The sequence below is a fragment of the Arachis hypogaea genome, chromosome 8 (assembly GCF_003086295.3).
Source record: "Arachis hypogaea cultivar Tifrunner chromosome 8, arahy.Tifrunner.gnm2.J5K5, whole genome shotgun sequence".
Taxonomy (NCBI): domain Eukaryota; kingdom Viridiplantae; phylum Streptophyta; class Magnoliopsida; order Fabales; family Fabaceae; genus Arachis; species Arachis hypogaea.
Window position 1 is genome coordinate 8,323,564 of NC_092043.1, and position 72,089 is coordinate 8,395,652.

A 72,089-nucleotide genomic window follows, 5' to 3' on the forward strand; every position below is an offset into this window, starting at 1 on the left:
AGAAGCCAAGGTCTCATCACCAAATCTTACCACAAGTGAATGAGAATCTTAGCCACAGCATACTTTTTGTTTGCTTTTTCTTGCCATCATTGTGATGGTCTTTAGACGTGCTTCTTCCTCTCTTCGGTGTCTAGTCATGGCTTTCATGGTTTGCTAGGTAATGACCGAATATAGAAGAAAGAAATGAGAGAGAGAAAAGAGAAATTGTGAACAATAATTAATGAAGGAAAGAAAGAGAATAAATGTGAATTGATTTTCCACTCCATTTGCTGAGCAACGTGTAGCTTAATGATGTCCATCAAATCAAAGATCAACTCTCTCTCATATTTCCAATACATGTATTAACTTTACTTTAATGAAATTTGAATTCCACTAGAAATGAATTTCGTTGGAAGCTTGTAGCATATGTAAAAGAGTGGGTTTTATCAAGTTAAAGAAATGCATTGTGCCCCATCTTCTTTAGTTTCGGACTAGCCTCTTTGTTGGGCTTTTAATTTTGGTTTCCTGGGCCAAATTACCATATATTGCTTTAGCCAAAATGATTAATATAATTTTGTTTTAAGGCTGAGCTACAAATAACACATTTGGGCTTGCCAATTTTTTTCCTTTCGACCCAAAACCTGCATAGCAAAAATATATTTAATCAACATATTAATATTTTTGCAATTAATCAAATTAATAATGTTTAGTCATCACAAATGTTAACTTAGAGTTTTCTAAACTCATCAATCTCCCCCTTGATGACAAACATTATTAAAATTGAAATGAAAAGAAATTAAGGATTAAAGTATATAATACTCCCTTTGCATATTAGTATTTCTTCCCTTTCCAAATGTTACAAGACTCCCCCTTAATGTATGCTATTTTACCAAGGGAAGCTTTATACCTGTAACTTTAGAAATCAAGCTTAGGCACCTATATTATTCAACATATTAATTTTTGAAATGTTGAATGCTTGATTTATGAGCAGAACTGGATGACAAACAAAACTCTTTTGTTATCATAAAAATAATTTTTCTGCTCAAACACACAAAATAATCAGAGTACATTGCTGTTTTACTTTGTTAAAAAATTTTCCAATCAACAAATCAGAACAAGGTAATTATGGTAAGGAAAATATTTTAATCAAGGCAGTATCATTTCAGACACAGCAACTTTCAAGATTTATTTTCACAATAATGCTTTAAAGGAATTGCCAAAAATAATTTAAAATAACAAACATTTTACCAAGATAAATCAATCTCAAACATCAAGCAGTAGCAACAAACTATTGAAACTTGAAACAAGAAAGATCATGAATCCTCAAAAGAATTTCATCCCCTATTTTGTTAATTTCAATTTTCAGTCAATTTCTCCCCCTTTTGGCATCAAGGGGCACCTGCAAAGAATTATCATGGGAAACAAAATATCCAAAATATGTCCAAAATATCAAGAGTGTAGCAGAGAGTCATAGGTTCAGCAGTATCTAAATAGACAAATACAGTATCAAATTGAGCCTAAACATGCCAATATCAAATACTAAAAAAATAGATTAATTATCAGATAAGTGAAGATTAGATTCCTCAGCCCCTTTCTCACTAGCAACTCCCAAATCCTCCTCAAGACTTTCCAGCATCAAACTGACCCTGTCCTTACATCTCATCCAAGCTCTTTCATTCTCATAGGCTAGCTTGCGTGCTGCCTTATGGGATTGGACCATGAGCTCTGACATATTTAAAAATTCTGTGAGAATTTTTTTGATGGACTCGGTTGCTTTAGAGGACTCAGGCCAACTTTCATATTCACTATCCGAAGCCACAGATTTCTTGCCCTTGGTTCCTTTAATAGCTCCACCTCCTTTGATCATAGACACTTTGTTTTCTACAGCCTCATTCAGAAGATCAATTTTAAAATATTCAAAAATACTTGTTAAAAACATTCTATAGGGCAGATTCGCCTTTTTGGTACTTTTAACTGACTCCCACATGTGTCTGATCATGAGATAGCCAAAAGATATAGGAGTAGATGTAACAAGTGCAAATATGATGAGAGAGTTAGAGAATGTTACTCTATTATGGGAGCCGCTTTGAGGAGTCAAGATATGGGTGATGATCCTGTGAAGCAGAGAGTTGGTGGGACCAAGGGCTTTGTGGGTAGGAGTAGTGCCATCCAACCCAGAGAGATTTGCACAAATATGTTGAAGAACAACCTTATAGGTGACGCCGATTTGTGAATCCCACTTTTCTGCCATATATGCTCTCGGCCCTTCTTCTTTGTAGCCCAGAGCCGTCCCAATGATTCCAGTATCAAGAGTGATGTGAACCCTCTTCACATATGAATGAATGGTGCCATCAATCAGTCGCATGTTGGCATAGAACTCACAAACTAAACCAGGGTAAACCGGTTTCTGGATGTGGAGCAATGGAGTCCATTGGAGAAGTTCAAAAAGAGGAGAAACATTTATCCCTTTGGTGGTGAGTGAGTCGAGATTGACGAGATAGGTGCCATAGAGATGACGTTTTTCCAGAACCTCCTTGTGGAATTCATAAGAAGCACAGGAGTTGAACCTGGCCAGATCATAGTAAGAGTGTGGTTTGTTGAATTTGTTCTTGTAATCCAAGGACTCCAGGTTTGCTGGTTCCTTGGTGTTGTGCAGCGCGAATCCTTTGGTTTTCTGAGTACTCCTTCCGGGTGTGGCTTTCTTCGGTGGAGATGGTGGTGGTGATGGAATCGGTGAGGTGTGTGATTCTTCCTCTTCTTCTTCAATGCTTGGTTCCTTATTCTTTCCACTTTTCCTCCTTCAAGAGGATTTCTGGGCAATCACTTTGCGCCTCATGGACTCGGGTTGCTTGGTGGGAGGTGAGGGAGAGGATGATAAAGTTGAATGAATGTGTATGTGAGTGTGAGTTTGAGGTGTGGTAGGTTTTTGGGAGAATAAAAGCCGTTCACTCTTCTTTGGTGCGGTTTTCTTTTTCATGATAATGAAAATGGAAAAGTGGAGAGGGAGAAGATGAAGAAAACCGAATTGAGTGAGGGAGAGAGGAGGTTAAGGGCGCATTAAATGTGGAGTGGAGAGAGAATTTGAGGGAGTTAAATGACCATTGATGGGTGGTTATTAACCAGGGAAGTTTCTCTTTTATTTGAAATAAACTGAAATGTGGTTTCCTAGAATCAAGGGATTAGATGAAAGAGAAAGATTTGATTTGACAATAACCACTTCCAACAAGATTTGATGAGATAACAAAATATATTGTGATTTACACAAAGAAAAACTAACAAAACGGTCAGGGTGAGATCAAGAAAATTGGTGGGGCCTAAAAGGATTTATTTTTGCACTGTCTCCCCCTTGATCATAACCCTCTCAACACAACCTGATTTTTATCTCCTCCATTCCTATGAGACAAAACTGAGCAGAATCAGAAATTTCACAAGTTATTAATAAAACTGAAATCAATCATTCCCAAACTTCTTCTCAAAGTGCAGAATCTGTCTTCACAAAGGGGTTTTGTAAAAATGTCAGCAAGTTGGTCTTCAGATTTTACAAATTGAATATCAATAGTACCTTTTTGCACATGTTCTCTAATGAAATGATATTTAATCTCAATATGCTTTGTTCTTGAGTGCAGAACAGGATTTTTTGAAATGTTTATAGCACTCATATTATCACAAAATAAGGGTATACTATTGATCTTTAATTTGTAATCTTCCAACTGCATTTTTAACCAAATTAATTGAGAACAGCATGCAAATGTAGAAATATATTCAACTTCAGCTGTGGATAGGGCTATGGTTGCTTTTTTTTTTTGCTTGACCACATGTTGAGTGATCTCCCAAGGAAGCAACACATGCCGGATGTGCTCCTTCTATCCACCCTATCTCCCGCATAATCTGCATCACAAAACCCAACTGCACAAAAATCATCAGATTTTGGATACCATAAGCCATAATTACTAGTTCCCTTAATGTATTTAATGATGCGCTTAACGGCTGAAAGATGGGATTCTTTTGGGTGAGATTGAAATCTTGAGCACACACCCACACTTTGAACAATATCTGGCATAGAGGAGGTTAGATACATGAGTGAACCAATCATTCCTCTATACCTTGTCTCATCCACATCTTTCCCATTATCATCCTTTTCAAGTTTAGTGTTAGGATGCATTGGTGTTCCCATTGGTTTAGAATTTTCTAGGCCAAATTTCTTGATTAGTTCTAGTGCATATTTTACTTGGTGAATAAAAGTACCACTAGGAGTTTGTTTAATTTGGAGGCCAAGAAAGAAAGTTAGCTCTCCCATTAAACTCATTTCAAACTCACTAGTCATGAGATTTCCAAACTCTTCACACAAGGACTCATTGGCCGATCCAAACACAATGTCATCCACATAAACTTGAACTAGGAGAATACCATCATTAGATGCTTTAATAAATAAAGTAGTATCTGTCGTACCCCTTTGAAATTGATTTTCCAACAAAAAGGCACTAAGCCTTTCATACCAAGCTCTTGGAGCTTGTCTAAGACCATAGAGGGCCTTAGAGAGTTTGAAAACATGGTTTGGAAATTCTTTGTCTTCAAAACCGGGGGGTTGTACCACAAAGACTTCTCTATCAATAAAGCCATTAAGAAAAGCACATTTTACATCCATTTAAAACATTTTAAAACCCTTATGGGCAGCATAGGCAAGAAGCAACCTAATTGCTTCCATTCTAGCTACCGGAGCAAAAGACTCATCAAAATCTATACCATCTTCTTGATCGTAACCTTGGGCCACTAATCTAGCCTTGTTACGAACAACTTGTCCATCCTCACCAAGCTTATTTTTAAAAACCCACTTAGTACCCGTAACCTTCTTTCCATCCGGATGAGGTACTAGTGTCCAAACCTCATTCTTGTCGAATTGAGCAAGCTCTTCTTGAATGGCTTTGACCCATGATGGATCCTCAAGAGCTTGTTTCACATTATTGGGCTCCATTTGTAACAAGAGTGCAAGATTGCTTGGTTCGGATTGCCTTTTGGTAGAGGACCTTGTTGTTACACCTTGAGAGGGATCACCAATGATAAAGTCATGAGGATAACCCCTCATGGACTTTCATTCTCTAGGCTTCTGGAGTGGGGTTAAACTTTGATGAGCTTCTGTGGGTCTCACTATTTCAGTTTCTTGTGCTGGCTCAGGAGATAAAATGGAAATATCTCCTCCAATCTGACGAAACAAAACTGGACTGACAGATTCTTCATTTTGAGCAGGCTTGGAATTTTCACTACTGGTTTCCTTCACAACTTCTTCACAATCTGTGTCATCATCTATCATAGTACTGGGAATTGAATTAGAATTACAAAAGGTCACATGTATGAATTTCTCTATGGTCCTATGTTCTTTGAGATAAATCCTATAGGTCTTGCTAGTGGTGGAATATCCAACAAACATTCTTTCATATGATTTTGGATCAAATTTACCAATATTTTCTTTTTTGTTTAGCACAAAATATTTGCATAAAAAAACATGAAAATACTTAAGATTTGGAGGGGTTCCTTTCCATAGCTCATAAGGAGTTTTCTTTAACCCTTTTCTAATAATGGTCCTATTCAAAATGTAGCATGTTGTATTTACAGCTTCAGTCCATAGGAATTTTGGAACCTCATTTTCACATAACATTGCCCTAGTCATCTCTTGAAGGCTTCTATTCCTTCTTTCAACAACTCCATTTTGTTGAGGTGTTCTAGGGCATGAAAAATTATTAGCAATTCCAAAGTCATCACATAATTTTTCAAAGTCTTGTTTTTTAAATTCCTTTCCGTGATCACTTCTCAAATGGGCCACCTTTAAAATCTTTTTCACTTTGAATTTTCTTGCAAAGGGTTGAGAAAGCATGAAAGGCATCATTTTTATGAGCAATAAAAAGTACCCAACCAAATCTAGAGTAATCATCCACCACCACTAGACCATAGTGTTTACCTCCTAAACTTTGAGTTCTTGTTGGACCAAAAAGATCAATGTGTAACATCTCTAATGGCCTTTTGGTTGAAATTCCATCTTTTGGTTTAAAAGAAGATTTTACTTGTTTGCCCAATTGGCAAGCATCACAAGTAAGATCCTTATCAAACTTGATGTTTGGAATTCCTCTAACCAAATTTTTCTTGACTGGTTTAGTAATTTGGTACATGCTAGCATAACGCAACTTTCTATACCATAGCCATTTTTCATATTCAAGAGAAGTAAAACATGTTACATTTTGTTCTTTCAAGTCTTCAAAAGTCAATCCATACACATTATTGCACCTTTTAGCTTCAAATAAAACATCCCCAGTTTTCTCACAAACAACCAAACATACGAACTTTCTAAAGATAACTTTAAAACCTAGATCACACAATTGGCTTACACTAAGTAAATTATGCTTTAAACCATTTACAAGAAGAACATCATTTATACAAGATGAAAAGCTTTTACCAACTTTTCTAACGGCCACTATCTTTCCTTTTCCATCATCACCGAAAGTGACAAGTCCTCCATCATACTCATCAAGCTTTATGAAGAAGGTTGTCTTTCCGGTCATGTGCCTAGAGCATCCATGTCCATGTACCACATATTTTCCTTTCGTTTGGATGCTAGGCACACCTACAAAACAAGCTCAAGTGACCTTAGGTATCCAAATATTCTTGGATCCTTTCACGTTAAACCATCTCTTATGTCCTAGTCCATTATAATAAAAAACAACTTTGTAAACTTTATCACCAATCATCATTTCACCAAAAAAATATTGAATGGGAAAGTGGCCACTTCGGTTGCATAGTCTACAAAATCTTGGAGTTGCTATTTTGTTAAAGTAGGTTGGGTTTTGAAACCTTGTGTCATTAGAAGAAGAAGCAATATTTCTAAAACAAGGTTTTTCAACAGATTTGAAAGTCTTTTGGAACCCCAAGCCAACTTTATCTAAAAGTGGTTTTTGACTAGCCAAAATTTGATTTAAATTTTCAGAACTTTGAGTGAACTTGGCTAGGTCATTTTCAAGGTTTTTGATCTTTTTCAGCAACTCTTCATTCTCTTTAAAACAGTTTACATATGCAACAACAGAATGGTTACTTTCATAGCTTTTAAGTTGAGCTTTTAACTGCTTATTTTCTTCAACAAGTTCAGTAGCAGTTTTGGCCTCCCTTAGCTTTTCTTTGAGAAAATCATTTTCAGCTTTAAGGATGGTGATTTGTTGTTCAAGATCTTGGTTATCAAGCAAAAAACATCTTATTTTTTCAGAAAGGTGGTCTATCATAAGATGAAGATCTTCAGTGTTTGGATTATGAAAGACTACCTGTTCAATGTTATCTGCCATGAGACATGGTTGTGACTTAGTCTTGGATTCTTCATCAATGTCTGAATTATTTTCCAAGTCCTCCCATGATGCCATCAGTTCCTTTTTCTTTTTTCCTTTTAGTTTCTCTTCTTTCTTCAACTTAGGACAATCTGACTTGAAGTGCCTGGTTTCTTTACAGTTGTAGCATGTAACCTTCCTAAGATCCTTTCTTTGTTTTCTAAAGCTGCTTCCTTTGCCTCTCTCCTTGGATTTCATCATTTTCCTGAATTTTTTGGCAAACAACACAAACTCATTTTCAGAAGAATTATCACTGGATTCATCTTCCAAGGGGTTAGTCACAGATGAAAAAGCAATTCCTTTCTTTTTTGAATCTTTTTTCAAATAAGTATTTTCAAAAGCAAGTAAGTTTCCTCTCAAATCATCATATGTCATGGAATCTAGACCACTGCTCTCGAAAATGATTAATGCTTTTGTTTTCCACTCTTTAGTGAGACATCTCAAAACTCTTCTCACAAGTACAGAATCAGAATGCGTTATTGCCATAGCATCCAAGCCAACAATGATGATGTTGAAACGTTCGAACAGTTCATCATTAGATTCTCCTTCATTCATTGCAAACATTTCATGCTCTCTGTTCAACATATCTATCCGAGTCTTCTTCACAATGGTGGTTCCTTCATGAGTGATTTGAAGTTTGTCCCAGATTTCCTTTGCCGTTGTGCATCGTGATACCCATTGGTATTCCTCAAAACTGATAGCACAGTTGAGCAGATTGATAGCCTTGGCATTGAGCTCCACCTTCTTTCTGTCTTCTTTGGTCCAGGTTGCTTCAAGTTTGAGAGAGATTACTCCTTATGCGCTTGTGATGGTTGGGAATTGGGGACCCTCCAAGATGATCTTCCAAAGTCTGTAGTCCACTGCTTGCACAAAAATATTCATCCTCTCCTTCCAATAGGTATAATTTTTCCCATTGAAAAGAGGAGGTCTGTTGCTTAACTGTCCTTCTGTAAGGTTGTAGGACACCAGATTTGAGCCACTGCTTTCTGCCATCTGGATCTTTTCTCCAAGCTGCAAAGCTTGATCTCTTTGAGACCAAGCTCTGATACCAATTGATGGTTTCAGTGGCTAAGAGAAGGGAGATTGAATCTTAGCCCCTTTTCACTTCAGAACACTTACTTGTCTTTGCAACAACTTCTGGAGATTTATGTCTCGTCTCTAGCCACGAGACTTTTCTTTTTGTCTCGTCACTTGGCATGAGATATTTTACGGTTTTATCTCCTGTGCAGTAGAAACAGAAAATGAAGTAGAAGAGAAGGAAAATAACACCCAGATATATCCTAGTTCAACTGCTAAGTGCAGTGCAGCCTACATCCAGTCTCCATCACAACAATAATGGAATTTCACTATAATCATCTTTGATTACATACACCATTTCTCCATAGGAACTACCCTTCCTATCTAGGACAAGTCCAGAATTCTAAACCCAATCCTGAACTTGACTTGGTCACTGCCAAGCTTTCAACTGTAAAGTGCTAACCAAACTTACAAGGAGATTCCCATAGAATCATGAAACACAACACAGATGTACAAAGGAACTCTAAGGACATCTATGACTTTTTCTTTTAATTTTGCACTCTCTACCTTTTTCCGCTCTATGACTTTTTCATACAAACCTCACTGTTTGCCTTTTTTCATGAGACTCAAGACATGACAAAACTAAACATAAAAATTACAAAATAGAATACATTGAAGGAGAAGAAAATCTATTAGCTTAGGTAGCTCTGAGAACTCTGTGCCTTACACTCTCACCCTTTCTCCTTGTTTCAAACCCTGACTGTTCACCCTTACTTATAGGGAGAAGCCTTCAAGGTTGAAATCAAACAAACCAAGCTAATCTCCTTCTTCTTCAAAACAGAACCGGTTCGAACACACACACACACACACACACACAGAGAGAGAGAGAGAGAGAGAGAGAGAGAGAGAGAGAGAGAAGAGATAACTCATGCAAAACCCAACATGCAATTAACTCTAGTCCTTCCTTGGTCACCAATCTTCATCAATCTGAGTCCTTCATCTTTTCTTGCTCTCCAAGATGAACTCCTGGCCCTTGATGCTTCATGATGATGATAGCTTCATCTGCTCCTATCTCTGTCTCTTCTATCATGTAGCCATTATAGCTACCTTCTCTGGTGGTTGAGCAAGATCAGAGACAAGCCATCCCTCCAAAGATCTTCTCCTTGCTGGCCGAAATCTTCTTCAACCAATTTTGGTATGGAGAAGCCAAGGTCTCATCACCAAATCTTACCACAAGTGAATGAGAATCTTAGCCACAACATACTTTTTATTTGCTTTTTCTTGCCATCATTGTGATGGTCTTTAGATGTGCTTCTTCCTCTCTTCGGTGTCTAGTCATGGCTTCCATGGTTTGCTAGGTAATGACCGAATAGAGAAGAAAGAAATGAGAGAGAGGAAAGAGAAATTGTGAACAATAATTAATGAAGCAAAGAAAGAGAATAAATGTGAATTGATTTTCCACTCTCTTTGCTGAGCAACGTGTAGCTTAATGATGTCCATCAAATCAAAGACCAACTCTCTCTCATATTTCCAATACATGTATTAACTTTACTTTAATGAAATTTGAATTCCACTAGAAATGGATTCCGTTGGAAGCTTGCAGCATATGTAAAAGAATGGATTTTATCAAGTTAAAGAAATGCATTGTGCCCCCATCTTCTTTAGTTTCAGACCAGCCTCTTTGTTGGGCTTTTAATTTTGGTTTCCTGGCCCAAATTACCACATATTGCTTCAGCCAAAATGATTAATATAATTTTGTTCCAAGGCTGAGCTACAAATAACACATTTGGGCTTGCCAATTTTCTTTCCTTTCGGCTCAATACCTGCATAACAAAAATATATTTAATCAACATATTAATAATTTTGCAATTAATCAAATTAATAATGTTTAATCATCACAAATGTTAACTTAGAGTTTTTCAAACTCATCAACATTTTATTTAATATTTTTTATAGAAAATTAAGTAAAATTTTAGACAAAAACATAAAAAAATGTGTTAATTGATTTTAGAATTGAGAATATAATTAACAATATTAGACACTAATTTTTGTATAATAAAAAATTTTTTTTGGTCATATATCTATTGCCACTCCATGTCAAATTGGATAATGTAAATGATTTACACAGAATCTAGAAGGTCTACTTTTCTATAAATTGAATGTGTGTGAAGCTCCATTTAATGTTTTTGCTAAGTTCAAGAAAGTCAATGAATTAGAAAATTAGAGATAGTTTCTGAGATTATTACAAATAATGAAGGATATTTATAGTTTAAGTACTCATTATGTACTCCTATTATAATTAATTATTGGTCATTATTGATTTTAATAATTTTTTAATAAGAATTTTTATATTTATTTCAAGTCATTTTAAATATTTAAATTTTTATTATTTTTTTATATTTTAATTTTTTTATTTTTTATTATAATTTTATTATAATATAAATTATTGATTTTATTAAGAAGAACAAAGTAAATAAAAAATTGATTATACATAACAATAAAGTTATAAGTAATAAAATTTTACTGTCTAAAATAATACTAAATTAAAGAACACTAAAAATACTAAAAAAATTATAAAATATTTTTTTATTTGATATTATAAAATTTATCATTGTAATTCTTGTGTACTGTTTATTATTCTAATTTTTTATAATATGTATTATTATTCTTATTAAAAATGATAAATTAAATAAAAATTAATTATAAATAATCATAAAAACATAACTAGTCAAAAGTTAGAATTCAAAACAATAATAAAAATAAAATTATTGAAAATATTTAAAAAATATTAAAATATGTTACTTTATATGTTATTTTTAATTTAATAAATAAATATTAAATTTTATTATAATAATAAAAAATTATAACATATTAAAATAAAATACTATAAAAATATTATATATAAAATATACTAAAAGAAATATAAAAAATATTAAATATACTTATAAAAATAATATTATAATTTTTAATATTTTTTTAGTAATTAACTAGTTATCTATTTAAAAATAATTTTAACTAATATTATCTAAATAATATTCATTTTATCAAAATTAAGTTTAATTTAATATTTTTATTTAAATTCTAGTTTAATAAATGACAACTCAAACACACACAAAAGAGTTAAGAGGCATTTGTTAGTTCCAGTCGAAGCTTTTATGAAATTGCCTATGCTTTGCTTCATGTTTTTGGGAAGAACTAGTTTGAGTTGCTTAATTGAGGAAATTGAGGAAATTACATGCGTTGCAGATTTGGTTCCAAAAACATCACTTATAGCTAGTTTTATTAGCGATGGTCATATAATTTTTAAATTGATTAGTCGTATAAAATTACATTATTCTAATTTTTTATTTGATTTTCATATTTTATGATTCTAGTTAATTAAGATGATATAAACTTGATTAAATTCAGGTTGTTGTGATAAAGATAATGATGTGAATGCCTATTCATTATGAGCGGCTCACATTCTCAAAACTAAATTATATTAAAGGAATTTAAAAAAGATAATATTTTATCTTTATAAATACTGAAACATAATTTTATATACGTATGTACAATCAATAACAATAATTTTTTGTCTCTCTTTAATTTACTCCGTCAATATATAAAACATTCTTCTCTCTCCTTTATATATATATTACTACATATATTAGTAAATATACATGAATCACTATTATTATATTGAGATTATTATATTGGTTAATATTAGTACTGCAGTCTTTTATTTATATTTCTTTATTTTATATTTATTTTCTCTTTTTTTTTATTTTTATTTTACAACACATTATCAACATGAGACTCTGATCAAATTTTAAAAAGACTCGTGTAATAAATTTTCATTATGTCAAAGCTCTCGCATCTCGAATTTAATGCTCTTGATATATTTAGAAACAACTACTTATCATGTATATTAGATGTCGAAATTCATCTCGATTCAATAGATCTTGAAGATACCATTAAAGATGAAAATAATACATCTCAAAAGAGTAAAGCTAAAGCCATGATCTTCCTTCGTTGTCATCTTGACAAAGAATTGAAAAATGAATATCTCACACTAAAAGATCATGTATACCTGTGGAAGAACCTTTAAGAAAGGTATAATCATCAAAAGACAGTGATACTTCTTCAAACTTGATATGAATGGACACACTTGCATCTATAGGATTTTAAATCTATAAATGAATACCATTCAATAATGTTTCGAATTACCTCATGAATGAAATTACGTGGGAAAAAGATAATTTATAGTGACATGTTAGAGAAACTTTCTCGACCTTCCATGCCTCAAATGTGCTTCTGCTGTAGCAGTATCGAAAAAAGAATTTAAAAAATATTCTGACCTAATTTCTTACCTACTTGTTGCTGAACATAACAATGAATTGCTTTTAAGAAATCATGAAATGCGCCTAGCTGGAGCCGCCCTATTTTCTGAAGCAAATCATAACTCAGAAGAGGTAAATGGCAATGTTTTGGTAACAAGAAAAATCGTGGAAGGAAGAAAAATTATGTTCACAAGAAAGGATCTCACCAGAAGTGGATAAAGAAAGAAATAATGGGCAAAATAAGTCAACAGAAGATAAATATTTCTGTTATCGTGGAAAGGGTCATTAGTCACGTACCTGTCATAACCGAAGGCATCTAGTCGATCTTTATCAATCATATTTGAAAAAGGATGGCAAAGGAAGGGAGACAAATTTTGTTTTAAAGGATTTTGCTGAAAATTACACCACTCATTATGAATTATCTGATTTCTTTAAGGTTCCTAAAGAAAATATTAGTCATTTGATCAACGATAAAAAAAGTAATATTTAGGTTCGTTAAAATATTTATGTAAATAAATAATGTAAAAACTTTTTTAGTTTTATTCCCTATGTGTTTGAATTTCGAATATGATGTATATAAATAACGTTTAATAAATTATTAATGCTATGTTTAAAATTTCGAAATCACAAAACGTGTCAAGTTTTAAAATAATAATAATAGTAATAATAATAAAATTCGTAGTATATGATAATATTTTTATGTATAGTACTTTTTAGAAAAATAATTCCAATCAAAAATACAGTTTTACTACGTATGTGTAATGCTACTCATTTTTTTATTATTATTTCTCTTTGAAAAAAGTGGCAAGGACATATATAATGAAGATGTTTGCCTTGGAGATAGTGCAAGTTCGCATACCATTCTCAAAAGTAATATATATTTTACTCATCTTTTACGAAAAGAAAAATATGTTAATATTATTATTGGTTCAGGCAATGTGATAGAAAGTTCCGGAATAGCTATAATTTTATTTTCCGGAGGAACAAAATTCATAATACACTATTGTCTACCAAGTCTTTTAGGAACTTGTTGAGTTTTAAAGATATTCGCGGAAATAGATATCATATTGAAACAATGAATGAGAGAAATCATGAGTACTTATGTATCACAAATCATGATTCAAATAAAAAAGTTATATTAGAAAAGTTACTCTCACTTTCTTCTAGATTATATTATACTAAAATTAGTGCAATTGAATCACATGCCCATCGTAAACCAGAAGTTTACTAATCCAAATGAATTTATAACTTGGTATGATCGATTGGGTCATATTAGAACAACAATGATGCGAAAAAATTATTGAAAATTTATATGGACATTCACTAAAGAACCAGAAGATTCTTAAATCCTGTGAATTTTGTTGTGCTACATATTCTCAACAAAAGTTAATTTTAAGGCCATCACCAGTAAAGATTGGATTTGAGTCTCCTGAATTTCTAGAAAGGATTCAAGGAAATATATGTGGACCTATTCATCCACCATGTAGATCTTTTAAATATTTTATGGTCCTAATAAACGCATCTTCGAGGTGGTCACATGTGTACTTATTGTCTTCTCGCAAACGCCATTATTTGCTCAAATTATTCGATTAAAAGCACAATTTTCAGAAAATCCAATCAAAACAATTCGTCTTGATAATGCTGGTGAATTCACTTATTAAACACTTCCAATTAATTGCTAGATCCTTACTTATGAGAATAAATCTCCCAACCTCTACTTGGAGGCATGTCATTTTACATGCTGTAGCACTTATTCATTTGAAACCAATAAGTTACCATCAATTCTCTTCTCTGCAATTAGCTTTTCGTTAGCAGCCAAATATTTTTCATTTGAAGATATTTGGGTGTGCAATATATGTTCCAATTGTCCCACTTTCTGGCACCAAAATGGGATCCCAAAGAAAATTGAGAATTTATGTGGGATATGATTCTTCTTCTATAGTGAGGTATCTTCAGATACAAATAAGAGATGTATTTAAAGCTCAATTTGCAGATTATCATTTTGATTAATCAAAATTTCTAACATTAGGGGGAGAAAATAAGTTTCTTGAAAAAGAACTTAATTGGAATACATAATCTTTAATGCATTTACATGCTCGATCAAAGCAATGGGAATTAGAAGTTCAAAAGATTATACATTTACAAAGAATAGTAAATGAATTGCCTGATGCATTTTCTGATACGAAAAGGATTACCAAATCCTATATATCAGCTAAAAATTCTCCAATTCATATTGATGTCCCAGTCGGACAAATGGCCACCGAAACAAATTCACGTCAGAAGCACGGTAGGCCTATCCTTTCAAAGACAAAAACCCTCGAAAAAGATAAGAGGTAAATATTATTCCTGTTGAAAAGAATAAAGACATAGTAAAAACACCTGCAATTGTCTAAAATTCTGATATAATTTTGACGCCAGAAGACGTTCAGGTACCTGAAAATACTGAAAATTGTGAAAATGATGAGATCTCGAAAATTATGTCTTTACAAGAGAAAAATAGAACCAAAATAAAATAGTTGTCAACAAAATATTTACATATAATGTGGCATTACACATCATGCATGAAAGTAAGGGTCTTGAGCCAAGAACAGTCAAAGAATGTCGACAAAGGAATGATTGGCCGAAGTGGGAAGAAGTTATGAAGACTGAGTTAGACTTACTTGTAAAATGTGAAGTCTTTGGACCTGTAGTTCGTACACCAGAAGATGTAAAATCTGTTGGATACAAATGGGTATTTGTGAGAAAACGAAATGAGAAAAATAAAGTTGTATGCTATAAAGTTCGACTTGTGGCATAAGATTTTTCACAAAGGTCCGATATAGATTATGAAGAAACATATTTTCCTGTAGTAGATGTTGGGCCAACCGTGGGGAGCTCTCGACAACCGGGGAGACTTTCGGGAGGAATCAAGTGAGAGAACATAAGATGAAAAGACACCACATCCAACTCAAAACCTTAAGGTAGTAAGTTAATAGGTCTCTCATCTTATAAACCCATCACTCTTCCTTGCTTTTTTTTTTATGTGGGAATAACTTCATACACTTCTCACACTTGTAACATTAACAATCTCCCCCTCAAGTGTGAGCCTCCACATCAAGCATCAACTCCCCCTCTTTCTAGCTCCTTCACCACGAGTATTCGTCCATCACACCGCCGCAAAACACCGCGGAACACACCGCCCGGACCACCTTTGCCGGGAAGACTTTCGATGCTTCACCTTGAATACCCCTTAAAACCAATAGACCAATTAACCATCGGCTCTGATACCACTTTGTTGGGCCACCTGTGGGGAGCTCTCGACCACCGGGAAGATTTCGGGGAGGAATCAAGTGAGAGAATCTTATGTTCTCCTCCCTGAAGTCTCCCTGGTTGTTGAGAGCTCCCCACGGTTGACCCAACAAAGTGGTATCAGAGCCGATAGTTAATTGGTCTGGTGGTTTTAAGGGGTATTCAAGGTGAAATATCGAAAGTCTTTTCTGTAAAGGTAGTTTGGGCGGCGTGTCCCGCGGTGTTTTGCGGCGGTGCGATGGATGAATACTCGTGGTAGAGGAGCTAGAAAGAGAGGGAGTTGATGTTTGATGTGGAGGCTCACACTTGAGGGGAAGATTGTTAATGTTGCAAGTGTGAAGAGTGTATGAAGTTAGTCCCACATCAAAGAAAGCAAGGAAGAGTAAGGAGTTTATAAGATGAGAGACCCATTAACTTACTACCACTATGAAAGAGTCTAGCAGTGGAAACGACACAAATGTCCAACACAAGAACAATATGGAAGCACTCACAACATAATATGGCAACAACTATGAACAAACAAATATAACAAGTAAAGCAATAATAAGAACACACTAAGATTAAGCTTACAAATAAAAAGTAGGTTTAATTACTCTGTTGGTCCCTATAGTTTTGTGAATTTTTCAATTAGGTCCCTATACTTTTTTCTTTTTAATTGAGTCCTTGCACCAAAAATTTTTTTTAATTGGGTCCTTATATTTTTTCTTCCTTTTATTTAGGTCCTTATACCAATTTTTTTTAGTTGGGTCCCTATAAAATTAAGCCAATTACTACTAAAAAGGACTTAATTGAAAAAAAATTTAGTGCAGGGACTCAATTAAAAAGAAAAAAAGTATAAGGACCTAATTAAAAATTTCACGAAATTATAGGGACCAACAGAGTAATTAAACCTAAAAAGTAAGAAGATGAAAAATACCCAAAAAACAGAGCTGCTGTCAAAGCCAATTTCTCCCTCTGAAGACCTCCAAATAAAATACAGTCCAAATTTCACGTCGATCCAACAGTGAAAAAATGAGAAACTGCCGTTCAAACATTGCTGCTCTGTGTAAAAATAGGAAACCTAATTTCTCCCTTGCGAAGCTAATTTCTCTCACCGAATACTTCCAATCAACATCTTCACCGACCAGAATGAAGAACAAGGTGAGTGGAACTCGTAGTTCAAATTTCAAGCCGATCCAACGGTGAATGAATGAGAAACGGCCATTTGAAATTTACTGCTTTTGCATAAAAACGGGAATTTTGTTTTCCCTCTTCTCTCTCACTTGGTGGCTACTCTCTCACTCTCAAATTGACCCCAAAATATTATTAGGGTTGTGGTACAATGAGCACAAAGGGACACCCTCAAAATATTGGGCTTGAGCCTCACAAAGTAGAGAAAAAAAACCATCAAATTTCCCCTTCTTTACTAGATGGAGGTCCTCGGCATTCCGGCGATCAAACAACATGTTTCAAACTTTTATCTTGACAATGCTTTTGTCATCATATCAGCACCATTGTCATCAGTGTGAACTTTCTCAAGTTCTAACAACTTGGAATCTAACACATCCCATATCTAGTGATACCTAACATCGATATGTTTAGATCTTGCATAAAAAGTAGAATTCTTGGCAAGATGAATAGCACTTTGACTATCACACAACAACACATAACGGTCTTGCTTGAAACCAAGTGCTACAAGAAACTTCTTCATCCACAATAACTCTTTACATTCTTCAGTTGCTGCAATAAACTCTGCTTCTGTGGTAGAAAGTGCAACACACTTCTGTAACCTTGACTGCCACGAAATAGCTCCCCCTGCAAATTCGGCCAAATAACCTGAAGTAGACTTTCGAGAATCAATATATCCTGGCATGTCTGCATAGTAAAGCCAACTAGCAAAGGTTTCTCAACACCAAAACTCAAACTCAAGTTAGTTGTACCTTTGAGATATCTCATAATCCATTTAACAGCATTCCAATATTCTTTACCTGGATTAGAGAGAAAATGACTCACGATACCAACCGCATGAGCAATGTCTGGTCTAGTACACACCATAGCATACATCAAGCTTCCAACAGCTAAGGCATAAGGAATTTCATCCATTGTTTGATTCTCTTCATAAGTGGTTGGACATTGCTTGGTGCTCAACTTAAAATGAGGAGCAAAAGAACTAGCAACATATTTGGCATCATTCATGCCAAACTTTTGAAGCATCTTCTTTGTGTACTTCTTCTGTGACAAATAAAGTTTCTTGGAATCTCTATAACGAGTAATAGTCATGCCCACAATCTGTTTGGCAAGACCCAAGTCCTTCATAGCAAAGAACTTGCTCAACTGTTTCTTCAACTCATTAATCCTCAAAGCATTCTTGCCCACAATCAAAATATCATCCACATAAAGTAAAAGAATGATAAAATCACCATCAGAAAATTTTTGCACAAATACACAATAATCCGAAGTTGTTTTACGGTAACCATGCTCTCCATAACATATTCAAATATCTTGTACCACATTTTCCTTTTCTTTAACAACAAAGCCCTCCGATTGCTCTGATGCCACTTTGTTGGGCCAACCGTGGGGATCTCTTGACAACCGGAAAGACTTCGAGAAGGAATCAAGTGAGAGAATATAAGATGAGAAGATACCACATCCAACTCAAAACCTTAAGGTAGTAAGTTAATGGGTCTCATCTTATAAACTCCTCACTCTTCCTTGCTTTCTTTGATGTGGGACTAACTTCATACACTCCTCACACTTGTAACATTAACAATCTCCCCCCTAAGTGTGAGCCTCCATATCAAGCATCAACTCCCCCTCTTTCTAGCTCCTCCACCACGAGTATTCGTTTATCACACCGCTACAAAACACCGTGGGACACGCCGCCCGAAGCACCTTTGTCGGGAAGACTTTCGATACTTCACCTTGAATACCCCTTAAAACCACCAGAAACACCGCCCGGAGCACCTTTGTCGGGAAGACTTTCGATACTTCACCTTGAATACCCCTTAAAACCACCAGACCGATTAACCATCGACTTTGATACCACTTTGTTGGGCAGTTGTGGGGAACTCTTGACAACTAGGGAGATTTCGGGGAGGAATTAAGTGAGATAACATAAGATGAGCAGACATCACATCCAAATCAAAACCTTAAGGTAGTAAGTTAATGGGTCTCTCATCTTATAAACTCCTCACTCTTCCTTGCTTTTTTTATGTGGGACTCACTTCATACACTCCTCACACTTGCAACATTAACAGTAGATGCAATAACATTGCGTTTTTTGGTCAGTTTATCCGCATACCATAAACTGCATATGCATCTAATAGATGTGATAACAGCCTATTTATACAGATCATTAGATCGTGATATCTATATGAAAGCTCCTAAAGGACTAAAGATATCTAAACAATTCCATGAATATTCGTAGGGGTTATACTCAGTAAAATTACAAAGATCTTTATATGGTCTAAAGCAATTTGGACGAATATTGTATAATTATCTTATTGAGTATTTGACCAAAAACGGATTTAAGAATGATGATATCTGCCCATGTGTTTTCATAAAGAAATCTGCATCTGGATTCATTATAATTACTGTGTACGTTGATGATTTAAATATCATTGAAACTCTTGAAGAGATTCCAACATTATAAAAGCTCTAAAAAAAGAGTTTAAGATGAAAGATATTGGAAAGACTAAATTTTGTCTACGATTTTAATTTTAGAAAAATATTAAGGAGTCAAAACTTTTTCATCAACATTGACTAATACTTTGCCAATACCTTATTTTTATATTATTAGAATTTAAATTTTAGAGTTTAAAAAATTAGAATTTAGTATTTTTTTATTAAAGATAGAGAAACTTGAACTCACGACCTCTTAAATGAGTATGAGAAAACTATGTTATTTGAGTTATAACTCTTTGATTAAAATTTAGTATTTAGAGTGTAAAATATTAGTTAAATATTAATTAAAAATAATAATTTTTGTTAGTCATGCATTCTTAATTTTATTATCTACAAAATTGAGATAAGACATACAAATTACAAACGTATTTTTTTCTACTCTCATTTAAACAGAAAATATACAAATTTTATTTAAAAGAAAATATAAAACTTTTATTGGTAATTCTCTCAACACGTCTCTCTAAATTTGGGTCACTTCCTTGTTGAAACTATGTAAGTATCTACAACCAAATTGAATTGGTGAATAATTTACTAGTTTATTTAAGTAAGTGCTGGGAATTCAAATTCTATCTTACATACAATAATTTATTGGCTAATAGTCTTTAAATAGAATTCAAATTTACAATAAATTAATTTTTGGTTCCAAAAATTAAGGAATACTGTGAGAAAAAAAAATTATGCCGGCGTTTAACTATAGAGAAAAAATATTTTTTTATTTCTAATATTGAATTAGCAATAATATTTTTAAAATTTTAAATTTTATTTTTAATGAAATGTGGAATAATTTAATTTAAGAAGTAGAAATCGGACCCTAAAATTTTTTTATTTTTTAAATATAAATTGAAAAGTTGTATTTATATACCTTTCACAATTTTAAAAAACACAAAAAATTATTATGTTAAAGATGCACTCATCCCCTTCTGTATCTAATTTTTTTAGCTCAACAAAAATCCTCTAAACTAAACACCTAAGAAAATAAATAAATAAATAAGCACAGAAAATGGAAGCACAGTCACGTCCGTTAGGTTTTTTATATGTTACTTGAGCGTCCAATTGTGTTGTCGTAATCGCTTATCATCTTGGCTTCTGTAACCAAGAGGATTATTGGCGCTATCAAAAACCATAGACGGTGATAACGGACAAAATAAATCTCATTATTTTCTTCTCCCCTTGTATTTTTCTTCTCCTTTTTTTTTCTTCTTGTTTTTTAATTTTATTTTCCATCTCTTTCTTTGAAAACCCTAATCCCGTGAGCTTGTGTGGGGAAATCGGATAACGCAATTCTCTTCTCCGAATTTTGTCTCAGGTAACAATTTCTATTCCCTAATTCTTTCGTGGCTTCTTATGCTTTTATTCCCGTGGATCTCAATTAACCGCGCGCTCTCTGTAACAATTTACTCGATGAATTTTAGTATTGACTAGATTATTTGCTACATATTAATCCGTTTTAGCAATTTTGTTTCTAGAATTTCAATTGCATCTGCACTTTGTTGTCGCACCAAAAAGTTTTTAGAATTTCAGCTGATTTTTGGGCATAATTTTATTTACTTATTTATACTTTATTTTGCTTTTCCTTTTATCGAATAAATGGCATGAGGACATCTAGAAATTTTAAATGCACTGTGTTGAATTTTTCTTTCTTAGAATACATTTATGCGATGTACCGATGCATTTGGGATATCCGATGGTTGATTGTGTAATGGATTTTGCAGTCCCAGGGACTGCAACTATTTGTGGTTCCTTTTGAACAGGTTTAACTGTTTAGGGTTGTTGTCTTAAAATGGCATCGGTGTCTAGTCAGCCGCAGTTCCGTTACACTCAGCCGCCGTCAAAGGTGCTTCATTTGAGAAACTTGCCATGGGAGTGCACAGAGGAGGAACTTGTTGAACTTGGAAAGCCATTTGGGAAGGTTGTGAACACAAAATGCAACGTAGGAGCAAATCGAAATCAAGCGTTCATTGAATTTGTGAGTGGGTTTTGTGTTTTGATATTTTGTTTTTGCCTTCCCTCTATTTTGTTTTTCCCTTTTGTGTAAAATATCTGATTTTTGGTTGCAAATATCAATACCTCCAGGCAGATTTAAATCAAGCTATTGCAATGATATCATACTATGCGTCATCTTCGGAGCCGGCTCAAGTACGGGGGAAAACTGTATATCTGCAATATTCAAATAGGCAAGAAATAGTGAATAACAAAACCGCTGCAGATGTTCCTGGGAATGTATTGTTGGTGACAATTGAGGGTGCGGATGCACGCCTAGTCAGCATTGATGTTTTGCACTTGGTATGAGATTGCATGTGCACTAGTTTTATGCTAAAATTGTCATATCATGAGGATGTTGGTCATTTAGTTTTGTGATTAGGTTTTTCTTTGTCAGGATATATATGGAAAAATTGTTGACATGTATGTAAATGAATCAGCAGGCCCATGTCAAGGCAATATCTTTGATGGCAGCTTAGTGCTTTGGGAGAAATAGCGCTTGTGTGTTTGTCTCCTTTCTCCTTTCCTTAACACTACCTCTTTCTTCCCTATTTTCCTTCCCTCAACTCCTACCATTCTTATAGTTTAGGATGTTGCCATTTTTAAAAATTTGTGCATTTGTGCTTCATTTTCATATCATCTGCGGCAGCATTTTGCTTGTGGCATATCTAGATTTTTTCCTTGCTAGATTATGTTGTATTAATTTTATTTTTGTTCCAAGTTCCAACTATGTTTGGTTGTGCCTTGGATTTTGCAAGTGCAGACTAAATGTTCCTTTTAATCTGGGGAATTAAATTTCTGGTTTTTTGCATGAGTCGGAGTTCAATAGGGGATTTATTTCACAAATCCTTTGTTTGAATATTGAATCAACTATTCAAGTATATATGTGAATTATATTTCTACCATTCAACACTTTTTAATAAAACAATTACCTAAAATGAGTGACTAGGCTAACCCCCTTAGAGCTTTAGAGACATCTCTGGCTAGGCATTGTTTAGTTTCTTGATTTTCAATTTATTCTGGTCCTTGCTCACAATCTTCTATTTCTTCTGATGTTGACTTAAGCAACTAAAGCAGTACTTTATTAACATTTTGAGACATTTATTGACTTGAATTTGAATAGTGTTATTTTAATCCAATCTTTGTTTTGTCCATTATTCTTACCCCTCTACAAAAAGTGACGTGTTTTTCTTTCAAGTAAGAGATGAATTGCTTTTCTTTTATCCGAAAATTCTAGGTTTCTGAGTGTTCCCAGTTTTCCACAATATAGCTTAGAAGGCACCAGACATTCTTCATTTTATGTTCAACTAGTTAGTTCCATCTTATTAAATAAGTAAATATTGTATTGAATTTATTATTCACTTATGCAGGTATTTTCAGCCTTTGGGTTTGTGCATAAGATTACTACTTTTGAGAAGACAGCAGGATTCCAGGTTTAACCATAGCCTATCCCTGTTTAATGTCATTTTTTAATCCTATGAACACATTCTTATTTCTACAACTTGTCAGGCCCTGGTGCAATTCTCAGATGCAGAGACTGCCACATCTGCTAAGGATGCTTTGGATGGAAGAATAATTCCTAGGTGACTTTTGTGTTACTTGTTTGACATGATATTTAGTGCAATTGCTGTTGATCATATGGCTCTAGATGCGGTGCACATCTTCTTAGACTTGTCATTGTTCAACTGTTGTATTTCCACACACTGGCACTTCTTTTGTAATTACTTTGCTATGTAGGTTCAGACTTTGCTGTTGCGCTTCTTCATAATCATATTAATTATGCCTACCTAAGTAATTACAGCTAGATAAATCTTGTGCTAACTATGAGTTGGGCTGCCAATCTTAAACGTCAATTAGTTATTAGATCTTGTAAATTGTGATTACTCAAAACTTAGTTCTCTCTCTCTCTCTCTCTCTCTCTCTCTCTCTCTCTTTCTCTCTCTCTCTCTCTCTCTCTCTCTCTCTCAGGTATCTGCTCCCTGAGAATGTGGGGCCATGTACCCTTAGGATTACTTATTCTGGACATTCAGATCTAAGTGTTAAGTTTCAGAGCCATAGGAGCAGGTAATGCTAATTTCCATGGTACTTTTGGCTTTCGAGAAGTCAAGTTTTCCTTTTGTCTTCAGTTTATTCTTGTTATAGGATTTTCTAACTTTTAATTAATGTTTTTCTTGCTTCAGAGACTACACAAATCCTTACCTTCCTGTTGCTCAGTCAGCTATGGAGGGAAGTGGTCAGGTAACATTTTGATAGTATACCTTTTTATTCAAGGGAGGAGTAATATGACATTTCTTATTTGCTTATTGTTTGCATGTGCAATTATGCTTTCTTAATTTACTTAGTTGAAAGTGAACATTTACTTCATGTACATTAGTAAGATGTGTGTCTTCTTCTAAGAGGCTGTTGTGCATGCTGACTTGCATACTCTACAATTTTTCAAAATTGATTTGTTTTCAATTTTTGTAGGCCGTGGTAGGTTTGGATGGGAAAAGAATAGAGACTGAGAGCAATGTTCTTCTTGCATCTATTGAGAATATGCAATATGCTGTGACATTGGATGTCTTACACATGGTACTTTAAATCATGATCAGTGATCATTGTCTTATTTATTTATTTATTAGAAATGCAGTTTAGTTGACAATATCATAACTTTTTTTGGTTTTGATGACAGGTTTTCTCTGCTTTTGGTCCTGTTCAAAAGATTGCAATGTTTGATAAGAATGGTGGTTTACAAGCTCTGATTCAATATCCAGGTTAGGATAGGTTTGAAGCTTTTTTTCTCTCTTTAATCTGTCATGACATAATTGAGATATTGACATGCTTTGTGTTACAGATATACAGACAGCTGTTGTGGCCAAGGAAGCTTTGGAAGGACACTGCATATATGATGGAGGGTTTTGCAAGCTTCACATATCATACTCGCGTCATACTGATCTTAGTATAAAGGTAAACAGACAAGACAACTGGTAAAATGAGGATTGTACCATTTATATCAATGCTTGAAATTGTACATAAATAGGGAAATATGCAGGAGATCGTTTTTAGGTGCCCAATCTTGAAATTTCTGTGCATATATTATGGCTTCTGTTAAATTTTAAAGTTAAACTTTGATTTGTGTAAATACAGGTCAACAATGACAGGAGTAGGGATTATACCATTCCCAATACACCAGTGGTGAACCCCCAGCCGTCACTCTTAGGGCAACATCCTGTTCCCATGGTTGGTACCCCTAGTCAACAGTACAATGGGGCTCCACCTCCGGCTCAGTATACTCCAATTTCCGAGCAGACTATGCTGCTCCCATCTCAGGCTGCTTGGGGGGCAGCGCCGCAGGCAGGACCTCAGTCTATGCCACAGTCCATGCCGCAGTCTATGCCAATGCAAATGCATAACAATGCTTACATGCCACCACCTGGATCTATGCCACCACAAGTGGCTCCTGGAATGCACTATCCAACTCACAGCATGCAATCGACGCCGACATTGCCCACATATGGATCTGATCGCATACAATAGTATGTTTTCGTCTCTCCTATGTTGTCTCAAATAGACCAACATTGGCCAACGCAGTCAACTGGGGGCATATGCAGAAGTGAGTTATTTCCAATGTATATGTGAAGATTCCCCATTTTGTGGGAGGCCTTTGTTTGAATAGGCTTTCCCTGTTGTTTTCTCCATTGTTATTTTTGAGATTTTCAGTGGACTTGTAAGCAGTTGGTCAAGAACCGTTAGTTGACTTGAGTACTATGGAACAACCTATTCAGTTTTAACTCTATTGCCTCTACTTTTTTCTCCTTTTTTCTTTTGGCACATTTTTCCTTTTCAGTGATTCCTAGAATCGTAGTGGCTTGAATTAGTAATTGTATAAGGACTAAGATTGTTATTAAAATGATTTTAATCATAAAATAAATATATATGATCAATCAGAATATTTGATGGATTGAATGTTGATTGGTGTAAATACTTTTTACATTGTTGTTATCATGTGCTTTATGGCACAAAAGCCACAAAATAGATAAACTCTTTGAAAAAAAAAAACAATCTAAGTATTAAAGTCTCGCTAAATATTAAAAATACAATTAAATGTCACTAGTGATTATAATGATTTAGGACCCCTCAAACACTAAATACTAACATAAAAAAGGATAACTAAAAGCCTAAAAGTCATAATTATTTTCATTTATTGGCTGAGTTTATATCGGCTGAGTCATAATTCTGATTTATGCACCTCTTATGTTTATAATGGCTGCGTATAGACACTGAAACATAAATAAAGAAGATATAAACACACAAGACACATAAATTATTAAAAAGTCTATAATATCTTTATTATCTACCTTCACCACAACTATTACCAGATTTTTTATCAACCCAAAAAATAAATAACAAAATTTCAATAATTTTAACAATAAATTTAACCATTAATGGCAGCAAGAACTCTATTTAATAATCAATTCAACAATTTTTTTTAAAGAAAAAAGGTTAAAACAAATCTGGAAAAGAGTGGACAAAGAGAAAGAATCGGAGAAATGCGGCAGTGGAGAGGCAGCAGGAAAGAAGCAGAAGTGGCGGACTTGAAGAGGGAGAAGAAGAACAACGAATTTAAAAATAACGTGAAAAACGGATCTCTAGGCAACCATGGCAAAAGGTGACGACGACGGTGATAGAATAGAAGCGAAGAACAAAGAAAAAAGAGAAAGAGGAAGGAGGGAACGAAGAGAGGCAACGGTTGTTTGGTTGGAGAAAGGGAGGAGAAAAGTGAAGATGGTGGTTTGGGTGTGAGGGAGAAAAGGAAGAAGATCTGATGCAGAGAGAGGAAGGAGAAAGAAGATTTGTAAAGGGCATAATTAAAAAAAATGAAAAAAATTGTGTCTATATCTAAAAATTTGTGTTCCATCCCTTGGTCTAGTACACAAATTTTGTGTATTTGTGTACTTGGGTGTTCATCCGTGTCTGCTAAAAATCTGTCTCAACAAATAAATAATGAATGTGTACTGCCGTGTCTATGCCTCTGTGTCTATGTTTCTCAAACCAAACGCTGCCATCATGACTAGTATTTACAAATGAGATCTTGAGGGAGATCAACTATGACGAGTTAATACTCAATTTGATTCAAAAAATTTGAAGTCGGATTCAATTTGACCCTTAGAATTCTAATGGACTCAAATTGGACTCCAAAATTTATAATTGTAACTCACATTAATCCTTGAACTAATCTCCGTTAACGACATGTTGATTTGGTACATTAATTTGTTGTGATTTAGATTTTTCATCCAGGTTCTATGTGATCAAGATTTATTAGAGTTCCAAAACTTTAATTGTTGTTCCCAGAGTCGCAAAATTTTTAAATTAAACTTGTTATTATCGTCTTCACGTGGATGTTATGGAGCTATTGGTGTCAATTGAGCCCGAAACCTTAGGGCTGACCCTAAACCCTCCAAAATAATTCTAGCCCATAGCCCCAAAATTACAAAATCATATTTTATAAGCCCTAGTCCTAATTAAGCCCTCCGAACAAAAATTAAAACAGGACTGGCCCTACAAGCCCTAAAAGCCCCAAATCTGATCTCCTCCTCCCTGACCCGAGAACAAGATGCTGAAACGGTGATGCTGAAGACGTGAAACAGCGTGGTGCTCTTCCACCTCCTCCTCTACATTGTACTTCTGCGTTTTGCTCCACCTATGATGTGGCTGACTTCTGCGCTCTGCTTCTCCTACGACGATGGCTGTACCCAGTGGACGACGCGGTGGCTGCTCCTCCTCCCTAACGCGGTGCTCCTCCTTCTTGACGCAATGGATGAAATCAGTGGCTGCTCCTCCTCCTTCACGCGGAATCAGAGGTGAGTTTTTTCGTTTTCTGTCCCTCTCTCAATTTCTTCTTTGTTTGTTTGCATGACCCATTTTAATTCTCTTGTTAATAAACCGAGGTAGGTCTATGACTACCCTTTCTCTGTCCCTCTTTGTGATTTCAAAATAGTTGAATTGTGAACTGTGAACTACATATGTCAATATGTTTGGCCCTACTTTATAGGCCAAAAGAATAAAAAGTCCTATAAGTAATAGGATCAAATTTTTAAAAAGTCTTCAGAGCTAAAAATTTTATGGCCAACCCATAGGCCACCTAATCCTCTTTTTTTAATTACATTCTCTATCTCAACAACACACATAAAATTTATTAAAAGCATTAGTTTGTTCTATCCCTTTGTCATTTTTATGCATAGAAAATAAAGAAATTGAAAAATAAATGTTAATAATGTGCATTAATCATATTAAATCCAACTTTTAACTATATACATCAATAAATCAAAAATGGCATTCACTATCTCATCACCCTTTTCCTTACTCTTTACTATTTACCATCAATAATGTCTCTAGAAAATCTAAATAAAGTTGACACAAAAATTCATCATCTAAAATCATAAATGTTGAGGGGGATGCATCGTTTCTATTAAAACTTTTTCTTCATGAATTTCACCAATTTCATTATCTAAAATCAACCAATTAAAAAACAGTTAGAAATTCAATTTAAAATAATATTTAAAAAAATAGCATAAATGTTTACCTTCATGATTTGGAATAAATCCACGTAACCAACTCCTTGTGCAAATAAGCATTTTGACATGCTCATGAAGAGTGGAACTTCTGTATTTTTTTAAAACACATCCACTAATACTGAATGCGGAATCAGATACTACCGTAGTGATGGGAATACTTAAAACATCTCTGGCCATAACTGACAGATTGGGAAACTTATCCTCATTAGTCTTCCAAAAATTCAGCACAACATATTTCAAATCATCTTTGTTGGTGTGAATCAAACCTTCCTTTAGATAAATCTCTAATTCATCTTTATCCTTGGAAGTTTGGGTTTCACAGTCGAATTCTCTGAACTCCTAAAAGATGTAGTATAAAGATTATTTAAGCAACGAATAAATATAATAGGAGAAAAATAATACTATATTAAAATTAAATATCTTCATCACCATTTTGCTCTTCTTTGTAACCCTTCCTTCTTCAGGTAACTTAGGAGATTGGTTACTACTTTGAAAAATTGTTGAACCACCAAAAGTATTTATATACTCTCCATACAACCTTTTAAATTTCTCCAATACTTCATTTGCCTTCAATTCAAAGGTTGAAGGATCTAATTTTTTGTAACAAACCCTCAAGAACTTTAACTTTAATCAAGTATTAAGAATGGCCCCAAAAGCCAAGACGGTACTATAATTGTTCCAATATTTATCAAACTTCATCTTCATTCTGTAAGCCATGTTCATAATAACAACATCATCACAAATTTGAGTGTCTTCCAAAAGACATTCAATTTTCCAAACTTGCATAAAATACAAATTTGAGGTTGGATATGATGAACCCGAAATGATGTTTGTAGTTTCATAAAATGGCTCTAAAAATTCACACATTTTTTTCCTAAGCTCCATTCTTCATTTGTCAAACAATGTTTATAAGCTCCTACAACACTAAGGATGTCAAACACTTTTTCAAATTTAATTGCACTTTTCAACATCATATATGTAGAATTCCATCGAGTTGGAATATCTGATTTTAGACCAACACCTTCTTCAATTTTCGCTTGCTGCACACAATCTTTAAATTTCACCATTCTCCCATCAGAAGCTTTCAGATATTTCACACTCTCTCTGATTTTAAATAAAGCTCCAGTAGCCACCTTTAACCGTTCTTGCACAATCAAATTTAAAATGTGAGCAGAGCAATTACATGAAAATATTCTCCATCGCAAAGCAAACTATTCTGCTTATGTAGATGAGTTTTTAAGATGTTTTGTATGTTGTCATTTGCAGAAGCATTATCTAAAGTAACAGAGAATACTTTCTTATCAATACCCCATTACTTCAAAGAGTTAAATAAGATTTCTTCCAGATTAGTTCCAGTATGGGGAGGAATCATTTGACAAAAATTTAAAATCTTACTCACTAGTCGCCAATTCTCATCAATAAAATGAGCTGTCAAACAAATATATCCTTCAGTGGTAGATGCTGTCCACACGTCACATGTCAAACAAATTCTATTAGGCATCCTAGATATCTTCTGCTTTAATTTCTCTTTCTCTGTTGAATAAATCATTTTAAGATCTGAAACTAAAGTCTTTCTAAAAGGCATTATAATCGTTGGACTAATGTAATTAATCCAATCTCTAATACCTTCATACTCAATAAAGCTAAATGCAAGGTCATGTTTTGCTATAGCTTGGGCGAGTTTTTTTCGATGAACATTCTGATCAAAGTCACCCAGGCTATAGCAAAGTCATGTTATGCCTTATAGGTACAACACTAGACACCGAAGAAAGGAATGAAATTCAAAACTTCTTACAGCAACATGTCAACCTTTTCGCATGGGCACCTACTGACATGCCTGGGATTGTTCCTTTGATCATCTCTCAAAAGTTGGCACTCAATCCCTCTGCCCGACCTATATCACAGAAAAAGCATAACCTCGACATATAGAAAAAGAAGGCATCTTTATAAGAGACCCAAAAGCTCATCAATGCCGGATTCATACGAGAAATCAGATTCACCACATGGCTGATCAATGTCGTGATGGTAAAGAAACACAACGGTAAATGGCGCATGTGTGTTGATTTTACTAATCTCAACAAAGTATGCCCAAAACACTCTTACCCTTTGCCCTCTATCGATTCCTTAGTAGATAATGCTTCTAGTTATGCAACACTTAGCTTTATGGATGCATACTCTAGGTATAACCAGATCCTTATGCACCCATCTGATAAAAATAAAACTGCTTTTATTATTGAGTATGGTAATTACTGCTATAAAATTATTACTTTTGGCTTAAAGAATGCAGGGACAACCTATCAACTTCTCATGGACAAGATATTCGCAAAACAGATCGGACGATGGAGGTCTATGTCGATGACATGGTGGCCAAAACAAAGACCACCAACAAACATGTTGACGACCTTACTGAAATATTTGCTCAACTTAGACACTACAACATGCGCCTAAACCCAGAAAAGTGCACCTTTTCAATACAAGGAGGTAAGTTTTTGGGTTTTCTGTTAACCAGCCGAGGTATAAAGGCTAATTCTAACAAATGCCAAGTGATATTGGAGATGAAAAGTTCACAAAAAATAAAATAACTACAACATCTAACAGGGAGACTTGCTGCGTTATCTAGATTTTTACCATGTTTAGTTTCCAAGTCTTTTAGTTTTTTCCAAACTTTAAAAAAGAAAATCAATTTCAATTGGACTCAAGAATGTGAAAATGCTTTTGTTGCTTTACAAAGGAAAGAAATAGAATATAGCAACCAGTTTACTTTGTGAGCAAGTCCTTACATCATACTGAGCTCCGCTTTCCGAAGATAGAAAAACTAGCACTAGCACTGGTATTCTCAGCCAAACGACACTGACCTTACTTTCAAAGCCATGTGATCCACATTCAGACAGATCAACCATTGTACCAAGTCTTACATAAACCTCAATTTGCAGGCCGACTTATGAAATGGTCCTCGAACTATCTAAATTTGACATAAGATATCAAAGTAGAGAACCGATCAAGTCACAAAATCTAGGAGATTTCGTCACCAAGTTCACTGCTTCGAGCTCAGAAGACCATCATATACAATGGACCCTCTGTGTGGATGGCGCATCCAATCCTCAAGGATGTGGCACAGGAATTTGGCTGGAAGGAGACAATGGATTTGTCCTAGAGCATTCCTTACATTTGTCCTCAAGGCAAGCAATAACCAAATAGAATACGAGACATTAATTTTCGGGTTAAGGCTAGCTACAGAACTACAAATCTTGGAATTATAGGTATACTGCGACTCTCTACTTGTCGTACAGCAGGTAAACGACCTTTTCAGGTTAAAGACCATCTCTTAGCAAAATACTTAGACCTGGTCAAAAAATTAATATCTAACTTTACCTCATCAGCCATAGGACATGCATACATCATGTTCATTTGTTTGTTTTGATTGATATGCATTACCTGAGATTGCCTAACTGAATATATACATCCTGCTACTTGTTATACTTGTTACTTGCACTATCTGCCTATTACTTGTTCGGAAACTTGTTTAATTGCTTGCCTCTACTAATTTATGGAAGACGAAGGGCTGGAGGAAGGGTGAAATAGTTTGGTGTTATGTTAGGTTTAAAATTGAGTAAGTTTAAGAATGTCTAGATTACCACCCCTATTTATGGCTTTGCTTAGAAAATTAAGTTTTGCAATTGTATGATGGAGTTCTAGGATTGCCTTTGGCATTCCTAGGACCTTATTTATTATACGCATGGAACCTTTACCATGCTGAGAACCTCCGGTTCTCACCCCATACTGTGTTGTTATTTTCAGATGCAGGTCGAGAGGCACCCCGCTAGGCATCTGGATCCCTGAAGCGGAGCGGTTTCTGGGTTTTTTGAATATTCAATTTATGTATATATGTACTTAGTTAATTAGCTTCCCTCCATGAAACTCGATTATTTTGTTCCTCATAGAGGTTACAGGAGAGCTAGGGACTTGTTTTTGTATTTTGGGTATTTGGGATACTAATATATATATATATATATATATATATATATATATATATATATATATATATATATATATATATATTCTTCGGCCAGCCTTGGCTTCGCAGGCTGAGTCAGGAGCTAGATTCATTGTATTCTTGACTCTCTTTTACTCTTTCGCTTATTCAACTTTATCACCTTTAGGTTTCTTAGCATGCAAGTAATTCCGTTTCTTGAGCGTTGCGTTTTTTATTTTACGGATTTTGTTTTACCCATTTTTCAAGACTCCAATTATACTATATATCCTTTGTTATGTATATATATATATATATATATATATATATATATATATATATATATATATATATATATATATATATATATATATATATATTTTAGAGGTCGTAGCGCCTCGCCACCCCTGTTTTACATCCTAGGTGTAAAGCTCTGTGTGGTAGGGTGTTACACATAGCCTCCTGTCTTCTAGTAAGGGCCAGTAAGGATATACGCCTCCTAAGAAGATTAAAAATAGGAGTATCCCACCATGGGCATCTAAGTTCCTTTATAGCTGTAACACCCTATCACACAGAGCTTTACACCTAGGATGTCAAATAGAGGTGGCGAGGCGCTACGACTTCTAAAAGTAAAAATTTATATACATAATATAGTGAAAAAGATTTATAACTAGGAGCTTTTGAAGAAAGGTTAAAATCAAAAATGGTAAAATGAAAAGTGCAACACTCACATTACGTAAATGAAAAACGGAAAGATAAGAGAAGCTAATATAAATATAACCGAAAGAGAGCTCCAAGGTACAAATATCAAAACTCAAGACTCGGCTCGCGAAGACAAACCGCCTTGAGCACATTAGTATATAACATATATATATAAGAGAACCCAAAATAAGCACAAGATACATAATTATAGAACCTATTTCTCCAAAATAACCTTTAAGAGGAAGTTAATACATCAGTACATAAGTAGTGGAGATAAAAGTATCTACATATATACATATATTTAAAATAAAGTCCCAAAGACAAGGATCTCTGCTATCAGAAGCTTTCAGTATGCCTTAGCAAGATGCCTCACGTCCTGCATCTAAAAACCACAAAACATGTATGGAATGAGAACCGGAGGTTCTCACCATGGTAATGGTGCCCACATAACAAACATATAAGGTTCCGAGAAAGTCGAAGGCAATCCTAAAATTTCTGACAATAGATTCAAACTAAAAACTAACATTTTAAACCATAAACAGAGTGAGGTATCTAAGGATTCCTGGTTCTATCTAACTTCCTAACTTAGCCCCTACGCTCTTCATCTCTTTCTCCAATCCTCCGAAACGCCGATGCATAGACAGATAAAGCAGACAAGGCAAGCACAAGTAGATATTCAAATATAGCAAATATAGCAAATAAGCATAGATATTCAAGTAAGCAAATCCAAGTAGTGCAAACCAAACAAGTTACATAAATACATATGATGCATTCCTTTCCTACTGGCCGTGAGCTCACGTGTCGGTTACTTTGCTAGAGCCCGACATATCCGGTAGCTAACTCGGATATCGTTCTCTTGAAAACCGGTGAGCGGTACACCACCACGAACCCCACCATTGCGAGCGGTACACCACCACGAACCTCGCAAGATTTTCAATTGGAAAAAATAACACACACATGTGGGCGGTAAACCAACACGAACCCCACACAACATTCTCTTTTAAAACCATGTGGGCGGTACACCACCACGAACCCCACATACGTCTCGACAATGGACAAGCGGTAAACCACCGAGAACCTTGCTAGGTCAAGCTCAAAACAATTTCATTTTCAATTTCATTATAAATCATTTATTCATATCCATTCATAATCATTCAAAATCCTTCATTAAGACCAGATTCATCATATACATATCACATTCTGCTCATTTCATTTTTATTTAGCAACACTACTCCTTATGACCTTTTCTGAAACCTACAAAACCACTTTACCTAAAACAAGTTCTCTTTTCACACAAAATCCAGTTCTTACTTAGCTAAGATTTTTCTCTAATACAACTTCAAAACTATTTCATATTTAAACCTCTTTCAAAAGACTAAGCGAATCATTTATTAACTAAACTGCATGGCAGAGTCTCAAGACTTTAGGGAGGACAACAACCAATATATTTCTTTAAAATTATTAAACTCCTTGAATCATAATTTCTTAAAATGTAGTTCTGTAAACAAACTCAAAACATAAAAATTTTCTTAATAAATCAAAACTCAAAACATTATTCGTTATTTTCTTAAATAATTCAAGTAAAATGACATGATTCTTAAATTTATAATTTTCTAAATAACATTTCAAACAAGGCCTGAGATTTTATAGAAATTTCGGCAGCACCTTCCCTAAAACTTGGATTTTGCCACCCGTTTCGGGTCCCACCCAAACCATTTTCTCAATTCCTTTCCAACAGGTTCAAAACCAAATCATTTTTCCAAATAAACATAAAATTCAGATTTCCAACTATCAATTCATTTGCAATGTCAAATTTTTTCCAAAGTCAAATCATTTTCGATAAATCAGCAAAATCAATTCCAATCATTTTCAATAAATTATTATCACAACCACACCAAACTCAACTTAATGAAATGAATGAAATCCAAAAATTCAAATAGTTCAACCCAGTGAATTACAATTCAACCACCCAACTTAACAACACTAACAACAAGTACTCTTATATTCATTAATGCAATCAACAACCAACTCCAAACACTCCTCAACCCACCACATTTTCATTTCACATCACACCAACTTCACATATATAATCACTCCCACATAATAATTCATTTCTAACAACAACAAAAGCCATATCAACAACTCATATATATATATATATACTTCATCATCATTATCATCATTACATACATCATTATTTATCTCTACCAACATAATACCAATCACCACAACTCTTCTCAACATACTTACTTTCCATCTTCACCAAGTTATCAATACAATAACTCAAGTTCAAAACAACATATCAATAAACATAATCATTATCATTTACCAACCTTCACATATAATAATACACATCACCGCCTCAACCAAAATTTTATCATTTCTAACCAATATATATTTTAACTAAATCTCAATCACCAACCACACCAACAATTCAACTCTTATCTTACGGCCAACTAATCTACGTTTTCACAACACACTATATTTTAATTACGAGAAACCGAAACCATACCTTAGCCAATTTTTCAATAAACCTGAAACACCTCTCTTATATACCACACCCCAAACTTTGAAATCCCAGCTTCTTTCCAAGCAAAACCCAGCCTTCAAGGCTTGATCACAAGCTTCCCAAATTTTCAAATCGACTCCAGTCAACAACCAATTTTAATCTAACAACAAATTTATCATCACAATCAATGTAAAGCTCACTAACTCAACATTTCAAAAGGATTTATGGATGCTTACCTGACCCATAGCTCTAATGAACTAAACTCGACAATACCCGCAAGTTAATTCGAACCTAAACACTGAAATTAAACAAAATTCAATATAGATTCTCATTGAATTTTGAAATTTGAGAAGGAGAGTTATAAAACTGAGAAGTAGGTTCCATACCTAATAAAGGATTGGGCTTTGTAGAGCTCGACGTTGCGGTCACGTGGTCGCAAACGGCTCGTCAATTGGAGCTCCGGATCAAAAGTTATGGAAGATTGAATTTATGAGTGAGGGTTTGGTGTTTCTCCCCATTCCTTAGCTGCCCAGCGTGTTTCATAATGAAAGGGGGGTGGGGGGGGGAAGAGAGAGCTGAAGCTCTTTTGTTCATTAAGTTGGGTTGGGTCTTGGGTCCAATACAGGCCCGGTTCACTTGGTTCGGCCCGTTCGATCCAATTTTGGGTCGAATTTTTAAAATTAGTGTCAAAATTCTTATTTTAATTAGCTCTACCTCATTAAACTATTAAATTCTATTTTCTATTTTCTTGATTAATAATTAATTCATTAGCTAATTATTTACTAATTTTGCGGGTTGTACAATAGCTGCTTCGTTGATTCTGAATTTGAAGATCCTTCAATTTTCTCTACTATAATTTCTGGAATTTGACTTCCTTCCATATATATCTCTGATTCCCTTGGATTCCTGTGGTCCTTATCCTTTTCCATTAGCTCTTTCTCAGTAGTAGAGATGTGACTCACATCTTCTGTATCAATTAATACTCTACCTTTTTTAACGGTGTCGTTGAAGGATCGTTTGGGGTTTGTGGTGAAATTGCCTTCTTCTTCCCTTTCTAGCATCCACTCTTCCTCTCTGGGGATAAGGTGTGAGCTAAAATCCCCAGTGAAAACATGCCCTTCTAAATTAGTTTGGATCTTTTTTCCGGTTGTGTGACCGAAAATATCTTCCTCAAACATAGCTGCCTCTCATGAGGTCAGAATCAGCTAGTTCTCGATGGAAAAAGGAACAAGATGAAACAATTGTAAACACTAAAGATTATTTTATTTTTCTGTCCTTTTGTCTTGGTGATTCTATTATTCCGCTCTTTATTTTTTTAAAAGTTTTCTTACCCTTCTCTTTTGGATTTAATATGGAAATTCATATTATACTAACATGAGAAACTAATTTATGGCTCAAGCTCTAAACTCCACCATTTTGTCTCACTCATGAGTCCACATTATTCTGACTCTTAACAATAGGTTTAAGAGAAAGTATACGTAAACAATGCATATTGTAAACAACGATTAAAAATAAAGATAAATTTAAAATTAAAATTTAGATTTTCAATTAATTAAACAATTATTAACAGATTTTAAATTTTAAAAAATTAGAATTAGTATCTTAATACATTCACATTATGTATATTGTTTAAATTCTCTATGGTCTACCTAACAAAGTTGTATGTTCAATACTAATTAATCACGCTTCTTCAAAACAAAAACGTAAATATTAAAATAACTCTACAGCTAACCTAAAAATAGCGTCCTATAAGCCATTAGTCTCTATACACACGTCACACTAACACCTAAACGCGTGGCATAAGTATCACATGCTTACTTTCATTATCAACCCTAAAATACTTTTCATGTTATTACTTTGGCTTTCACTACCTTACACTATCTGTTTTTTTTTTTTTTGTGGGGGTATATCGGGTTGAATTACCCGACCCAGAACGTCTTACGCTATCTATTGCTGCGTCAATGACAAAAACATGAGTTCCCCGGTCAATTTTATCCCAAAAAGAAGTAGCCTGCAAATGATCAAATAAGGTAGTCTTTACATAAAAAACAAGTACTGCTTACAACCTTTAAACGAAAACATATTAAAGTCCAAGAAAAAACATAGTGTAGTACTACAAAAAAATAACTATATTGTAGACTGAATGTTGTTTAAATTTTTGAGACCAAAATATTTTTGAAACAATGACCATACTGAAAGAGAAAATGTTTGTAGCCTTACAACAGTGCACCCTAGGTTCAAAGTAATCAGAGACTATTGGGATTGTCCAATTTATCTGACTAAAAAAGAAAAAAAAAAAACAACCAACCCGAGTTTTAATATGAAACCCCTCCCCCTCCCCTTATTAGTGTGTGTGAGTATCTGACTCACTGTGTGCTACTTAATCGTAGGTTTGGTTGAATGGTAATATATGATGCTTTTTAATATAATACACCTGAGTTTGAACTTGACAATGACCCAGTAGTGAATGTGGAAACCTTAAATGTGTGTATAAGTGTGTAGCAAGTAACAACACATATAAATGTAACCTGCAAAGAGGGAAAAAGGGTGCTACTACAGAAGCAAAGTTTTCAATAACAGCAACAGTCAATCTAAGGATGGTCAAAGTTTCTTACTCTACTAATAAAAACATGAATCACTCAGATAATGACGTTTAAAATGTTATTTTTTAAAGATGTTTTTTATTAATTAAAAGTTAATACATATAATTGATTAAACCATATTATTTTTGTTAAAATTAGATCAGATAAATTAATTTAGCCAAAAAATCGATAAATTATACCTTGAATTAGTCTAAATTAATATTTTTTTATAAAAAATGATTACAATATTCTTATTATAAAAAATGACTAAAATACTATTATTATTATTATTATTATTATTATTATTATTATTATTATAAACTTTGAGAACCTTCAATTCTAACCCTTCTCTTTTCTTTTTGTCGTACTTAATATACTAAAACTGGGTTTTCCCTCAACTAATGAAGGTGAGGTGTCGATCTCTCGTAATTCTATTTTTCCTCCAAAGTAACTTTCCTATTCTCTATTCTAAATTATTTTATAAAAAATATCTTTATTATAATTATATTATAATTAATATTTAATGAATAATACATAATTATACTAATTTAAGAACATATCTTTATTATAATTATATCAAATCAATATTTAATGCATTATTAAACTACTTATTAATTATCAATTGAAAATATTTTTAATAATAATAATAATAATAATAATAATAATAATAATAATAATTGCACCGATGGTGATAATCATGATAAGAATATTTGAATCTAATCATAAAATGATCAAATTTTATGATATTAATAACGCATATTAATTTTAAATATTTTTAGTCATTTTAATTATATTAATTTTAAAAATATTGATATAATTCTAATTCTTATTCATTATCCAATAATAATAATAATAATAATAATAATAATAATAATAATAATAATAATAATAATAACTTGAAAAACCCGTATTTAAACTATTTTAATTACCCATGTATTATTATTAAAATTCTATTACTTAATAAATTAAAACTGGGTTTTCCCCCAACTAATGGAAGTGAGGTGTCAATTTCTCATGAATCTATTTTTCTGTCAGAATGAATGCACTATTTTCGCTTCTAAGTTTATTTTATAAAGATATCTTTATTAAAATTATACTATAATTAGCATTTAAGTAATAATATATAATTATACTAATTTAAAAATATCTTTATTATATATAGTTATATAAAATTAATATTTAATGTATTATTAAACTACTTATCAATTATCAATCGAAAATATTTTTAATCATTTTAATAATAATAATAATAATAATAATAATAATAATAATAATAATAATAATAACAATAATAATAATAATAATATAATTATATTACAATATTATAATTAATATTTAATGAATAATGCACAATTATACTAATTTAAGAAAATATCTTTATTATCTATCTATTCTATTATATAAAAATTATATTTTTACACTTAATAACAGAACTGATGCGACATGCTCTTAAAGTGTTTCCTGATTTATTTCATTTAATTCGTTGTAGCAAATCAATTATAATTAATTAATTATATCAATTAATTAATTTGATTAGACATTCAAATCTTACCATTTATTATAATTTATATGAATTATTAATTATTTGATTTGATTGGAGTAAATATCGAATTATTTAATAAATAATAAATATGATAAAGAAATATATGAATTAATTTAAGTTGTTTATTTTTTTAATACCATCTATTTATACTAGATTAAATGTTTTTTACTCATTCGCTTTCTTTTCTCTCTCTCTCCCTCCCTCCCTCTCTCCCCATCTCTCTTGTGTTTAGGTACAATTTTTGTAATTTATTGAATTTTTGTTTCTTTTATCTTTATTTATACATTTCATTTTTTTATACTTTTTTAAAATTTTTGTTTATTTTAATTGCTTATTATTAGGCGCACACTTTTTTTTACTTTTGATTAACAAAAAAAATCTGTCATTTTTATGTTATTTTTAAATAATCTTACAATAATTTTATTTTGTAATATTCTATTTTGTCATGTGTACTTCAATTCATTCATATATATATATTATTTTTTTTTGTAATTCACAATTAATATACATTATTCGTATATGTGGTTTATATGTTAATATTTTATTGATTCTCTTTATTTTATTTTGTGTGTATTTTTATTGCTCTTTATTTTAGTTATATATATTCATTGATTTCTCTGTATTGATGCTCTTTTTATTTAAAATATTGTGACAATTTAGAGTGTATGTTGTGACCCATGTGATATTCGTTAATTTGGTGTATCTTTTTGGATGGTTTATGTTATAATGTGTTTAAGGAGTTGACTTAAAATTATAATATGATATATAAATTTATAATATGATTTAAAATATGCTAAAATATTAGGACATTATCATATAGATATTTTTTATTTGTCCGTTAGATTCAATTATTTAGAATCTTAAAAATTTTGAAATTATGTAATTAATTGTTTTTTATATAATTATTGTATTGATCATATTAGTGAGACTATTTTTAATATTAATATTTATAAATATGCTATTATTTATACAATTGATTGGATCATATTATTTCTTTAAATTTAATTCTATTGAATTAATTATTCAAGGTGTCATCACTATTTCTATTTTCAAAATTTTTTTAATATTATTTAACAATTCTAATAACATAATAACAATTAAAAAAAGTAAGACAGTACAAAATTGCAATGACGATAAGATTGAAATACCCGTGATAAAATTATGTTAATAATATACACTTAGGTATTACTAACAACTATGTTAGTAATTACTTAAAATAAATAATAAAATAAGTTATAGGGTATTATTTTATTTAATTATTACTAATTTATTTGAATTGTTAATAAAATTTATAATTTTCAGATTTATATCTACTCAATTTATATATTTTATTTTATTTTACTTTAACAAAAAATTGAGACGTATATTTTTAATTATTTATTTAAAAAGTATAGCGAAATGAGTTATATCAATTATAATTAGATTATCGATAATTGATATCAATTAATTGATTGTATTAATTTGTATGCTGAATAACATATAATAAATGTTGTGAAATTAATTATAATAAATTAATAATTAATAAATAAAAAACTAAAATAGACTTTTTTATTACTTTTTAATGGCTACACGTTTTTATAATTTCACTTTCTCTTTATCTCTTCCTTTCACATTTATTTTTCTTTTAATTTATTGAACTAAATCAATTACAATAATTATTTGTATTAACTAATTAAGTACTTTTTATTGGGTTATTATAATTGTGTCTTTAGATCATAGGTTAAAAATATTATAAAAAATATTTTATCAAAATTGTTAAAAAATAAATATTTTTAAAATGTGTCCTTAAGACACAAATTAACTAAATTATTTTTCAATTTAATGTGTTTGATTCATTCAATTGTATTAATTATAATTAATCAATTGTGTAATTTGATTTTGATTAGGATAAATATTTCATCATTTAATATTTTATTTGATTCATTAAATTACATTAATCATAACTTCAAATATTTAATTTAATTAGAATAAATATCAAATTATTTTAATTTTTTATTATTCATTAAAATAAATTAATTATAACTAATTTATTATTTAATTTGATCAAGATAAATATTAAATTATTTAATAAATAATATATAAAGCAATGAAATAAATGAACTCAATTAATTCAATTTATTATCTTATTATTTTATATATCTATTTTCTCCTTCTCTACTCTGTATTTCATGTAAAATATTTATAATTTTTTATTTTTGTTCTTTATTTTAATTTTGTTAATATTTTTCTATGATTTTGTTTTATATTAATTCATTTTTATTTATTTTGATTAATAATTCTTAAGAGTATTATTATTTTATTTAAAGATAATTTAAATTTTTTGTAATATTTTTATAAAAGTTGATTAATAGGTTCTTCTTTAAAATATTTTATTGAAAATTTTTTAATAAGATTATATTTTGATTTTTCTCTTTCATCCTTTGTATTAATTAATTATATTAATCTTCTATTGCAATACATTTTTTATCTACTCCACACATTATATTTTCTATCTTCTTTTATTTTTTTAATTGCTATTTTTATTTTATTTTTAATTATTTATTTTACTTTTACTCCTCATATATAGATTTATTATAATTCATCATAGGTTATTTTTTAATTTAAGTGATTTTTAGGTTATATTTTACCATTGATACTTTTATTTTGTTTAGTGTGTTATTTTTAGTGCATGTTTGGGCGCTATTATTTTGTTAAAAAAAGATCTTTTTTCAATAAAAAAATCTTTTTTAATTTTTTAATGTGTTTGGCAAATTTCTAGTAATAAAAGTAAAAGCACTAGTAAAATAAAAAAAAAAAGATCTTTTTTGAGAAGCTGTAATTTACATATTTTTTTAAAAGATCTTTTTTCCTTAAAAAAAGGTGTTTTTCATGTAATAAATAAACAAAAAAGTACTTTTATATTGTTATACCCAAACATAATTGATAGATAAAAAGAACTTTTTACATGAGATATCCAAACATAAAATTACTTTTACTTCTCTATAAGATCTTTTAAAAAAAGATAACTCGAAAAAAATCTTTTCTTAAAAGCTCACCCAAACAAGCCCATAGTCTGTGTTTAATATAATAATCTGTAAATATCTACTCTATTATATAAAAATTAAATTTCTGCACTTAATGATAAAAATATCGTGACATGTTTCTGATGATGGTGTTTTTTATTTATTTCTTTTAACTCATTAAATTTAATTTATTATAATAAATTAATTATATCAACTAGTTGATTTGGTTAATTATTTAAATATCATACAATTTATTATAATTTCTATCAATCAATTAATTGTAATTCAAATTGAATTAAAACATCACTATTAGAAAAAAAACTGTAAATATACGTATGAATGGAGCCAAAATTGAGGAATATATATACATATAAAAAATAAAAAATTATTGCACGATTGTCGAATAAAAAATAATCATATATATAAAACAAAATAATTATAACAAAAAAAATAATTAACATATATGATTTAAATATTTTTAATAACCGAAAATATTTTTAATAACCGGAAACATAAAGTTTAACAAAATATAATTCATATATTTTTTTATTTATGTATATGTAAATAATTATTTATGTATATTATATATATATATATATATATATATATATATATATATAGAGAGAGAGAGAATTGTTTAACAAAATTAATATATATGTATACATAAATAAAAAAATTATTATAATTTTTGAAAATTACACATGAACTCTTTTTTTCTCTCAAATAAATTTATTCTAATTATATTACAATTAGCTTATGAATAATGCATGATTATATTAATTTAAGAAAATATCTTCATTATAATTATATCAAATTAATATTTAATGCATTATTAAATTACTTATCAATTATCGATATTTTTAATCATTCTAATTATATCAATTGATATAGTTCTAATTCTCATTTAAGTGCAATAATTTTATTAGGAGATAGTTAATGCCACATTAATAGTGACTCATTTAATTTGATAATAATAATAATAATAATAATAATAATAATAATAATAATAATAATAATAATAATAATAATAATAAAGGTCTACACCGTACATGCATTGTATTTTAAAAAGGTAAAATATATTTTAAAAAAATTAGGGTATCAATAATCAATTGTGATTAATATCAATATCAATAATTAATTCTTATAATTATTTTTATACTACTAAAGGTTACATATAGTATTTTTTTGTAGAATAAAAAAAGTTGTGATTCATAACATTTTCATAAAATTATATTGTATGGATACAAAATTAATTAGATAACAAATTGAATTTTAATTAATATATTTTATTTTCTACTCATATTTTTTATTAATTATTTTACTTTTTATAATGACAGTAAATATTGAATGTAAAAAAATATTGAATATTATCTATTTTATTTATTTAGATTCATAATTAAATTTGATATAATTATAGCAAGCTAAGTATCTAGAATTAATAATAACATGATACTATAATTTTAAGTTGTATAATATAATAAAAAAAATGTAGCAATTTATGTATGCTTTCTATATAGCAATCATATTATATATATTTATATCTCCTCTTTTAGCACTTTCCTAAACATATTGGCATATAATTAATGTTGATAACATATATATTGAGTAACTATCTCTATTGAATTAATAATAAAGGTTAATAAAATATAATGACATAAATTTTACCTAATTGTAGCAAGTATCTCCATTGAAAATATTTATTAATTATTACCATATATATATATATATATATATATATATATATATATATAAGGATTAATAGTGAATTGTTACAATTATTTATCATCTAGAAAATTCGTACCCAGACATAGATCTTCTTCTGTTTATTATTTCTCATACCTAAGGGCTACTAACTATGATTCTATCAACAGTATTGCCTATGGTAGATTATGTAATGAAAAAATTTGAAAAATAAAAGCAAGAATTATAAGGTTATGGAAAGTCCCATCCAAATTTGACAAGAATAAAACGACTTACATAGAAATGATTCTCATGGATGATAAGGTAAGTTGATTATTTTTCATGATTCTTTCAAGTAATGTTAGGTCCATTTTATAAATATTTTTTGTTCATGTTTTAAGTTTATTTGATAAGTAAACCCTTACACGAATCAAAGACAGTACAATTTTATAGATTTATAAGTATTGATAGCATTTATATTTAATTTGTTTTATATTGTGATAATAGCCAATATATTTTTTGGTGGATTTGACTATTACTATATTATATTTATGATCACATTCAATATATATGTCTGATTTATTGAAGAAAGTAGATTATTAAAATTGATTAATAACTATTTTAAAGTTAATCCAATTAACACTAGATTAAAAAAAATCAAACAATGCATAACATATTACTTTTTTATTAATCAAATTATTGTAATTCAAATTAATTAAAAAATAATTTAAAATTATAATTTCAATCTTATCACGTATATGGCATGAATAATTAAACTTTTATATATATGAGAATTTTAGTCATTTATTATAATAGGATTATTATAGTCATTTTCTATAAAAAAATAATATTAATTTAGATCCGTTCAAGGTTTGATTTATTGATTTTTCGGCCTAATTAATTTGTCTAATTTAATTTTAACAAAAATAACACAGTTTAATTAATTATATGTATTAAATTTTAATTATTAAAAAATATTTTTAAAAAATAATATTTTAATCACCTTTATCTAAGTGACTCCCAAAAATTAATATTCGATCATGAAAAACGTACCATCATTGAACAAAAAGAGAAGTGATGGCTAATTATATATTATTGTCAAAATAAACTAAAATTAATCATTCTATAATAATAATAATAATAATAATAATAATAATAATAATAATAATACAATATATATATACTACATTATTTTCTAATGCTCTTGTTCGAATTGCATTATAAGGAAGGTTTATTATCATTATTATTATACTGCTTTAAGTTTTTATGTACGGTCAATATAAAAGAAGTTTTGAATAAATATTTAATATAATATATTTGGTAAATGCTATAGTGCTTAAAAAGTAGTGTCTATTTATCAAAAAAAGTTAAAAATAAATATTTAATTTAAAAGATATAAAAATAAATTATTTTTAAAAAATCAAAATTTACCACAAGTTAAGCAAAAGTTAGATAATAATTAATAGGCACTGTAAAATTGACCAATATATTTTTATAGTTTTCTAATTATATTCAATACTATTTAAAAAAAACCACGATACATAAGGACAAAAAAAATGGCATGGAATATAATCAAATTTCATTAATTAGAGAGATCTGTGAGTATTAGTTAAGCTAGCTACTAGGTTACGCGTGGAAAGAGGATCATGACTCATAACTCATTGTCATGGGGCTTATCATATATAAATTTGATGAATATATCATTGTTAAGTTTTCTTGTTCATGTGTCTATGAAACCATGATATATAATATTGATGATGATGATACAACAGAATCTGCAAGCAGGTACACTGCTCGAATCATTGAATTGATTTGGTGATGCATGTCAATCACTGAGTCTCTTAGAGAATATATTTATACATAGGTTACAAAGTGCATTCTCCTACCTAGAATTATGGTAATCAATGGTTGCTGGCCATCATGCATGGGTTGTATATGTATCTTCCGGTTTCAACCAAATTGAATTGGTTTAGTATTAACTTACTTGTTCGCTTAAGTAAGTGTCAGAAATTTAAATTTTGTGTATGTGACAATTTATTAGCCAACGATAAACTCTCAAATAAGATTTTAAATTAATTTTTAATCTGCTGGATAAAAGAATTCAATGAAAAAAAAATTTTTTTTGGTTTCTTGTTGGAAAGGTAACATAGATAGAGATCCACAAGAATTGAAGAACTAACAACATCCATTGATCGATCAACAATGAATACCATTAATAGTAAACGTTCATAACTAATTAACTTAATTTAGCTTATATAAGTACATGTATAACATATTTACAGCTATTAATTAATAGTAAATGTATGTTCCAGGGTCACTATTGTATAAAGATTTTTTGGACAGCATTGAAACTTTCAACGACAAAGAATTGCTACACCCATGTGTGTGAGCATAGTGAGTTTTAGTTGTCACGCTTTAACCTAGAAATACTTGCATGACATATTTAATATACACAAAATTTGAAAGGACTAATATAATTGATTAACATATTAAGCTTTTGATATTTTATCAAAGATTTATTCATCTTATACATATTAGTACTAATTCACATTTTTATTTATTAGTACATTTAATTATGTAACACTGTAACAGTTGAATAATTATTTAAAAATACAGACGTAATTGATGAATAATGATATAAAATAATTTACATTGTGAGTATATTAAAATTAAACTCATATAATAAAAGACATTTAAAAAAAGTTGTACACCAATAAACTTTCTTAATTTCCATTATATATGCATAGTTAGATATAAATTAATATAATTTGTATTTCATATTACACAAAATATATATTTAAATTAACATAAAACATGTATACATAAATAACTCTACTTTGGAATCTTTTATAATTTATATCAAAATAAGAATTTTGTTCATTTTTTAATATTTTTATTGACTTCTCGCCAAGTTTTTTTTGTTATTATTTGTAGCTATCAATCCAATTCATTTAGTTTAATAATCTAATATATTTTAATTCACAATATTAATTGATGACAAAAAATAATAAATTTTAATAGTCTTCTAACATTCTTTTTAAATACCTATTAACAATAAATAATAAAACTATGAAAGAGTACGAAAAAAATGAAGAATTTTTTATTGTATATTGTTGTTACTTTTATTGGAGAATAATACTACTTATTTATACTAATTACTAATTTGAATTTTAAAATAAACTAAAACAACTAAAATTTGTAGATAATTTTATTAGAGAAAAATAAGTATAACTAACTTCAAACAAAATAAACATAACAAATTTTGTTTATAAATACATTAAAAATAAATTAAACCACACATGTATTTATACATAAATACATTGATGACTAATTTTGATGTATAAATAATATTTTTACAATTAAAACATATATAGTTTTTGAATATCCTAAGTAGATATTTAAGAATATGAGAAGAATTTGTGGGTAAAAAGAAGCATGGAAAATGGTGCGTTATGTACATTGTACAGAAAGCTGAGAGAATCAGAAATGAGCATGCAGAGCGGGTATCCATGCGTCCGAAAATGGTGTGACCAACGAGCGAAAGAGACAATGCTTGTGATTTATGAAGTATTACACACCTTTTGCAATGGCCAATTCCAATGGCGACACGTAGAAAATTCATTAATTTCTTTTGGTGGTGACAACCTTTTTCTTGTTTGCGTATACATGTGTTTGTGTTTGTGAAATGGTAAAAGGAAGAGAAGACTGATGTTATGTAGGGAATCCTTCAGCAGAAATTATGACAAATGAAAACAAGACTTCACCGCTCATCACTTGGATATGGAAATGTTGTCTTCCACTTTATATATATAAAAATCATTCATTCATGTAATTTACATGTTTTTTGTTTGTTTATATATATATATATATATATATATATATATATATATATATATATATATATATATATTTTACTATTATATATAAACTGTAAAACTAACAAACATGGATTTTATAGAGATAAAAAAAATGTGTTTTAGAATGTTCAAAAAACTTATTTAAGCCATTAATATTGTATTTGGTTGTATACTGTAAATTATCCATGTTATAAAAATTACTAAAATTGTTAATATAGTAGTTAACTAAGTTATTAGTAGTCACAAAAAAAAACTAAGTTATTAGTGAGTCTTATATATATGTATACTACTATATAGTTATATACTTTTAGTTCTAAAATTGTTAATCACTTAACATTGTAGTTCCTGTGTTTAAAAAAAAAAAAACACCCTTAACATTATAGTTAATTACATATTATCATAAAAGCAAAAAGATACATAATATATGTATTAATATAAATAATTATAATATATATGTATATCTTTGAGGTTAGGTCATAAAATAATAAATTGAGTTTATTTAAGTTCAGTTTCAGTTAATTTAATATATAAATTTAAATTTTTAGGCTCAAATTTAGTTCACAAACTCATGAATTCAGCTTATCGAATTGATAATAAGTTGAATTTAAACTTAAATTTAAGTTGGCTTGACTCATTTTCAACTCTAATGATATATAATTAAACGTGGACACTTATTATAAGCTAAAATTGTTCTTGCTAAAATAAAAAAAATAAAGTCACCGTGTGATTCTTTGAAGTTTGAATATACTGTTGTTTTTATGATGGTATTTAAAATTGACATGTTTGATGGTTCAGCTTCGCCTAGGAAAATGCTTTGGAATAGGACCTTTACTTCAGAAATCAAAACTCAGCACAATTTGAAATTGAGTTTGCTTATTATTAAAGAACTGTGACTTATATACAATTTTTCAAAGCATTGTTGACTCTCTTCAGTTTACTTAATTATATTATAATTACTATGACATATGAGTACATATAAAAACTATTCATAGTTGTGAGTACACATGAAAACTATTCATTTAAGTTTGAGAAATGATAATATTACTTTTATTTTTGTTTAAAATTTTAAAAGTTTGTAAATTAAATTATTTCTTTTTAATAATTTTAAAAATTTAAATTGATTAAATTAAAATAAATTAAATTAAAAAATAAAAATAAAATCAACCTAATTCAAATCGATTAAAATCATACTGTAAATATTTTTTTATCGTATATAATAAAAGATTATTTTTTAATTTTTATTCTGTGGTTTGATTGTATAAAAAGATCATTATATAAAAGGTATTTTATATAATAATAAATGACTAAATGTTATTTTATATAAATCTATTTATTCATGGTTCCGTTTACCGATATTGCTCTAAGATATCACAAATGAAACGCTACAGTCTCAAGCGGTTTGTATAGTGAGCCAACTCTTTCATAATCCGCTACAGAATATCGCGGATTACTCTAAACATTTATCTCTTTATAAATTGCTACAGGGTGTTTTTAAACGTAAACTGCAACAAAGTGCAACGATTCACGTGTTAATGAAATTTGAGACATGGTGCAGCGATTTACATATAAATTAAAAAATTATAATTACATCTGCTATTTTGTAAGATTGTATTTGCGTAAACTTTTTTTCTAATTGTTTTATTTTTGTAAATTATCTTATTATAAACATGTGAAATGAATATGTTAAATGTGACGTATTAATTATAATTTAAGAATACTTGCAATTGGGATAATAACCTCATTTATGTTTCTAATGAACTGGCTAACTTCTAATGGACCTAGCTCATAATTAATAATTAAGGACTTAACTAGAAGATGCTTACCATTGGGATAATATACCATTAACCCCATTTCATTTATATTCCTAATGATCTAGGTAACTTAATGGACTAATCAGTAACTACTGATTAATGGATTTGGGTGGTAACATTGATTCTTTGTAGATGTAACATTTTTTTTATTATGTGACCATGTGACATCTTCATCTTTGTTATTATCATTATTATTATTAGTACTATTGCAAAAATATTATATTTATTACAACTATATTAAATATGTACTAAAATATATATTAAAATAAATTTTTCGACATACAAATAATATTTTTGTATTTATTATATACAATGTTATGTTAAAATTTTTATATTAGATGTGGATATGCTTCCTCCATTATTTTTTATTTTATAGCATTAGTGCTTCATAACTGGACATTAATACGTAAAGCAAGACAATTGTAAGCAAGAAAGAACTAAGTGTTAACTGATCTTTATGTGATGAATACATCCATGGCTAACACCATTTTTACCCCTAATAACAATAATACAAAAAAGAAGGAGGAAAAAAAAAAGAAAGAAAGAAAGAAAGAAGAAAAGAACATTAAAAAGGCAGAATCTAAGTAGAAACTTTTCTGAAAACCCTTCATCACCCTACCATGTTTTCAACATTTGTTTTTTCACAAGTTGTCTCCATTGTTCTTTTGATTTGTCACATTGATTTCCACTTCATTCATTTCCAAGCTTCCCTTTTCCAAATCCACTTTCTCAAAGTTACCATTTTCTTCCATTCCCTCCTTGTTTGGTACCTCCAAAACCCTCCTTTTCCGGTATTTGCAGTGGAGAACTAATTGGAGTATGGCCAATGGCACTCCAACCACACTTGGTCCCTATATACATCACCATGACATAAAATCGCAACCATTAGTATATTCTTATTCTCATAACAATGCACTGCGCGCTATGCAGTGCCTATTGATACACTAGTATTAACAATTTCTTTTCGGATAATTATATATACATACCGCAACAAATATATCGCGAATCATGAATCCATAAGTCATCCATAGTGAACCAGCCAAGAAAGAGCACAAAGATAATGGTAGAGGCATAAACTCCACACTCTTGGTTTTTATGACTTGTTTCTGCAATAATGATCAAAGTTAAGATAAACATATAAATAAACAGAGTTGTTACTCTGTTTCCTCTGTTTTTGTTCTGCTGTCAAGGTAATTAATAAGAATCACTTACCATGGCAACAAGAGGAGAAGCATACATGGCAACAGAAACACCTAAACCTATGCTTCCAATAAGCAACTTTCTTTGATGAGTGTCATGAAATGCAAAAGCTGAAACTGCAGCAGCTATGCAGAACAGTATAAGAACTGGTATTGTCACCATTGCCACCTTCACCTGAACAAAAAGAAACAAAAAAAATGTAAACTTTTTTGTACCCATTTCATGAATTTCTTCCATGCATGAAGAATGAAGAGTGTTTGCATGGATGAAACTGACCTTTCCCTTAGAAGAAGCAAACCAGAAATAGATGACAACATAGGAGAACTCAAGAACAATCCCAACTCCATTAACAGTAACAAGAGGGAAATTTTCCCACTTGTAACTCACAATTGGCAATCCATACCATGTGAACAAGAGACAATTCAAGAGTCCTATGATGTAGGGAATGCATGAGAAATCCTCAGTGCTTTTCTTCCTTATCACCCTCTTGAAGGTTACACTGCAAGCAATTAAGCAGAAGAAAAAACATTAACATGATATTGTTAATGGAGTATAGAACAATAATTTGGTGTTTATGTAACATTAACATACGTTGGTGCAGCATAAAGTGCTACAGAAGCAGCATTTCCAACAACAGCAACAATCATACGAAGAGTTTCTGACATGTTTTTGTTTAATTTCTTCTTGATTGTTTGTGTGAGATCAGAGAGACAACAAAGAAATGAAATAAATGAAGCTGTTATACAAAAAAGAAGTGAAGATTTTTGTTACACTGCTTAGAACTTCATTCAAGATGCTCTATTTATAAGGGTCCTTAGGGAGGGTTGTATGTGTGCTGTGTAACGCGTTACAACTTTATGTAATAAAATTGTAATTAACTAATTTCATTTTTTCTTTATAGGATTTCAAAAATGTTATTTCCACGTAAAAATCAGCCACTATGTATTTATGGAAAATATATGTGGCGAATATATATTTTATATTAATAATTAATTTTGATGACTAATTTTAATATATAATTAATATAATTGATATTAATTATATATATTTTTTTACAAAAATAATGGTTATATTGTATATTTATTATTAACTTTTAAGTTTAACTATCAGAGGTTGAATAATAATAAAAATGGGAAAAAATAATTTAATGATAATATAAAACATTTTATATATACATCAGCACTTAAATATGTGAAAACATAATATTGAATAAAGAAGAAGAAGTGCTGTCTACGTCTTTATTAAACATGTGGATGCAAAGTTTTGTTCAAATTGAGAAGCTTTTTCCCCTCAACTTGCTAAATGAAACAGTCTAGTTCCAAATCCTCCCTATAGCCACCTCTTTATTTTTTTTTCTTTTTTCTTTTTATATATCATATTTATTTATTTATATTTTCTTGCATCTCCAGGATTAGAGGCTTATGGTATGGTACAAGCAAAGTTAATTATATACACAAACACACAATATTATTTGCCATAAACTGATGTGATTGACAATTTTCTTGCGTGTCACTAGCAAATTAAATTTCATGTTATCTGGAATATTTAGGCTTAATCTAAATAACTAAATCAATTCCTTTTATATATATAAATAATGCAATTTAATTAATTTATGGAGTGGCTTTGCTTTTTTCTGTTGGTGAAGCATTATAGATGCTAATAATGCGCTCTAAAACATTACTAAAATGATCTGCTGTTAATGACGTGGCTCCCATTTTCTAGAGATATGGGGAATTATTTGATATGCTACCCGCAGATTAAGTAGTTTATTGATTTATTAATTCTTGTTTTAAACATCCCAATCTTCAAAAAATAAATAAATAAATAAACTATATTTCAGAAAGGAGAAATCAATAAAATAAATTGTAATAATAAGTAAAAAAGAAAAATTGGGAAAAAATTGGAGTGTTTGGGTTAAAGTTTTTCATTTTTCTCATGTGTCCATGGGTGTGACATCCTAGCTAGTATTAGCATAGTAACATTATTATTTTTAATATAAAGGTAAAATTTAAATAAATATAAACTTTATTTATACGAGTCATTGTTACACATTATTATTATTATTATTATTATTATTATTATTATTATTATTATTATTATTATTAACACTTATATTTTTTTCTTTTTTTTTTAATCTCTAAACTGTGGGTTATTATACTTAAAGATTTCTTTTAAAAATTTATAATAGTCAACTTTTTGGATTTTTTTAATATAAAAGTTGATTATCAACATTTTTTAAAAAAAATATAAAATGCTAATCAAAACAATATAATGTACATTTAAAAATTTTGACAGTATTGAATTTCACTTTTTAAAAAGAAAAATTGTATAGGATGAATACACTCTAAAGTTTAGAGATAAATTGTACATTCAAATAATTATGTATCTTGTCAATTTTTAATTAGTGTATCTGACAATGAATTACTTAACTAATTTTTAATGCATCACTTTATACAAGTTAGCAATTATTTTGAAATAAAACGTGCTTCATTATATATACATAATTAAAAAAATCTTAAGAAGATAGATTTATTTGCATTTTTTTCCTCCCCAAAATACAGATATTATTTGACTTGCATAGCAAATACTGAATCTGTTTTTCCTTCCAAAGAAAATAATATGGACAATAATGATTATTTTCAATATTCTCATCAACAATAATATAATTATTCTCTAAAGTCTAAACCATATATAATAAAATGTTCTTCAACTCCTGAAGTGTTTTTAATGGTGTGCATTGTTTCACTGAGACACTAAACTCGTCTCTTGAATTGAATTATATGCTAATCCACTGCCTAAAAAAGTGGAACTAAATTTAATTTTGTTGATTGTGATACCTTAAGATTAAGAGACAAAAAACAATAATAACCACTAAAATTGAGTTAGTGGAAGACTTTCTAATTCAATGCATAAGTTCAGATGAATCCGCCACCAAGATTTACTAATAATGTGATCATATACATATATATATATATATATATCAATTTTATTTAATTATATATAATAATTTAATTCTATGCATGTATTGTCTTGTCACCAAAATTAGGTTCCTTTACAACTTATTTGCTAATTGTACCTCTTAATAATAACAACATAGGTATATAAAGAGTAGAAAATTCAATACCATTGAAACCAAAATTAAACAACCCAGCAAATAAAAGGGTTTCTGATGCTTTGTTCATTATTATTTAATTAATTTATTTTTCATGTAATTTTGGGTTCCAAATGTCTAATGGTTCTATTCAAGTAGGCAAAAAGAATCTCAAGTGAATGACTCAGATAGATAAGTTGTGACTTGTGACATAGCTGGCGCCGCTTGTTGCTTTTTTTCACAATGAAAAAACAAGGGTCAATTTTACAGCAGTACATTTTTGACCTCGCAACCCCAACTAACTCCATCTTCTTTAAATTTTTGTGTAGTACATATACATATGGATGGAACAATATAGAAAAGATAAAACATGTTTAAATAATTATAAAATTAATCAAATATGTTAAAATTAACTACTAAAATAAGTTACTAAATTAAAATATACATTAAAATTAATTAAATTATACATGAATTTGTATATAAATATACATGATGATAGATTTTAATAGTTAATTTTATTTTGTAAATAATATTTTTGTAATAAATAGTATAATATATTTTAAAAAAAATTTACAAATCAAAATTATTATTTAATTATTTAATTTTTTGTCTGATATAAAATTATAATCATATGCTGTGTGATTTTTAAATCATTATTTAATATCTTTAAGTTCATCACTATATATAATTAAAAGAACAATTTTTATCTGTGAAAATATTTTTTTAAGATTGGATTTTTTTTATCTATTTTTTTTTATTTTATATTATGTACTTTTCTTTAATTCTTATTAGAATGTAGACCATTCGATTTGGATGTGTACTGTGTACTCTAGTACTGGTGCTTAGTTTGTGCACACATATATTGGTAAAAAAGTTATATAAGCTATGTTTTCCCATTATTAAATTAAATTGTTGTGATGCTATAAATGAGCATATTTTAAATTTTCAACAAAAGAAAACAAAATGCATTTGACAAATTAATCTCTTCAATATTTTTTTTAACTTAAAATATATAGACAATAGTTTTTTTGGACATTTTGTCCTCACAAAATAGTACATACTTGTTGGTCCACAGAAATAATGCATACCCTTTTCAAATCACAGTAACTCACTGAATAACTAAAATTGTTATCATATTTTTCAAAAGTTTTATTTTATTTATAGTACATACTCACTGATGAATAACTAAATTGTTACTATAATCGGTAACTAATTTTTTATTTAGCCAACTATCTATTGACTAAATTATACTTTTTAGTGTTAATCACCGAATATTTATTTAGCTACCAACTATTTTTTTTGTCATAAAAAGATTCGATAGATCGTCAAAAAATCAGTCTTTATAGTAATATATACTTTTTTTTATCATTTTAAGAATCTTTGAACTTAATTACTTTTGTAAAATAGTTATATCAATCTCTATTTTAAATATTTTTTGTAGTGATGTATGTTAATTTTTTTTTACCACTTTAAGAACCAATCAAATCCTTGAGCTTAATTATTGTTACAAAATAGTTTTATATACATACCGTCGGCATATACTAATAAATTAAAACTCATAAAATGAAATAAAATAATATTTGCATTATTAATTAGTTTTTCTAGTTATCTCCGGAAGATTCATGTAATCTAATAATTAAACCTAGCTATATGATTTCTTCAAATAACAGGTTTGGTGAGGTGGAATAATAGAAACTCACGGTGATGTAGTGATGCATGGACCCAAAAACATTGATCTTTTGTGCCATGTCATGTTTGTGGCTACTGCCTAATTTGGTTTCCATAATAATTGTAAAGTGATCCCATCAAATTCTCTCCATCCATTTATAGTCCACATGTTAACTAACCAGCCCCAATTTTTCATTAATTTGCATCTCAATGCAAACAAAAAACCCTAAATCTTATCTTGCACCCCATCATAAAGTTGACTTTACATGGAACCCCCACAATTACTTTATAATTATTATTAAAGATGAATTGGCAGCCACTGAAGCCACTAACCAATTGAATTCAAAGCTAAGGGACCTGATAGATACGATTCTTTTATTACAAACCAAACCGTACCCAAAATGTTTGGGGTCCCTTCTTCAATTCGTCCCACATTTTTCTTTTCAAAAAGCTTCTTTTTTTTTTTAATAAATAGACAAGAGAAATATCTTAATATATATTAGTGTGAAATTTGACATTCCGGTTATATACAATGGGTATTTCATCGTTTTCAAAGCGACAATTATTTTAAAACGGAAGAAACAGTTTATACCAATTTATTTTTGAATTACATACAATTGTATATCATGATATCATATCATATAATTAGTTATTGTTACGGACTTAAACTATGGACTACAATATTCTTGTCCGATTCGATTCGATTCAATTCGAAGGATCCAAGAACCAAATCATACTCAAAAACCTAATTATTAGAACAATTGTATATAGGAATAGAAGTGGGTTAAACTATTCGATAGAGTTTTTGGTTTAGTTCATTTTAAATTCTGTTCAATTCCAATCTTTTTATTAAATAAGTCAGACTTTGATTTTTTTATAAAATCTATTAATTAAAAAAATTAAGTCACAGACTTTAAAAAAATTATGACCCGTCTATTTACAATATAAACCAAATTTATTAAAACAAAAAGTTAACTCAGCCTATTTCTACTCCTACTTATGCAATAAAAGTTCGTGGATTTTGGACAAGATCCTCCATCTAGATTTGATGAAGTTAAGCGTGATTATATCTACAATAATTGAGTAGTAAGGACAACAATCACAAACTTTAAAGGAAGAATCACTATTATCTCGTCATATATATATTTTTTCCCTTACATTTTTTTAGAACGAAATTGAGTTAGGTATCCTAGTTACTGGTTAGGTATTTCGGAAGAATCATTATAAGAATACTGTTTTTGTCTTAAATAAATCATGAAGATTTTAGTGTTAGGTTTTGGGATCACAAACCGTAAGAGAATGCAAATGCAAGAAGCAGATAAAGGATCCTATAGAAACCGCACGAACCAAATACATACAAAAATGAATAAACAGTTGTAAGTAATATAAGCTCACTATTAGTATTAATAAGTAGTACCTTATATATATATGGTCGAGTAAGATTTCCACCATAATTAAAAATGTTTGATAAGATAGCTTCTTATTAGTATTTGATTATAAATATAAATATATAATATAATGTTATCACTTATCAATCATATTCTACATCCCTGGTGCTGGGGTTACACGTGGTGGTTCCCTTTGCACACAATTAAACCAACTAATAAATCTGCTATCATTTTGTCCAATAATCGATCTTCAATAATGTTGCACCTCACATATACATCTTCTATGTCCAAAGAAATTGAGTATTGATTCAGCATCGTCGAATCAATCATTTCCAATTCCATGTAATGGTGGTGGGGTTACTCTACTTACTACTGCTCTCTTCTCTTCTTCTTAGTTCTTTTAATTGAGCCATTCCTCAACCCTAATTTATTAATTAAATAATAATTTTTTAAAAATTAAACCCATCATTGAAGCAATAGAATTAGAAGTTTAAAATTAAAGGTTCAACTAAAATATAAGTTGAATCGAATAGATTAAAATAATATATCTATATATATATATATAAAATATAGTTTTTTTTAATATAATTTTGTGTATTTTATTATTTTAAATTGATAATTACTAGAAAACGTATCAATTCAACAAATTAATCGAATTTTTAATTGATTTTGTCAATTTTTTTTACCAATTCATTATCAATTAATATTTTATCTAAATCAGATGAGTCTGAGGATCAATTTTTAATTAAGGTACTACTCCGTCTCTATTCGTTCGGGGCAAATTTTTAACGGACGGGTTCTTGTGTGGGACGCCCTTACTCGTTTCGATATATATATAATATATATAATTTTAATATATAATATGTGTAATATATGTAAAATTATTAGTAAAATAATTAATAATATTGTATCATTTTTAAAATGTTACTTTAATTTATGTTATGTATGTGATGATAATTATATAAATTTTAAAATTTAATTTTATTAATTAAATTTTAATAATTATAGGGACGAATAAGAGTGAGACGGATACCTGTAAAAACGAGTTAGACTTCAAATTTTTACTATTTGCAGATAAAAACAAAACAAATTTTATACAAATTATTATAAAATTAACAGAACAAAATCGAATAGAGCAAAATTCGTCCCTACCCATCTCATTACCACTCCTGCGATCAATTCAGTACAACTCTCAAAACATTGTTAAATAATAGCTAGGGCCATTAGTTAGGAATTACGACCATTTAGGGAAATTTCGATTAAATTTCTTTTGTCCTTTTTTGAGGTACATTACAAATAAAAACGAAACAAACATTGCGCTTGATTTGTCCCTGGGTCACGTACTTGATTAATTAACGTGCGATTCTCATTCGAAAGAGAGGAATTCAAAGGCGTCCAATTATAAAATAGAACAACAATTATTGTTTTGGTCAATGGTTTTGTAAAACAATCAGATATTATTATTTGTTCCTAAAATTGTGTGCGTATATATATATATATATATATTATAAAATTTTGAATTTAATTTAATAAAATTTCTCCCCTTAAAGTCGGTAATAAACTTTTATTAATCCACATTTCTTAGCTTCTTAGTAAAATATTCAACTCACATACTAATCCAATGTGGCATAAACATAAGTATTGCTTGGTTCCTAAATAGCATGTTATATGTATATGACCCTTTTCTCCCCAAAACCACTACCCTAAAAATTACTACTCTGGGTATAGCATCACTCAACATTCTAAGAGATATAGTAAGTAATGCTATGCACAATCAAAGAAGAGTGAGAAAGATGAATATAACATTTTAAACAATTTTATGCTAACTCACAAAAAAATAGTTCTATACTATAGATTGAACATTCAGTTTGGGCCCATCTGGATTGAAATTTTTAATAATTTCATGGTTTATTTGGCGAAGGTTCAGAAATAACCAATATTAATTAGTTTAAATTAGTTGATTGATCGGTCTATTTGTCCGTTTCAACAAATTAAGAATTAAAAGTTTAAATTTATATTTACAATAAATTAATTTTTAACTTATGTCACTAATAGAAAAATAAATACTTATAAAAAGAAGATGGTAGAAACTGCTATGTAATTATTTTTATATAAAATTGTTAGTGAAAATTTATTATATAATTTAATATATTTGATTAAATTATTATTTAAAAATTTTAGCTATAAATTTTACATAAAGTCAATTGTATGTGAATTTTTGCTAAAGAAAAATCACATAAATATTTTTTAAAATATTTAATCAACCTTATATATATTAGTAGTATTTTGTTTTGGGTATAAATTTGGTGTCTGATCTATTGCTTGAAAAAAAAAAGTTTATATAATTTCTTATATAAAAAATTTCTGAAAAGCTATATGTATGAATAAATAAATATTAAATTTCTGATGCCAAGTCTATATCCATATAGTGAAGCGTAATTGGAATGTTGAAAGCAAGGGTTACCTAACTCCATTTTCTCAAAAGCTATGTGGTGACTGCACTACTAGTGCTCTTCACTATACCCAGATTATATACTTATCCTGTTTGCAAACATTTTATATGGCTTGCATTTTATGAGAAATCTCTATATTAATTGATTGATGAAGCATTTAATTTTATCAAATCTATCTACGCCATATAATGTGTGGTGGGGAACTTAATTAAGGATTATGCTTTGAATTTAAAAAAAATATATCAACCATATCTCATAAGAAAAAAAACTAAAAGATAGTACTGAGGATTTACCAATAGAAATTTAAAAAACAGTCAATGTAACTATTCAATATTCGCTTTGCTAGTTTTCCGTATAATTTGTTATTATTCTGAATTCAAGTTAATATTTAAATTGATTTCTAAAGTTTAATTTAATTCTTAAAATTTTAATTTATTTAATTTGGTCTTCCAACTTTATATTTATGATATATCATTGATTGTTGATCTTATTTTCGTTACAAAAACATTAACGGCGTATTGAGATGAATTGACAACTGACAACTGTGTTGTCACGCTAGACTATAATTTTAAAGGTTTTGTATAGAAAAAAATTGAGATAAAAAAATTTTAATTATCACATTACATGGTCATTAAAAATCCAACATGATAAAAATAAAGTTTAAATTAAGAGATCAAATTAAATAAATTGAAATTTTAAAAACTAAATAGAAGCATAAGTATAACTTCAAAAATTAATCTGAATATTATTTTTTGGAATTCTTTTGGTTAATAATAATATAAAACTGTTTATATAAATTATTCTTAAGAAAGAAATTATTTCGATCCAAATATTAACAATATAAATTTATTATACACTATTTTTTTAATTTTTTATACTTTTGTTATTTTATTTTATCTCTCAACCTCATAACTTGAATTTCGTGCGAAAAATTTATTATTGACTAATAAATTATTTGCTTAAATAAAAAAGTGAGTTAACTATTCGATCAATTAAGTTAGTTAAATTATTTTATATTATTAATAAATAGATTTAATTTTTGGTTAAAAAAATGTCAAATCATAATTAATTGTTAAATAACTATCCACATGCATTATTATTTTGTTGAAACTGAAAGGAGAGATTAGTTGAAGAATTCTGCGGGCGAAATAATTGGTGACACGGAGGCTTAAGAGAAGAAGACTTCAAAGCTGCATGTGAGGCAGGAAACAGAAAATAGAAAACCATGGAACATTGGAATGGGAAACAATGCTTAATTGGTGGGACACATTCTTGTTTCTATTTCAATATTTACATCATGAAAATTAAATAGGTTGAATTTTTTAGAATTTCAAAGAAAAATAGAATTCTTCGGGGGTTTTTTTTTTTTTTTCAAAATGATTATCATGCTATATGCAATCTTCTTCTGATATATATCTGCTTTGATTTGAAAAAGTCTATTTAAAAGGATATCAGCTATATAAATATTATGCATTAACATAAAACTAAAAAAAAAATCCAAAAAATATAATGTATGTAACTTAACTTGATAATTATATTAGTAATTTTTTTTATAATTTAAAATTGTAATTTTAAAGTTATACAGCCAATGAACTATAGTTTAAATGGTATAGTCTCTTCATACTCATTTAGAGGTCGCAAATTTGAGTCACATAGAAATAACTCAACAATTATTCTAAAACTCTTTTTTTTTTTTATGAAAGTCTATCTATTTGAAAACAGAAAAAATTCTCCGGCAAAATTTCTTTGATTAAGAACAGAAAATTTGATATATTACACATGATACCTAATAATTATTCTTAACTCAATTTTTTTTCTATGATCATCATGTGATTCTCTCCAAATTATTCTACTTCTAGAATCAAAGTCGTTGCTACTTGCTATAGTTTTTTCATTACTAAAAGTCAAACTCAAGCATGTGTAGGATCATGGCTAATATAAAATTTCATTTTAAGCAATAGAATTTTCGTAGAGTTTTTTTATTCATTAGTGGTGCAATAGGCTATATATACTTCAAGAATATTTTGTTTTCTTGCTAGAAAATTGTAACAGAAATAATTGTCTTTTGGAATTAAAGTGGATTTAAATTTATTTATAATAGGAATTTGTATTTATATAAACAAGGTGTTAGTATTGTAGGAGGGAATTATGTGAGCTAAATTTTGAGTTGTTCTAACAATATTGGTTTCAATTAAAAATAATTGTTAAAAAAAATAACGTTATTTTCTTCTATACCATAATAGTACTATAGTTGTAACATTTCAATGATAAAAACCTAAATTAGAAAAATAATCCTCTAAAATAAAAAAAATTAGTAAAATAAATAAAGAGTTTAATATCATTAATTTTATAATTTATATCATATATAATTTACTATCTTAATTAAAAAAGACTAAATTTTTGTTTTTTTATTTTATCAACTTCTTCATTGAAAATAAAACTTAATTCCATAGTTTAAATGAAGTAAACGTGTGAAGTTGCGGGAGGAGGAAAGAAAATAATAAAAGTCAAGAAATAATAGTAATAGGACAATTTGTGAAAACTCTAGTGTCTAATTAAAAATTGTTTATAAGTTTTCAAGGATCGGTACTTTAATTTGTACGAACATATAATAAGGTCACCCTCTTGGTCACGTGATTCCTATCAGCTTTCTGGTCATCCCCAAGTCACATAGCAGCTTAGCATATATAAATATTAATTTAATAATTTATATATAAATATTAGCCTAACACCCCCTTACGGTAATGGGTAGTCAACAACTCAATGATTACAAACACCATTATAATTATGTCTTAATCATGCTCTATTAACTATTTAAGTCTAATACTTTAATGGATTGTGACGCGTTACGTGAGAAAGCAATTTCACGTTGATATGATTAATTAGGATTATTAATCATTATTTAATTTATTGCTCTTAGCAAACATATATATATATAGGCCACGTGGAATTCTTCAATTAATCTAGATATCAGCTTATATTTATAATTTCTTAATTATTATAAAAAAGAATATAAATAATTAATTATTTTATTTTTCAAAATAAAAAATAATATAAAACAAAACTACTTCTATTTTCTACGAGATACAAACTAAAATGAAAGAAGGATTAGCAGTTTTTTATTGCTTCAGAAAAGCAAGTTCTAGAAGGCAAGCAATAATAAGTAGTAATTAATTTATGTATTTATTAATTACTATTCCATGGTGCAAGTTGCTCCAGATTACTCAGATTTAGTTAGGGTTCAACACTTTGGTTAGGTGTGATACTGTATTATTAATTAATATTATTATGGGTATGTTAAGAAATATTGCAAAAGGAGGACCCTCAAGTTTGGAAAATTAATAGTCACGTTTGTTTCCGAAATCACAAAAATGGACTCAAGAGCATGAAAATGATGGTGAGTAGTTATTAGGAGTTGATTGAATTGATTAATGAATGTATAATGAATGACACGTACCTTTTGAATCAGGTTTCCATTTAATTTTTGTCTCATGTTGAAAAGCCACACTTATATGGAGTGTGGACCCTTTTATTTTATTTTATTTTATTTTGGGGGTCCTGAATTTGATGGAGGAGTATCTATATGGCTCCCTAGGCAGTGGAACACATTAAAATATCTTATCCGGAAATGGTTGATTTTGCGTCAACCCAATGTGGCATCAGAATAATAATGTTACTATTATCTCTCCTCAGGATGGGGTATACTGCGCTAAAGCCGAGCAACATAGTAGCATGGAAGAAATTGAATGTCATAATAATAATATGTATATTTTTTAAATAAATTTAACTAGGAGTTCAATTAGGCTCATTTTGTTTATATGGAAAAAATATTAATATTTTTTTTTTTAAAAATGAGGTTATTTAGTATAATTATATGTAGATGAATTTTGTATGTAGAGAATCAACACGTAAACTATATGTTAGAGACGTATCATTATTCTGGTAACATATAGGATGTGTGTTAAACACGTGTTAATATTTTTGTCAATACGTATGACATCTTTTTTGTATATTTACAATATTGTAATATATTTTAAATATTAATATTTAACTAAAATATCATCTTTATTTTCATATTAAAAATAATTTTGATTCAATTGGGTAGATAATTTTTTTTTCAACAGCTAATATCAACTAAACTTTTTCAATTTTAAATCTTAAATTTAAATTCTAAATTCTAAATTATAATTTTTTTTAAAAAATAAAAATTAAAAATAATTTTATAATAAAAAATTGACTTTTTTTTATATTTTTTCTTTAATTAGAGGATATCTTTATTAAGTGATCTCATCTTAAACACTTATACTAAACAAAGAGTGATTTATCTTTTACTGATTAAATAAACCTTAACTCATTATTTATTATATTTTATAGATTTAATTATTTTGTCAATCTTTATAATTTTACTGAATTTTCAATTAGATTTTTATACTTTTTTTTAGATTGAGTCTTTATACCATATAAGATTTTATAATTAAGTCCCTATCATGACAAAAATACCAGAATTAAAAGAATATTCTGTTAAATAAAATAAATATGTCTAACACTTGACTGAATATTATGTATATTTTAACAAAATATTCTATTAATTTCAATATTTTTATCACGGTAAGTCAGTAAATACTTAGTTACAAAATCTAATATGATATAGAGACTCAACTAAAAAATATATATATAAATTTAATTAAAAATTTGATAAAACTATAACGACAGACAGAATAATTAAACCTATTTTATATCAACAATTTAGATTTATGATTTAAGATTAAGATTGTTTAACATTTTGGTTTTTGTCTTTAATTATAATTTATTTTCAAAAAATACTACTACTTTTTTTTGAAAACGCATTAGCGTTCACCTTATAAATACATTACATAAAAGAAAAAAAATATTGTTAGCATTATATTTTAATATGAAAAAATAAATATTTTTATATGGTGTACATAAAAATTTCTCAAAAGTATTTTTTTTATAAAATATATTTGGTTTGTGTGTACGTTTAATGATACTTTATACAAATATCTAACAATTATATATTATTATATTAGTAAAAATATCAAAATTAAAACAAAATAAGAGTTATTAAAAATGAAAATTAAAGTGAAAATTGTATAGAGATGAGATCCAGTTGGAAGGCAACAAAAAAACAAAGAAGCCGCAGGAGTTTCAGTACCAAACTCTCTCAAAACTTCTAAAAATAAAAACATAAAAGGTTCACTTTTTCAGATCTCACATGGGCGTCTCTACTTCTCTCTCTACCTCCATTTACATTCTATTATTGACGCACCAATTGGTACCATATATCATTGTACCAACAACTCAACAAATACATCAAATTAAACTAAAGAAGCTTCATGGAACCAAAGATTTTTCTTAACAACTTTGGAATTCCTCTATTTAGCTGCTGTTTTTGAAATTCCTCTATTTATGCTTCCACTTGCTAGCTCATAGTCATAGTCATAGACACTATCATTAATTAGCTGTCTACTACTATGTAACAAGTAACAACAATATATGTATAAAGGGGATCTGTACCATATATATATATATATATATATATATATATATATATATATATATATATATATATATATATATACCAATTAACCAACTCATCCTTTGAATTTTGACTCTCATTTTGAGAATATAACCGAATCAATTAGTCCAGTCGAGGTAATAAAAAATAGTCAGTAAATCGATTTGATTCAAGTAAAAAATCGATTAACAATGAATCAGTTAAAAAATCGATAAATCAGCCGAACTAATATAATTTGTTAACGGTTTAATTGATTTAGAATATTAGAATATAATTTTATGAAAAGGGTAAAATATATTTTTTATTTTTAAAGTTTATCAAAAGTTTTTAAGATATTTTTAAATTTTATTTTATTTTAATTTTATCCAAAAAATTTTTGAGTTGTATCAAATATATACTAACAGTTAAATTTTAAAAAATTTAAGATTAATCTAATAATAATACATGACAATTATCTCTGATTTGCTTGTGTCGATAATTGTTTTTATAAAATTCTTGCTGAATTTAGTCGTAATTTTTTAAAAATTAATTGTTAGAAATATATTTGATACAAATAAAAAATTTTATACATAAATATATTATTTTATACAAAAAACATATTTTATCATAAAAAATTATATATTATATATATAAATATATTTTTTTATTATACCAAATTCAATTCCGGTTAAATATTGATTGAATGTTTAAATTTTTTAACTTCTAATTTTACCCATTCAATTTTCAGAATCTTGATTTTGACCTAGTTGCGAGATTAAACAAAAAAATAATTAAATTAAAATTAAAAAAAAAAGAGAAGAGGGAATTACACTAGATGGTGGCTAAGTTGGTATGTATATGTTGTATATAGTAATATCCAGCTGTATCTGTGTCACTGCCTTGTAGTTACTTACTCACAATCAACCAAAGTGGGCGCACAGTGTTTCTCATGCGCGCATAATCTCATTATTCACTTGACTTGAGTGCTTCCATCTTTATACCAACCCATATAATAATACAACACTTCCTTCCTAGTATATCGCATTCCCTATGCATGCAATCTTTTAAGTCTTTCGTGCTGCTAAGGTTTTTCCTTGGTCCATGTTTCTTATCTTTTTATGTGTATATATAAAACATGCAGTACTCTCGTCTATCTATTTCTTTATCATGACATGCTACGCAATTTCTCAATTATGTCATATGATAACATTCTTTTATATATCCACATGATCACATTCTTCTCGCTATATATATGTTGTGTTGTGTGGTAGATATTATTGCTAGCTCTACCATCATCATGATGTATGTGTTATATACTGAAATCAAGTGTCACACTCATGTAATCTTTTCTCCTATTTTGGGATCCATGCTTAAGAAAATATATATTGAAGAATAGAAAAAAAATACAGCAGGTTGTTTTAATGGGGAAAAAATTATTATTAATTAACATACGTAATAATAAGCATATTTAATTTTAGGTTTCATTGTTCTTTTGATTTTTATAATTTTATTAATAAATTTATAATTAAATTTTTATATTATTTTTTAATTAGATTCTTACACTGCTTTTTATATTATAATTAGGTTATTTTTATGTCAAAAATATTAAAATTAACAAAACGTTTCTCTCAAAAACATATAATCAAAGATCTAAGTAGGTTTTAAATTATAGGTACTTTCAATTTACAGATAAATATTTAGTTAACTCTAATATTTTTTATACTAAGAAAAATTTAATTACAAAATTAAAAATAGTGTAATAAAGACTCAATTGAAAAAAAGAATATAAATATTTAGTTAACTCTATTATTTTTTATACTAAGAAAAACTTAATTACAAAATTAAAAACAGTGTAATAAAGACTCAATTGAAAAAAAGAATATAAAGACCTAATTATAAAATTGGTAGAATTACACGAACCAACAGAATAATTAAACTTTAATTTTGTACTGTCAATTAAATAAAATTAAATTTTAAAATTATTTTACTAAGCCATGCAAAATCATCTTGCACTATTTAAGTGTTTAATTATTTTAATTTTCATCGTGCCTAAAACAGGTGAATCACGTTTTCAAGAGAACTACTACACTTATTGTAAACATTGGATTACTTCTAAACATTGAATAATAACTCCTTTTGAAATACTATTTTTTTATTGAATTTTATTAGTTGTTTATATTTTATATAGAAAGTATCAGAAAAAAAAAAGACAATACCAAATTTTAAATTCAATCCCCTTCGAGTTAAACAGACTACGTATATCGTAATATTTTGTTTTTAAAAATTCATAGGAATGATTTGTTTTCAATAATATGAAATATTTTATACATATAACTTGTAAATTTCTATTTATAGTACAAAGAAAATTGTCTTATATCAACATTTATATAATTTAATTATATTAAAATTATATTTTTCATGTAAAAAATAAAGGTAAATCCATTTTTTTTACGCAAGCTGTGATATGCATTGATTGATACACCCGACATTATAATTATATCATTCTATCCTCTTTAATTTATTGCACGCCTATGTTGATAATAAAATAGAATAATGTAGTGTTAAGTGCGGTTACCTTCCCTCATTTGTTTTAGTTTGTTTATCAATTCCAAGTAATGCATTTTTCTTCTGCCTTTGGAAAAATCGCGGTAAAATATGGATATTTTGTTGAATTGTTGTGTTTATATATTTATATATTTTGAATACGATATTTATTAATATTTGTTTGATTCGTATATTTATTAAATTCAATTGTGTTTTAATAAAAAATAAATTTTTTTTTCTAAAACACGTTTAACTAAACACACTTAAATATCATCACGTATCGTCGTGTTTATTTTTATTTATTTTTAACATATATATATTCTTGAAATAAATTTAAAAATAATATATATTATTATTTATTATAATAAAAAATATTTTAAATATTTTATATAATTAAAATAAAATATTAATAACAATTAAAAATTAATTTATATTTTAATAATAATAAAATATTAAAATATTATTATGATTTATCTAAAAAATATTTTATATTATATATATATATATATATTCTCGTATCTTATAAAATTTTAAAATTCGTATATAAATATATTCAATAAAAAATGTTATTTATCTTTTAAATTTTTAATCTTTAATTAATCTTTTTAATTTAAATATCTATTTTTATAAGAAATTATTTGTAAAATAGTTAGCTGTACTAATATCCAATATTGTGCCAATACCCGTGTATCATAAGGAAAAAGCAAAAGAGATGCTATCATCGTACATGCAATGCATGTCAAACATTGATTTTCAATTGGTCTACTCCATGTCTTAACCAACCAACTAGGGGACAAAAATTCATTTGCAAATAAATATGGATTATTGGCGTAACAAACGGCTATACTTGTGGCCAATGTATAGAATAATGGGAATTCTTTTTATTGACTAATTGAAAATGTCGCCTAAGATATTTTATTTACTTTTGTTTTTTTTTTTTCCATCCCTCAGATGTTTTCTTAAGTCAACATATATTCAAACTCAATTTGCGCCCGCCTTCTTGTGTCAACAAATTCATGCTACGCATTTTTTGTTTATTTAATTTTGTATTTTATTAAGAAAAATTTTATCTTAAATTGGATTTTAATGTACTTATTGTATGTTTGGAATTTAAATTTGTTTCGACCATTATAATTCGACCTATACATACTTAGATTAGGTTGTCAATTCGGTCCGTATTTATTTTTTCGAATGATAATGTGATTCCTCACGAAAAAGACAATTCACTTCGGCTCCTGTTTTTTATTTTTATGATACAATACGATTTCTGTGAGTATTTTTTCATTAATTCCGAACAAAAACACTAATCTATCAGACTGTCACAATAATTGTGTGTGCTGGCACCTCTCCTTACTAAAGTGAATATTCGCTGCATATGTGTACACCTCGAAATGATCAGAGGTGCAAAGACGTCGTCGTTTCCCCTGTCCTGTTTCTCTCATACGTTATTGAATGAGGCCAATTTCCAATCTCCCATGTCGACTCCACCCGCACCTTTGCCCGCCCACCAATCTCCAATTTCTGGGTCGCCGCTGTAGGACTCGAATCCTCTGATTGCATCTACCTCGGCGTTAATCTTGAATTCCCCGACCTCCCCCTCAACTACCCCATCCATCTCGAACAGTTCCTCGTAACCAACCTCCTCCTAACGGCAAGACCTCCTTTACCTCCTTCGTCGTCTCCGCCAAACTTGGGCCATTTCCGCCAGTTTTTGCAGGAGCTCCATGACTCAAAGAACACCCAAATCCTCATATATAACCTCTGACAACAATGACCAATTCAATCCCCTCCCTGACTTTCTCTCAGACCGTTTCGGTGCCCTAATCTCTTCCCGAAGGCTCTCTTTTTCTCTTGGATCCCCAAAACAACGAGTTGAAGCTCACAACCCAAACCCGAATTAACAGCGATGATGAAGATGAGAATTTGAGATCCAATAATAGTGTTGTTTGTAATAGACATAGTATGGTCGTTGATGATGAAAAGTTAAAGATTGCAGCTTTGGAGGCTGCGAATGCGTCAAATGCATCCTTTGGTGGCATTTGTGGTAGGTGACGGTAGTGGGTATGATGAGATCATGGGTACAGTGCTGGTGGAGAAAGAGGTGCTCCGATGAAATAGGAAGAGACGATGAAATTGTTGATGTGTTCCATTTCAGCCACATGCCGCTTCCAAGCATTGCTTTGCTGTTTCGATTCCGATGATGTTTAACTATTGGCATGATTTTCATATTTAAATTGTGATTATTGTTGTTGGTTTTTTATGGATCATGGTGCTCATTCATGGATATGAATCAGTGAGTCATGAATGGATGAGAGGAAGAAGATAGGGGTAACAACTACGTTTTTGTGGACACGGAAGAGAATAACTAATTCTCTGACCATTTCGTGCCAGCACACCACCTTGTGTCACAGAAATAGAAAACATGGGCCAAAGTGAATTTTTTTTCATGAGAAATCGTATTGTCATTAGAAAAAATAGACAGAGATCAAGTTAGTAGTTCACTCTACATATAAATTGGTTTATAAGAAACAAACAAAGATATTTATTAATAAAAATAAGTGGCTATAGTTTTAAATAGATTTACTCATAAACTCGGATAACAATCAAAACTCAGAGGCAGTTATTCATAAATCAAGTTAACAATCTAACTACTTATAGCACAAATATAGATGATTAGTTTTTTATGCACATGATATTTTTTATAATCATCAATTTGTTATTATTTTAAATTTAAGTCGTTTTGTTTAGTTAAGATTAAATTTAAATTTTATCATATTATTTAATTAATTATAATTTTAAAGGATAAGTATTGTTTTGATTCCTAAGATTTGGAATCAAGATCAAAATTGTCCTTAACATTTTCTTTATTCAAAGTGATCATCAACGTTGCATTTCGAATTAAAATCATCATCTCAAAACTTTTCGGACAGAAATATCCTTATCTTTATTCTGAATTCAACCTAGCCATCCATCACCATTGTTCTTATTCCCATCAAGTACCAACATTCAAATTTAGGAACACAATATTTAACAATAACACAACATTCAAATTTAAAAACTCTACATTTTATCCATTATCACCAACAACACATCATTTTAATTCAAGAATAATAACACTACGAACAATATCATTCATTACAACCTAATCTTTTAAATTCAATAACAACTAACACAATACTTATACTTTTTTGAAAGAAAGAAAGAAAAAAATAGGATAGAGAGACAAGAGATAGAGACACAATGAGCTCAATAAGGAAGGAAGAGAAGAAGAAGAAAAAAAAAGAGAAAAAAGGAGAGTTGGATAGTGATGTTGAGGAAATTTACTACCGCTGTCGCTAGTTGAGTCGTTGGAAAGAGAGATTGAGAATAGAGGGAATGTAAGCCTGCCGGAAAGGAAAGGAAGAGGAGATATGAGTTATGTTTTTCATCTATTGTCTGCACTACTGAAACCTCCATTGTTTCTTTTGGTCTTGTTATATCAAAAATAATATTTTCGATAAAGATGTTATTGAATTCTTTGACAAGCTAATGTTCGACAAGTTAGACTTCGATCATTGCCAAGTGCCAAAATATTAGAATCGATGAACCTCCAAATATATATTAGAATTAACTTTGGATTGGAGGTACTCCATTAGGTACTCTCTGTTAATCGATTGACGCAAATGTGGAAATCGAAGAGGCAAACTCAACGGAGGTCAGCTGATCAAAGAAGAGGTTACTGGTGTCGAAGATGGTAGACAGAAAACCGAATCGAAGGCAAAAGTTTCAATCTCTAAAGCAACTTGTTAGTTGAAAAAAGAAGTGAAGATTAACTACATAGGATTCATCGAAGATGGTCAATCGATGAAGGAGAGGATTTTGATCGATTATGACTCATCAAGAAAGAGTGAAGCAATCGAAGAAGTGAAAAAGTTAATAAGTGAAGATAGTTAGTGGCAGTTACAGATGGCACTCAAGGAGAGCGGGAACAGTTATTCAAGGATTAACACACGTGAAAGTTATATCTGAATTTGATTGAAAACTTCTATAAATACGTGAAAGATCGAAGGAACAAAGGTTGGAATCTTTTTAGAGAAAACACTCACACTCACTCACATCCCAGCGACTTTCTGAGTTAGTCAAGAGTCTTTTTCTTTGAAGAGTGCCTTCCATGTCTTTACTTTTCATTTAAATTCCCTGCTACTTTCCTTTTCATGCAATTTATCTTCTTTGCAATGTCATTTCGATTCCTTTAAATTCAACAACTTTTATCTTTTCCGGTCTTTACCTTTCAATTTGTCCTTTATTTTTTCAAACTCTTTTCCTTTATTTAATTTGATTTTTCTTTTATTCAAGACATTTAAATTTTATTGTTCACTTTGAATTTCTACAAAACTTGGTTCCTTCTACTTCGTCATTGTCAAAGGCATGGAT

The 72,089-nt window shown here is 29.5% G+C and overlaps 2 protein-coding genes and 1 long non-coding RNA gene across 4 annotated transcripts; 1 reads left to right on the forward strand and 2 right to left on the reverse strand.

Moving 5' to 3' along the window:
* The first annotated feature begins 20,592 nt into the window (after positions 1-20,592).
* Positions 20,593-25,552, forward strand: LOC112705942 (polypyrimidine tract-binding protein homolog 2). Of its 2 annotated transcripts, none has more exons than XM_025756983.3 (11): positions 20,593-20,933; positions 21,340-21,593; positions 21,701-21,910; positions 22,978-23,040; positions 23,117-23,190; positions 23,576-23,671; positions 23,788-23,845; positions 24,074-24,178; positions 24,279-24,360; positions 24,441-24,553; positions 24,734-25,552. In XM_025756983.3, the coding sequence occupies exons 2-11, from the start codon at positions 21,408-21,410 to the stop codon at positions 25,121-25,123; spliced, it is 1,377 nt and encodes a 458-aa protein (XP_025612768.1). In that variant the 5' UTR covers positions 20,593-20,933; positions 21,340-21,407; the 3' UTR covers positions 25,124-25,552. The 2 variants fall into 2 exon arrangements, with proteins under 2 accessions (XP_025612768.1, XP_025612769.1); XM_025756984.3 differs by having other exon boundaries at positions 20,688-20,933; positions 21,379-21,593.
* Positions 25,553-32,887: 7,335 nt separating this feature from the next.
* Positions 32,888-35,904, reverse strand: LOC112705944 (uncharacterized). Its single transcript, XR_003155616.2, has 4 exons — positions 35,729-35,904; positions 35,579-35,640; positions 35,346-35,502; positions 32,888-33,215 (listed from the first exon to the last, which is right to left on the reverse strand). It is a non-coding gene; the product is annotated as an uncharacterized lncRNA (long non-coding RNA).
* Positions 35,905-50,237: 14,333 nt separating this feature from the next.
* LOC112705945 (bidirectional sugar transporter SWEET3b) lies at positions 50,238-51,810 on the reverse strand. Its single transcript, XM_025756987.3, has 5 exons — positions 51,609-51,810; positions 51,294-51,516; positions 51,030-51,191; positions 50,804-50,923; positions 50,238-50,668 (listed from the first exon to the last, which is right to left on the reverse strand). The coding sequence occupies exons 1-5, from the start codon at positions 51,680-51,682 to the stop codon at positions 50,459-50,461; spliced, it is 789 nt and encodes a 262-aa protein (XP_025612772.1). The 5' UTR covers positions 51,683-51,810; the 3' UTR covers positions 50,238-50,458.
* Between the last annotated feature and the right edge of the window lie 20,279 nt (positions 51,811-72,089).

Bases quoted from the DNA above. Each gene is read 5' to 3' on its own strand.
- LOC112705942 (XM_025756983.3), top strand. From the start codon at position 21,408: ATGGCATCGGTGTCTAGTCAGCCGCAGTTCCGTTACACTCAGCCGCCG. The intron at 21,594-21,700 runs GTGAGTGGGTTT...CAATACCTCCAG, and splicing joins ATCAAGCGTTCATTGAATTT to GCAGATTTAAATCAAGCTAT. The intron at 23,846-24,073 runs GTAACATTTTGA...CAATTTTTGTAG, and splicing joins CTATGGAGGGAAGTGGTCAG to GCCGTGGTAGGTTTGGATGG.
- LOC112705945 (XM_025756987.3), bottom strand. From the start codon at position 51,682: ATGTCAGAAACTCTTCGTATGATTGTTGCTGTTGTTGGAAATGCTGCT. The intron at 51,517-51,608 runs GTATGTTAATGT...AATTGCTTGCAG, and splicing joins GCACTTTATGCTGCACCAAC to TGTAACCTTCAAGAGGGTGA. The intron at 51,192-51,293 runs GTCAGTTTCATC...CTTTTTGTTCAG, and splicing joins TTGCTTCTTCTAAGGGAAAG to GTGAAGGTGGCAATGGTGAC.